Here is a 70,443-nt window from a genome sequence, read left to right as displayed (position 1 = left end):
CGTGACATACATTATTACGCACAGCTGAACAAACCTGCACTAATGCCATGTCAAGGGTAAAAATGGTGCCGGGGTGGAGAGATGCAGGTACTACCAGCAGCGCTCCATCATGTAGTCGCTGCTGCGTGGTGGTGTGATTCAGTCAAAGCGTATCTTTGCGTTAAGCTTCTAAAGCCTTTTTTATTTAAAGCAGAGATTGAGGTCAATGCAGAAAAATGTTCCTGCATTAAACTGCAGAACCTTACAGGGTTCCTAGTCCCCTCGGTAAGCTTTTTCTCATGTAGGGCATGATCTGGCCCTAAATAAAGTATCTCTAATTGCCAATAAAATGCAGGCAGAAGTGACAGATTTTCACTTAACACATGTTTTAAAAGGTATAATTTCTTTGCAAGATACTTAGCTGAATTTTATAGGTAAGAATTTTTCTTTCTGTTCCATGGCAATTTAAAAAGACAAAACTGGGGGGGGGGGGGGGGGGGGGAGGAATCCTTAGTAGAAGAGTGTAAACTCTCCTATCACTAACTTGTGTGCAATTTGATGGACCATTATGGCTTCTTCAAGGTCACTTTGACCTATTATATGACTAGGAGGCTAGCATTAAAAAAAGCAAAATCTGCTCTATGATTCATATATGATAAAGCTGGTGCCCAGTAAATATGTGTATTGAAAAGCCTGGTAATACAGGTATTATGTGTGTGCTGAACACACCTCTTAAACCTTCCATGCCTCAATCATTGTATTTAAGACATCCTATGCATATAAAACAGCCTCCCAAACTGGAGTGCCAGAGGAAGTTGCTATGGCGTGGTTAATCAGCCCTGAGCTATTCTCAGAGTTGAAGAGGAATTTGCCATGCAATGTTTGTGGCTGGCATTGCCACAGAAGGCCCCAGTAACCCAGTCCTTTCACAAGCAAACTCCCACTGACTTCACCTTGTCTGATGTGCTGGAGTAAAGACTGCCAGGGCCCAGCCCAATGTGTCTCTCTATCAGCAAGATCCCAGCCACAACCGACTGACCTTCATGAGTGGACGTGCAACGAACCCTGCCTGAAGGGACCGCTCGAGGGACGAGGAAATAGTGGGTGCTTAGTAAAGGTGGAGCAGAAGGCCCCTTTGGCAGCATCAAAGGGTCATAAAACAGGTATGAATGTGATTTACTCCAGCTTTCAGGCCCCTTGGTGGTGCCGCAGTGATGTAAAGGGGCCTTAGTATAAATAAGAATCAGACCCTAGAACTTACATTCCCTCTGCGCCTGCCCTTCCCCCTCTGGCACTTCCCTAGGGGGTGAATTTTTTTTAAAGGCGAGGAAACCCACTGTCCCCTGAAATACTAGGAGAGGGGTGATTTCTCCTCTCTAAGAGAACTTGCTCATTCCATGGTCTCCATTTTGCATGCGTGTCCATGCTAATCCCTCGTCCTCTCTCTGGGTGCAGCTCTGAGTTCCACTGGGATTTTGGAAAGGAGCCAGCTCTCCCGGCTCACACGAGATTCGTTATTTGTTGCAGTGCATCCCTTCAGAGCTCTGAACCTACTGAAAGCAGCAGCTTGAGCAAGGATAACACTGTGTCGCAGCCTGGTCGCCTTTTAAATGGGAGCTTTACACTCCTCTTTAGCGAAAGCCATTGCAGGGAGGGGAGGATTCTGCTGCCCTTGCTCAGGTGGAAATCAATAGGACAACAGCCAGAAGCACGTACTACCCAATGGGAATGAAGGTGGTGGAACCTGAAGATCAGAATGTGAACCCTTGATTCCCGTTGGTGAGCAGCTATCCCATGATTAGCCCCAATGGCTTCAGTGGGAGTGCTCTTATGAGCAACATTAGGATCTGGGGTGGATGCTCGCTCTGCTGATGTCAACAGGAGCTTTGCCTTTGACTGCAAGCCCAGGATTTACCCCAGCCCTTGTCAAAAAGTTCACGAGGAATGTGTCTCCTCTTGCAACCAACTCTGATGACTACTGGGGGGAGCAGAGGGGTGTTTTGATTTGTTATAACACAATAGGGACAGCATCTCACTTTCTTCCTGAATGCAGTTTCTTGCTGTGTACAGTCTACTGCCATTTCCTTAAGTGTGTGGGAATTTCAGATGCAATTAATTCCATTTCTGCCAGAAACAAAGGAAATCTAGCTCTGTGGGCCATCAAAATTCGTAGCGCCGGCTCCTGCCAGTTTTCTTTTCTTCCTTTCTCTCCCGTTGTTTGAGGAGGTTGCAGAAGGTTCTCTCAGTTTAAGGAGTTTAGTTTTTCAGCTCAAGGGAAGTCCAGCAGCTTGAAGCATAAACATGGTGGCTCAGGATGGCTTTAAGCCTAGCTCCTCAGAGCCCTTTGTACCCACTGCTCTTTTGAAAGCCCACCGTAGTAGCTTATTTTGCTTGAATTTAAGTCCACCAAGATACTCCTCCCTGATAAAGTCGGACCTTACCCACCAAAGCGTCCAATCTGCCAGGGAGCATGCATGCTCCTGGGTGGAGAACGGCGTCCTTTTTTACCCTGGTGCTGCAGCCAAACTGAAAATGACGGAGCACATGACTCCAGGCTCAGAGAGGTGGGTAAAGCCAACAGGTGTGTACACAACATCGCTAACCAACTGAGAAAATAAGGCTTGGGATCTGTGCCCTGAGAGTGGTGGAAAGGCCTGGGAATAGCAAGCACAGTGACACTGCAGAGGGCCCTCTCTGTCTCCATGGATCTTAACCTTGTTGCTGAGCCTCCACACACCGGTTCCTCACAAGGACAGCAGCTTACTTCATGTCCTGTGTACACATCGTGGGCCTTCCAGTGGATACTTCTCCCATTAAAGCCTTGCTCTTGCCAGACTACCCTGTAGGCTTACATTGGCTTGCCATGCAATGCCCCCCGAGAAGATTCAAACCCTCCACACGTCCCCACTCAATTCAGACCTTCCCTAGCCGGCTGCAGGAGAGAGGTTTGCTCTTACAAAAGTTCTCAAGGGTCTGAATTGAGTCATGTACTGACAAGATATCTCCAGACCCTGTTTAAAAACAAAACGTTAGTTTCATGCACTGTAGGAGGTGACGGCTGGATTGTTTTTAATCAATTGCATCAAAACTATTTGTACATTTGAGAATTCTACATTGTTTTTTTTAAAACAACAACCACAACAAAAACCCAGCATGTGCAAGGCCCGGGCATAGCGATCAGTTTCAAATGTGTGTATGCAGCGGCCCCTCCCCATCCACCGAACCATTGTAAATACTCCAGCTTTTCACCTGGAATGGTGCCGCCCATCTGCAGATGCCTAGGCACTGTACAACACTAACAAAGCAAGTTTCTCAGCACCGTGGGAGGCTGGGGGATATTTTTACCCCCCCTGGAGAGAATGGGCAGGTGAGACTTGTTTTGTTGGGTGTCTCAAGTTGGGCCCTAAAGAGAAGGGGCTGCTCTTGAAAAAGTTGGGCTAAGTGACTTGTCCAAGTCTCAGGCAGAACCAGGAGTGGAATCTAGATCTCTTGACTCACCTGCCTGTGCTCTCAGCATTCGATCCCGTGCCCCTTTCTTACGCTACCCATGACATTAAACAGTGGGCCTTCCGCCGAGCGTGACAGTGCACACCGGGCACCTTCAGATCGAGAGATCTAGGCACGGTTCAAAGACACAGTGAAGGACAAATGGAATTGTGCTGAGGACGTTCAAATGGAACCTCTCGGCACTGGCAGCCGCAGTGAGAGTAGAAAACTGGGTGCCAGGATTCCTGGAGTGTGTCCCCAGCAGCTGCCACTGACTCACATGGGGATTCTGAACAAGTTATTTAACCCCTACCTCATTTTACGCATCTATGAAATGCCAGGTGTAATAATACATCCCCTCCCTCACAGCCACCTTGTGAGGCTGAATTGTTTGGTAAGTACTTGGAAAGCCTCAGCTGAGAAGCATTACAGTACACGTGAGTTCAAATATCATTACTACACCTGAAGTCCAAAGAGCAACGCTTCCTGGATAAAGCGTTCTCACAAATGTGTTTTGTCGTCGTTGCTGCAGCTCTTGGAGTGCTGAGAAAGAGGAAAGTGCTGGACTCCAAGAGGAGATCAGGTTCATTGGTGCTCATATCCTGCAAGGCTGCATCTGGAATTTGGATGCCCTAGATTTATTTTTCAGTCCCAATCGGAGCCTTCAGCATTCCCTAAAAGTAAAGAGGGAAGTTGACTGGAAAATCTCAGTGGTGTGGTACGCTGTGCCTCGGATGCTGTCTGAAATTGATTTACTTCTGCTGGACTCTCAGTTGGGTCGGCTCTATATGGGACACGTGCGCTGGAGCATCGTTGTCTTGTTTTCAAACTGTTGACTGTGAAGCGTTAGATTTCGTTCACCCTTCTGGATCTCATTTATAGCTGCTGTGAACCTTCTGCCAAATGTTTGTGTGTGGTTCTGGAGTAACAATTGTTTGAGCTACATTCCATTAGCTCCTGCACAGCGTGTAAACACGGCCAGACATTCAACCTGAGCGCTTCTCTAGGGACATGACTGGCTGCTCTTCGGAGGGCCAACGATCACCTGCGGTTTGTTTCAGAGTGAATAGCTCAGCTCAGTCTTTGCTGTATGTTGTCTAATTATAGACATTATGTTGCAAATGGCTTTTGAAGCTGTTAATGGTATTACTGGTGTTATTCTTCTAGCTGTTAATTATAACAGATTTGTTTGGGATGCTTTCCCGGTTTTCAGCTGTAATTGCTCTCCTTGTTCCCTGATGTCTTGCAGTTCAGGGTAAGCCCTATAGTTTTCGTAGAGGATGTTCACCTCCCCTGCTGAAAATTATTGTATAGTGTTACTTGTGAAGAATGGCTGCCATGTTCCACCCCAGAGTTGGCTGCATTTCCGTATTGGGCAAGTGCTGCAGCTCTGGGCCCGGATTCAGCAGATCCTTATGCATGGGGCTAACTTTACTCAGGTAAGTCCCACTGCATTTTAAGTGAGGCACATGCCTAAGTTCCTTGCTGAATCAGAGCTGTGGCCCATAAAGCAGTATAGGATTCTTCCTGCTAAGTCAGCGATCTAAGGTATTATTACTAAAGTGCTACATAAGAGTGGGGCATTATTATTAGGTAGGAAAATGGGAAAATATGAGGTGGATTGCTTCTCTTTTATTGTCATTAAACTCTAAAGGGGTCTGTTCACTCTGCATAGAAAACCCCAGATTTATACAGCAAGCTGGAGTGCTTTGGTTTTGTTTTCTTTTGTTTTGTTTCAGGCTTGTTCTTAAATTTTCAAAATACCAATAAAGCAAACATGGAAGAAAAGGCTTTTGGAAATTCTGGGCCCAGTCCTGCATGCAGAGCTTCTGCTGAGCTCTCACTGGGATTTTAGTGCATGAAGAACTTACAGGATTGTACTTTCTCTGCTGTGAGAGGCTGTAAAGCTTTACTACCAAGAGCTGATAAAATTCAACTTCAAAACAAAGCAAAATAAACTTGCCTTGATTGATAGCTTTCTTAGCTCTCCTCCATTGTCGGTCATTAGTATGCTTTCCCCTGCCTTTCCAGCTCTGAAGTCCTTGTTTAGATAAACTTGAAAGCTAAAGGAAATTTGGCAGGCTGGGTCTTGCCCTATGGGAAGGGCAGATAGTGTCACCTTTAATGTAAATACGTCCTATTGACTGGGGCTGGGAATTACTTGTCAACAATAAAGCTACCTTATGTGGTGGCTGTGTACACACAGTTGCATACAATGAACGGGGCTTTTATGTTTGGTGAGCTAACCTATTAAAGCTGGTCAGGAAATGAGATGGGGAACAGAACGGACTCAGTAACTTGACTCAGATTAGTGTATGTGCACGCCGCCGTGCATGTGAGTGCATTGTTTGCGCTGTTGTAGAGGTGTTTGTCCCAGGATAGTGGAGAGACAAGGCGGGTGAGGGAATATTTTTTATTGGACCAACTTCTGTTGGTAAAAGAGACAAGCTCTTGAGCTCCACAGAGAAGAAATTACCTCACCCGCCATGTCTGTGTGTATGTATAATAGATATTTATGTATTGGGACTTCTATAGGGCTTTTAACAATGAGCGTAATTAACGACTGGAACAACTTACCAAGGGCCGTGGTGGATTCTCCATCACTGACCATTTTTAAATTAAGATGGGATGTTTTTCTAAAAGCTCTGCTCTAGGAATTAGTGTGGGGCACGTTACGTAGGAGGTCAGACTAGATGCTCACAATGGTCCCTTCTGGCCTTGGCATCTATGGATCTATTACACTGTTTCCCAGCCTCTCTTGGCTGCATCCTAACAAGCAAATCAACTTAACTGATGGAGCTGTGGTTTGACTCTTACCTGGCTTATTTAGGGATGACGAGAAGAAACACGAATCTGAAGGCTAGTACAACTCGTGCAAAATAACAAAACTGTCAACACTATGCTTGAGTAAACCAGGAACTGGGCAATACAGCCAACGGAGTATCAGGTTTACACCAGAAGTACAGCGTCTGGGCCAGCCCCTCAGCTGGTGTAATTCAGCATGGCTCCAGCAGGGACTGCATGGAGCTACGTTGCTGTGTACGAGCTGAGGATCTGGCCCTTACACTTTTGGTTCTCCATTCTTTGGTTGGAGGGCTTTCCAAACTCTCCCGCAGAAGCCTGGACCAGGGCTTTCGCTCCACACCAGTGGTGAATTTGAAATGTCCTGTTGCCATGACTCCGCCGCCTGAGGGAACGATTTCAGCAGGCCTTTGTGAAGGATCCTGAGTTGAGTAGGTGTCTTACCTACGAGGTGGTGGTTGGTGTCCCGTTTGGTGAAAGCACCTGCCCGTGCCGGAGCGGCTATTGCACTCCTGTTGCTGCAAATGTTTTCACGATGCAAAGGCCGTTTGCCAATGGGAAAAAATGCTCACGCTCTCTGTCTCAAAGGGTTATTTTGTCACGAGAACAGTGCACTGAGTGTTGCCTCGGCCCTTATTCAGTCTGCCCAGCGGCCCCTGCAAAAATCCCAAATACAAGGCTGCACATTGCTGCTTCAGAGAACAGAAGTAATAGGAGAGGATGGGGGTGCAGAGCAGCTGTGGATGGCTCTGGGTGTCAGCCCACTTGTTTGAGAGTAATCAAAGGCTTGGTCTACACTACAGACGTGTGTGGGTGTATAACTATACCGCAGCTATACCAACCAAACTCCTGGTGTAGACAGTGCAGTATCAATGGGAGGGCTTCTCCCATCCACACAGCTACCGCCTCTCGGGGAGTTGGAGTTTCTACACTGATGGGAGAAGCTCTCCTGTTGGATGGAGTAGGTAGCATCTTCACTAAGTGCCACAGTGGCGCTGTATGTGTAGACAAGACTGGTGCGGGCGCAAAGAACCCCTGGAGAGCATGATGTGTGAACTCTGCCCCCTTTGCCAGTATAGGGGCATAAATAAGAGCTCTTACCCATTGTCTGCTCCCGGCTCCTTTCCCCACGTGCTTGGAGGGGTCAGGCAGAACAGAGCTTGCTTTTCTGGGTTTAACATTAGGCCATTGTACGACTGGAACATGCTGGCTTTTCCTTGATGGAAGTGACTCACTCCTGAAGGCTGCATGAGCGCAGGCAATTGGTTAGGTGCTTTTCTTCTGCAGTTACGCCTCTGATCCTGGCCCTCACGTTCGAACCACCATTTTTTCTGTCTTTGTTCCTTCCTGAGCTCTGTAAAGTTCTCTCTGGTGCACTGGTTGTAAGTCCAGGCTAGATGAGAGCTGAGCAAACACCCCCACACAGCTCTCACAACGTGCTTCAATCCAAACTTGGAACGCGGCTGAGCGTCAAGCACCAGACCAGCAATTATGCAAAATCACAGGCAGACTGTCACACGCCCTCTCCAGGTATGGACACAGCTCTCCAGAGACTAAAAGACACTGAGTGATCCCCCCCGTATCTCCATCTTCCGACACTGACATCTGTGGTGTGTGTAGGTTGTAACTGTTATGCGGTTATTTTCCAAGGGCTGTGCCTTTACATTTCTACAGCATCTTTCTGGTTGCCATTTGGTGGCCGCCGTCCCACGTAGACTTCATGTTTGCTCTTCATTGTGCGTTTGCAGTTTATTTAATCCAAAATAAGCCATTTGGGCTGGTTCTTCTCTGTCTGTGGAAAACTGTAACAACCATCCCCTTGACCAGGTGGGATACTCTGAGTCTTGGCATGCCATGGGCTTCAGCTACTTAAAGGCTGAATTTTTATCTCAGACATCTAGCCCCTGTGCCACATCCTGCCTGTTCACTCTCTCTCCTGAGATCAATATCCAGCTGGAAGAGAATCGTCACCTACTTGTGCGCCCGGCAAGTCCTGCTCTTTCGTAAGCACTCTCCTTGGATACCCCTTCAACCTCTCTTTGCACTCTGCCTTGGCCTTCAGATGCCATTCTTACCTCTGTCAGTTCCCTGAGTATCTTCAGAACCTCATCCTGGCCAACATCCACTACCTCTTGCTTGACTCAACCAAAGAAAAACCTTTCCGAACCCTCCAGTAACAGTGCACTCTGCAGAGAGCTAGTTGGGGTTGTTTTATTTCTGGTTTTGTTTCTTCCTTCAATGTCAGGAGTGCTTACACACTCTCGCAAAAGAAGGGGAACCTTTCGGACGCCTTACTCTTTTCCGGGTTCAGCCCTGTTTGTGTAGACTTAAGAACCGAAGATGTGACTTCCCATGCTCCAGTCACACTTGTGGGATAATCACGTCTGTTTCATATTGCAACCCTCAGAGCTTGACTTTGCAATAACCCAGGAGCTTTCAGGTTTAAGGGAAACAGTATGTTACTACTAAATCTGAAATGGAAGGAGTCTCATAGCCCAGAAGAAACTAGAAACAAGTTGACAGTACAATTCACATTGTCATCCTCTTATTTCCTGGGTGTAGGATTCCCTCCCAGAATCCATGTCACTTTGTTTGGCACAGGAGAGAACGCTGGGGTGCCTTTAGGCAGAAAAAGTGAAAGTTAAAACTGTTATTTTTATTGTTATTGTTTTGAAAGCTGCCATCTGACGCACACAACACATTCAGTTAAAAATGTGAGATTTTCTTTTCATGCTAACTTTCTGTCTGGTCACATGAAAACACTACACAGAAAAAGAAAAATAATGTACAGGGAAAATGGTAGGGGGAAAGCCTGATTTATAATAAGGATATGAAAGCACCCATTTAAATAGACTTTTAAATCCATGTGAATTAGAACACTTCCTTCCATCTCCAATGGCTTTTTTTGAACCAGGTAAATTTTAATAACCTACAATCAAAAATCTGCCATTTCAGTACGGCCCTGGTGTGCTAAGTATCAATTAGCAACAGACATTCTTGGTCACTTTACCGCATCTCAACAGGACTGGAGCTAAGATGAAATGAGAAAGTGATGAAAATAATAATAATTTTCGTGAAATCATTAAATAGAAACCAGAATTGCTAGTAAATACCATGGAGCGGTTTGTGTAATGTGTTAAGCCAGTGATAACTAACTTTCAATGCAAAAACATCTTGTTTCCCACCCCTTCCCCCCACTTTTCCTAAAGAGACTAGCTCTTCAATCAGTGATGCCTCCCGATATCCCTAGGAGCTAGGGAAATAACATCCTTGTTTTACAGATTGGGATACTGAAGCACAGAGAGATTAAGGCCAAAACTTTCAATCCTGAGTTCCTAAAATCATCTGTCTAAATCCACATTTAGGACCCAATCCCACAAGCGGACCTTACAGCTACACTGAACCCCACTAAAGTCAACGGGTCCACTTTGCAAGATCAGGGCCTTACGCACCTATATGAAAGTGACCTGATGTGCAAGTACTATATATGATCTCCTGATGCTAGGACAGGGACACAGGGAAAGCTACTTAGCGTGTAACCTCTTTGGGGGCAGGGCCTGTCTTTTTGTTCTGTGTTTGTAGAGCACCCAGCACAATGGTGTCCTGGTCCAGGAGACAGTAATACAAATAATATTTATTATTATTGCATGTTAGGCCCTGATCCTGCAAGCACCTATCTGCTCACAGGGTTATGCTGTTTGTGGGATCCAGGCCTTCGTTTAGTAAGCGAGCTCTTCCTGCTTCTAATACCCTTAGAGTCTAGATGTTTGATTCGCAGCAAAGAGCCTGATCCTACTCCCACCAGTGTCAATAGCAAAAAATCAAACTGTCTTCAGTCGAAGCAGAATCAGGCTCTGTGAAAGCACAATCACTTTACTCTATTTCACCTGTTTTCAGCAAGGTGCGGGATGCTCCCAGCTCCAGTCAAAGTCAGTGGGAAGCGAGGCTGCTCAGCAAGCTCTCACGGACTCTGCTGGACCAAGCCCAAAGGACTGAAACACGCTCAGTCCCACTGAGTTCAGCAAAACAAAGGGACCCTTCCGGAGGAGCTGCAGATACCGTAAGCCTGCCTGCTGTAAGATCAATTAACCTTCCCTATTAGTGAAAAATTAACAAACATGTGCAAGTCCAAAGCAAGCACTGAGGACAAAGTGCAATTATTTGGGGATTTATCATAAATCATTACTTCCTTTGCTAGGCAGCAGGGAAGCTTCTCCAGCTTTGTGAAGCAAGCTGTTCTTGGTCAGTATCTTTTGCAGATACTGGGGAATACTGAATGTGGCTAAGGGTAGTTTTTCCGCTGGGCTGATCTGAACACTTCAGGATAGCCCTCAGTACTCCTGCATTACCAATGACAAAATATGTCATTGCTGGGGGGGTGGGTTTCAACTCTTATCATCTTTGCTGGGTAATATTCCCACCTAGCATTGATCAGACACTATTTCAAACCTAAAGGCACCTCAATAAAAGGGGAGGGTGCTGATTTTCAGAGTTCCTGTGCAATACCGGCAAAGTATCTTCCATGCTTCCCTCTGCTGCGTCCTCCCCTCCAGGGTAACACCCTACTACTGCTACCAGCCAGTGAAGTGGCTCCTTTTAGCTCAAGCCGGCAGGTGCTTGTGATGCGGACACCAGTCCCCAGTACAAATCTCGCCCAGCCAAAGCCACCCAGGATGCCAGGGCAGCCAGAGCTCCTGACTCCCCTGCGCCGGGCTTGGCTGCAGCTCCTCAGCTTGAGAGAGGCTGGAGGGGCCACTGGGAGAGCAGGCGGCAGGGAGATAAACCGCAGGCAGCAGGTGGCGGCCTTGCAAGGGCTGCTGCCGCTCCGGCTCCCGGGCTCGGGGACTCCAGCCCGGGCTTTCCTTCCCGCTCTGGGGACCGGCTGGAGGGGTGGGTGGGTTTTTTTTTTTTTTTCCTGTTTGTTTGTTTAGAGTTGTGCCAGGAACTCGGCTCCCACGTGGGGCGGACTCCCAGGTGCTCCACGGAGCGGCCAATGACAAGGCAGCGCTCCCGTAGCGACGGACCCTGACACTTCTCGTAACCTACACAGGGGCGAGGCAGCCAATGGGAAGTGGAGGCCGAGGCGTCGGGACATCACTGGGTTCAGGGCCCCCCCCCCGGCGGATGCATTCCCCTCCCCCCCCCCACCCGTGTCCGGGGCCCGCGGTGTCTCTGCCTTTCGGGGGCGGCTCCTGCTGCGAGGCGAGGATCCGGGGGGGGGGGGCCCCCGTGCTGAGCCCCAGGCGACGGGGCGGGGAGGAAGGGGGCTCGCCCGGCCCCCTGGGATCCCCTGCTCCCCGGCAGGCTGGAAGGGACGAGCCGGCTTTCCCCGGGCAACCACTGCGGCCCGCGCTGGGAGGCCCAAATTGACACCTGCACGCGGGGGCGCGGGGGGGGGTCCTCTCCCCCCCCCCTTTCTGGGGCTGGGAAGTAGCAACCGGACCCTGCAACCACAGGCCAACCGCCTCCCGCAGTGTTGGGGTCTCGGGCCCCCCATTTCTCCCCAAACCCCAGATTTTGCAAGGGGCGACATCTGCCTGGTGGGCGTGCGGGTGTGCGCGCGTCCTAGGTGCGCGCGCGACTTTCCCTTTCGTGCGTTCCCCTTTTATTATTTAAATTGATACGTTTCATTACTAGGGAGAAAAATAAAATATTCCTTTGATACACAAAATCAAATTGATATTTAGCCTCTGCTTACTTTTTTATGCATGGCTCCTTTTCCCCGCACGGTAGTGACAGATTGTTTGAGCTGGAAGGAAAAGCCATTCCAAGCTAATTAAGCAGCCATTCCAAGCAGTATTTGCAAGCGGGACGCTGAGAAGCGGCGGCGTTTGTCAGCGCTCGGCCCCCGCGTGGCTTTGACTGACAAGCCCGGCGCTGGAGTGGCAGCCCGGGCGGCCTCCGCCAATGGACAGAAGGCAGCCGGCTGTGCCCCTTGCCGATTGGTCGGATGGATCTGTTTGATGGAAGGCTGCTTTTTTTTTTTTTTAAAGCGCGGGGGGCGGCGGCGCGCTGCGGTCCCCACGTGGGGGCAAGGCTGGGCGGGTGGGGTCTGTGACGTGGGGCGCGAGGAGCCATTTTGTGCTAATAGCGGCTGCCCGGGCGCCGAGCCGGGGGTGTCTCTGCGGAGCCCCGAGCCCCGTGCAGGGGCGGGCCGAGCCCTGCACGCGGGGGCTGCTCTGAGCCCTGCCCGGCTTGCACGCCTCCCTCCCACCCCCCTCCAGGGCAGGTGCAAGACCCACCCCCCCACGCGCGCGCGTGCTCATTCTCGCGTGGGCGGAACCTCGCCCCGCGTGTGTCTCCCTGCGGGGCCTCAGCCGAAGCCCCTGTTCCGCGCGTGGAAAGGGCCGGGCCGGGGGGCTGCGGGCGGAGCTCACCCGCGGGGGCGGGGGGATGCCCCGCAGTAGCCGCGGGGGTGGGCCCGCCGCCTGCCCCACGGCGAGGATTATTCCGCGAGGGGGCCGGGCCCCAGCAGCCCCCTGGGCCGGGCGTTTCCGAGGGGCGGGCTGGGGAGCTGACCCGAGCCCAGAGCGCCTTGTTGCGGGCCAGGCTGGCCCCCGGCCGGCACAAAAGGGCTCCCGACGGCCGGCCCCACGCGTGTTTCTCCTGACTCAGGAGCGTTCCCATCTGCCGAGCGGACGGCATTGACCGTGTCCCTGCGGGACCTCGGAACCATCTGCCGGGAGGGAAAAGGAGGGTGGGCCCCAATCCCCGCTCTGCCTTTCTGGGTGCTGCACTTACTCGGCCTAGAAGGGGGAGAGGCTCGAAAGCAGAGTTTGCAAACACGGTGCGTGTAAAGGCTGCTGCGGATCAACCCTCTGCCGGGGGGACCCTCCGCGGCTGGGCTCTTGTTTGATGTAAAGGCGCAACCCCCCCCCCCCTTCCCCCCGCAGCCGTTACAATAAACACCGCTTTGCAGGGCGTGTGAACCCCGGGACAGTCCAGTCCGGTCGGGTGCGTGGGTAGCGTGACCCGAGTTCTTCACCAGAGCGGCTCCGACCCGAAAGCCGCCACGGGGAGGAAGAGGGGAAACGGGTCGCGCTGGCAGAAAGGGCCCATCCCCTTGGTAGGAGCAGCGGGCGGAAAGCACCCAAGGGGATGCGGGCCTGGCTGGTCGTTTGGGGGGGGGGGGGGGGAGCCATCCTGTGAGTCCCCAGCAGCCTTTCTCGGTGCGGAGGGCTGTCCCCCCCCCCCTTGTTCTTGCCCCATTTTACCGCTGCTAAGTCTTAAGAAGGGAAAACAGGCACGGGGCGGAGCGCTCCTGGTCGCTTTCTAGTAGCTAATGGGCCCGCTAAGCTGCTGTCTGAGGAGGCGGGGGGGGCGTGGGGGGGGTGCTCGTTCGCAGGCGGCGCATCGTCCCCGACAGCTCCGGCGCTGGGGGGCTCCCACGCTCCCCCCCGTGACCCGGAGCTAGCGGGAGCAGCAGGCCCGGGGCAAAGCAAAACCCACCCCCGGGCTGCTGCTGCTGCTCCGCCGCGGAGTTCGGGCTCGCGGCAGACGGGCTGCCCAGAGCGACGGTGTCCCCCCCCCGGCCCGCGCCCCCCCGCCCGGAGGGACATTCCGAATTCGAGCCGTGCACACGGGGCGGCTTTGCAGCGGCCGAGCCGCTTTCCAAGGCCAAGCCGGCCCGGGGCCGTGTCCCCGCCTCCCCACTCGTGTCCGAGGGCTCCCCCCCCCGCCCCCAGGCCCGCGCGGCAGCCGAGCGGGGCGGGGCGCTCCCCGGCCGGCCACAGCCCCCCAGCAGCGGGGCAGGGCCGAGGGCGCCTTCCCGACACAAGATGGCATTGTGACGTTCCCGCTGCCGGCGCCCATTCGCCGGCCGAGCTGCCCCGCCCCACGTGGGCTCCCCGCGCTGCCATTGGTCCGGCCGGCGGGCGCTGGGGCTGCTTTTTGTTACACTTCACTCCCTGTTTGGAGCGCTCTCGCGCGGCGGCGGCTCGGCCCCTCGTGCGCTGCCTCCTGCCTGCGGAGTCTGTGGGTGGCATCGCCGGGGTCCCGGGGCGCGCTGGCCGCGGCGAGAGGGGCAGGGGGGATTCCAGCCGCCGCCGCTCCTCGGGAGCATGTGTTCTCCGCCGGGCTCCGGCTCCCGGCGGCCGGGGGTCCCCGCGGCTTGAACCCGCCGGCGAGGAGCCCTCTTCGGGAGCGGACCCCGCCGCCGGGCTGTGGAGCGATGGGGCCGGCGAGGAGCTGAACGGGCGCCCGGGAAGAGGGAGTTCGCAGCCAAGCCCGAGCGGCTGGCGGAGCCCGGCTCGCCCTTTGCCCGCACGCGTCGCCCGGGAAGTGGCCTGGCTTTGGCGCCCCCCCCCTTCACTCCCCCCTCCGACCCTTTTCTTCGGCCGCAGGATTTGGGGGTTTTCTCGGCGCCGAGCAGCGGGGCTGGATCGTGGAGAGCGGCGGGCGGCAGCCCCGCGGGCTGAGGAGCAGCGGAGCCTGGGTTGACTCTCCGCCTTCGGGGGCCGGAGCCCGCAGCCCCCCGGGGGAAGGAGGGAGGGAGGGAGCGGGCAGCAGGATGCCGAGGAGCGGGCGCTGCCCCGCGCCCCCCGCCATGTGCGCCTTTCGCCCGAGGGGAGCCCGGCTGCTGCGCCCGGGGCTGGCGAGCCTGCCCGCCTGCTAGGCGCCCCGAGCTCGCGCCGCCCGGGACTCCGCTTCTTCCTTTGTTCCAGTTTTGGCCCCTCCGGGGCAGCTTCGTGGCCGAGCCGCGGCCCGGCCCGGGCTCGCCTGAGAGCAGAAGGCGCTTGGGGCCGGTGGGGGAGTGACTTGGGGGCCGGTGAACTCCTGCGATGTACCCCCAAGGCAGGCACCCGGTAAGTCCTCGCTGCCCCCGGGCGTTTCCCTTGCAACCTATTTCCCTCCCCCACGCTTGATCTTTATGGGGGGGGGGGGGGCAGAGGCGATGGGTGTGTCAATCTGTCCGTGCATCGCGGTGATGCTTGTGCACCCTTGAGACCGGAGTGTGCCCCCGGGCTCCGCGTCTCCAAACAAACAAGCCAGGGAGCAGCCAGCCGCGAGGAGCCTCGCGGGGAAGCAGGGGCTCTCCCGGTGCCAGGAAGCGCCCCGACGCCCCTGCCACCCAGCCTGGGAAACTTCAGGGGTAGCGAGGGGATCTCGGACCCCTGTTGGAGCCTGTTTATTTGGGGGCGGGCTGGCTCCTGGGGAAGGGACTGGAGGGCCAGGTATCTCCCCCTGGTCTGTAAACGGCTTGTTTTCTTCCTTGTCCGTCTGTGTGTACCCCTAGGCTCCCCACCAGCCTGGGCAGCCGGGCTTCAAATTCACAGTGGCTGAGTCCTGCGATAGGATTAAGGATGAATTCCAGTTTTTGCAAGCCCAATATCACAGGTAACTCTCTCTGTCTGCCTGTCTCCCTCCCTGCTTCCCTCCCCTGCTTAGCAAAGGTTAAATGTTTAATGACAGATTTTTAAGTGCACACTAGAGCATGTATTAAAATGTCTTTAGAAGAGCAATTTATGGCTCTGTGTTGACTAGCATCAATCGCCAGCCAAGGCTCCTTTTGTTCCTCCCTGTTTGTCATTTCGGAACTGCCCCAGTTTTTAACCCTCTGCCTCCTGGGCTTATCGGAAAAGCTCTAGTAACCCCTCCAAATCCCTGCTGGATGGAACCTTTGTTTGTCACTAGGGTCCCCCGTCCCCCCCCTTCATCCATTCTAAGAAACACCCCCACCCCCGCAAGGTTACTGTTTTGCCATGAGGAATCCCCCAGAAAAAAAAATTACCCTCTTGTTCTGCTGAAATTTCCCATCTTTCTAGCTTGCAAGACGTCTGCTAGCCTGCCATTGATTGAGCAGAAACCTGGCAGTACTAAGGGGTACATTTCAGGAGCTATTACAAAAACAAACAAACAAAAACCTACTGATCTGGGGTGATGTGCTTCTAAGAAGTGTTACTCAAGATGGTGTCTCTTTTCCCCGCCCCCCCCCCCACCCCCACTTGACTTGTCACTTCATCACTGCGGGTTCTTAAACATATATTTATTCTGTTTTATCCTCTTAGTCTTAAAGTGGAATATGATAAGCTTGCGAACGAAAAGACAGAAATGCAGCGCCATTATGTTATGGTAAGAGACTTTAATCAGATTTTGCATCCGACTGCACATGGCATTTGCTGATGATGGAGCAGTGAAATGGGCCAGGGGGTGGTGGTGATGCGGGACCCTTAAAATGAGTATTGCCCATTCAGAACAAGTTGTCTTCATTCTATGCCTTGCTTGGGGCCGGATGGTTCCTATCTCTAAACATTACAGCTGTCCCTTCAGTGTTATCTGCCTGGCGGGTTGTGAACCATCCTCTAAGGAGAAAAACAATACTTTTGGTGACCAGTGTTCCTGCCCTGTTTTGACAGGCATTGATCATTTTGTGTCCTCCCTTTATATTTACCAAATATCTGACTTGTGCCTGAGGACAGCAGACTTAAAAAGATTGGAAACCTAATACAAGTCTACTGTTAACCCTCTTCCCCTGACACTCCCAAAGAGGATTTTGAAGCATTTAGAGGCAGGAGTTCGGCTGACTCTGTATCACAAGAATCCGTGTTTGTATCGTTGCCTAGTTAAAACTTCAGCCCCCTGTAAGCACGCATTTTGCAACTTGCTGACCCTGGAGTGTTTGGACTAACTTCTGATGTTAGGAGACAGGGGTCAGACTGCTCCTTGTTTTGCCTGAGGCCAGAGAAGGCCTGTTACGACATCATCTCTCCCAGTTGCTTTGAGGAAAGTGGATTCTTTTGTTGCTACAGAAATCTTTTCACTCTAGTTGCATTACAGGGGCAGTAGGTGAGGTGATTCTTTTGATTTGTATTTCTAATCAATTTAGCGTGACCAACGTTCATTTTTGAAGTACAGGACCATTCCCTGACTGCAAAAGAAGAGATGTAGGACACAGGGCAGAAATAACTTTTAAAGGAAAAATTACAAGATGTTTGCCAAATTGCAGTATATTAACTTTTCTATTCGAACTTATACATACTGGTCGCACACAGCTCTGGGGGAAGGGTAGGCTGCTGTCCTGTTTCTTCTAACTAACTTATAGGGAATAGATGAACGAGAAAAGGAGTATCCCCTTGTTACGTGTGTGTCTCTTAAACTCTACATGCATGTGGCTATTACTTATGATTTAAAATTTCCTTGTTTAATATGCTTTGAGCACAGTTCTGTCCAGGAGGCTTTTCTGATAATGGTCTTATGCAAAATCAATGAAAAATACTTTTTTTTTTTTTTTTTTTTCCCCCCCAGTACTACGAAATGTCATATGGTTTGAATATTGAAATGCACAAACAGGTGAGTGATTCTCTTCCATATCCTGTCTCCTTTCCCTGAACCATGAAAATGAAGTCCTGGTTTTGATAAATAAAAGCTAACTGGTCAAATGGTTGGTGTTACCCCTGTGGAGCTGTTGACCATGAGTAAATATGAAACTGAGTTGATGGAAGTCCAACATTTTTGCATATGTTAGGGAAGATTTCAGATTTTTTTAATTGTTTACAAGGAGAGATGAAAGTAATGCTGTGAACTTCTCAAACCGAGATGTGTACCCGGATTAGCACATCTTGTGTATATGATTAAACATGAAAAACACAGCTAATTAATACAGATTTGATTGTTGGTGCAACTCAGCATTCTTTAAGGTCATTCTTCTAATTAATACAGCACTGGAATGTATGACTTCAGAACAAATTGTCTTGTAGGATTTTAGCAGCCACTGCAGTGTGGCTCAATGCCATGTTTTACATCCTACATCTGGAAGGTGAAGAAATGTTTGCAACTTTTGTCTGCTCTAATGTATAATTTGCCTAAAGGGAAAACATGAAGGACTGTTGCAGAATGTGATGTGCTACCTTGATAAGATTAAAGCTAAAGAGCCTAAAGGCTGGGCACATGATGGTAAAACTTAAAGGAATGAAGTTATTATTGAGATTAGACCTGATTATTTGCGGTGCTGCTGCTTATTGGTTTTAAAAGTAGTTCTAAGAACTTCAGATAGATATAAGGTGACATCATCTTTGCAATTCATGAATCAAACCAGTTTGACTCAGTGTTTTTGTTAATAGCAATGTAAATCGTATTGACGCTCTCCTAAATAACAACGTACTGCTAGTAGACTAGATTCAATACATGTTGTTATTTAAATACACAGTGGTGCGTGCTTTATTTATCTTTTCTCCCCTTCAGTTCATACAGACTTGCTAGGTATATAGAATTATTTAAACAGTGACAAAAATAATTTACATTGGGTTTAGTCTTGCAAAATTTCTTCTGCCCATGCTGACTAGCCATACTTTTGTCTTTTGCTGCTTCCCCTCTGACAGGATCATTGCCTGGCAAAGATGCACTGTGATTTACAGACTTATTTTGATAGTTTTATATGCATTCATATAAAGAGAGAGAGCTGTAGATTAGCTAATATAGCTAAGTGTCCTCGTGTTTGGATAGTGACCTGCGTAGGGGGAAATGCAAAGACCTGTGAGGTTGTTCAGATGGACTTTGTGGTGCAGTGCTTTGGGGAGCCTGTAGCATTTTCTGGCTTTATAAAGCCGAAGAGACCTGTGAGGATAGAGTTTCTCCGTAGATCTCTTTGGGTGTTGGGACCTTTTGGTGCAGTTATATCCCATTGCTAATGGGAGTCATACACCTCTGTCAAGAGGACAACAGACCCTGAACGTTTTTATGAGAATACATTTTGGGTCGTAGAACAAAACAAAACGTGCTGCTTTTATTACAGGATACGTTCTACCTCCACAACGTGTGCTAGAATTCTTTTCCTCTTTTTGGAAATCTGTGACGTATGCAGGGACATAAAATGAAATGTACCTTCTTTCGCAGCATTTAGTCTGGCAAACTGAATGAGGTGTTCATCCTGGCTAGTCTCTTTAAAATGCCTAGTGGCAGAGCTGTAGGGTAGAGTTGGGGTATGTTGCTAGACTGCCGTTTTCTGTAACATTGCGAGCTGTGTTACAGTTTGTGTTTTTGTGAGCGAGTAAAAGGCCTTCTTCCCTTTGGTGGAATTTTGCATACTGATGTTATTACAGTGCAACAATGTTAGTTATGTACAAGTGTTTACATCTTGGGGCACTGTTCAAAAACAGCGAACCCTAACAGGGAAGCCTGGGTGGATCTGGTGTTCCCTGTCTTGTGTTCCTCCATTTTAAAGGTCTAAATAAGGATATTCTTCAAATGGTTCCTGAGTGGAACCTTTCTTGGCTGCTTTCATCATCACTGGTGGCTGTATGTCCAGTACCTTATATTAGAATTGGACAGGGTCTCTGAGGAGAAGCTGTTTTTGTTGTTTGATCACCAATGGTGTGCTTGATGCTTCAGAAAAACAGAGCCACTGTCCCTGCCTTAGCAGCTGAAATGACCATATAGTCTGTTTTCTGAATCTCAGAATTGGGTGAAATGAGCAAAGAGGACAAGGGGGAGGGAGGGCGTGAGAACTCAGGAGAGAAGAGCGAGTATAATCTAAAAGGGTTTGTCACTCTTCCTGACTGCAAGGGCTTTACAAAATAAATCCTACCACTAATTGCAGTGTGGGTCCTGGGTGCATCTGGCTGAGGGTGGCTAGTCCTGAACAAACAAGTTTATCAGCTGACCTGTTTAGCGGTTGACTTGTGTTTATCTGCACACAATCAAGTAGACTGGAGTGCTTGAATTATTCATGCAGTGTCCTGCCCTCCAGACTTGACTGCTTGTGATTACATCTGCCTGAGACAAACACTGATGGATACTTCATCTTTAAGCAAAAGGGGATTGCCTGTCTGTAGGCTTATATAACAGATTATCTCTTCTACATTGAATATTAAAAGTGTGTGTGTTTTTTCTCTTTACCAAATCACAAAGAGAAATAAGAATAAAGGTGATTTCATGAATGACTCCATAGGCTACATGCGAGGAATTATGTATGAAGTGACAACTCACTCTATTGCATATGATTCAGGGAATTACTCCTAGTGTCTGCCACAATCTCTTGTGGTAAGTGCTATGTTACCCAAATTCAGTCTTCTTAAATACAAGTTTTACCTGCGTAGGATTTAAATATATATTTGCTGCCCGGTAAGTTTTATTGAGGGTTTTTTTTTTCTTTCCAATGTCAATTTTGCATTGCATCCATTTTATTGGTCCTATCTTGCTTTTTATCATCTAGAAAGATTTGGATGAAATAATCTAATTGAATAATCCAGAAAAGCAACTAATCATGTGTTGGGAGACAGAACGCCTGGTGGTAAATACCGCTAGTTTCTAGTCTTGATGGCTAAGAGCTCAGCACATAAGCATTTCTTGTTTTTAGAGTTAAACTAAGACTTTGGCCTTGGAACACATTTAAACCATATTGACACTTTCATGAGCGAATCCTGCTTCTTCTGGAATATTCCAAGAACACGGTATACTTTATCATTCTTGTTAGCAAGGCGTGCCAGATAATAACTCGCTAAACACTTAAGAAGCCAAATAACTGCTTATTATGATACTTTCTGACATCTTAAGGTAGAAACAAATAGTTTCCAGCTATTTTAACCCTTAGTGACAGCTGGCTCATGAATTCCCACCTTTAACTCCTGTTGTTTTCTGTATTAGTGTCAGGAATCCTGGCAGCAGATCTAAAGATACCTGTTCTGAACTTTATTCCCTAAGGTAGCCTTGTTTGCCTCCTGCTGTTGCGGATTGTGGCTCACCCCTCCACACCCCCTCCCTAAATTTAATTCTCATCAGTGAAGCTCTCCACTTTGCTAATAATGATAGCAGCCGCAAATAGCTTTCAACATGCCATTGACAGCCTGTTTGGAGAGAGCACTTGAAATAGTGCTAGACAGCTGAAAGTACCCATAATTGTGTACCAGAGTGAGAACCACACTGCTTAAGGACCTTATTTTCATGTGCTTAAAGAGACAATATCCTGGTTTCAACAAATGCTTCTAGTGCTTCACTGGCATTATTTATTCACCCCTCCCTTTTTGATTAAGGTTTCATGGGGTGGGAGGGCACAGATAGCAACAAAAATCCCTGATTACTGACTAGCAAATGATATAAAATCAGACCAATCTGAATTGTCTGCTATGGGTAGTTGAGAATGTTTCTTAAGCTAGACCTTTCCTTTCAACAAAGGTGAAAACGTGGCTTCACTTAAACCAGAGAATCTCCAAGTTTAGACGGGAGTTTGAAAGATCATTTAGGAAGACTTTTTTTCCTGTGGACATCTTTTTGTCTCCGTTTTTTCTTAGTCACTGAATAGCGTTGGTTCCACGTTACAGTGTGACCAGCAGAGCATATCGCAAGAGACTACCCTAGTAATCTGTGGAGTTTACAGGGTTTAAACACCAGGCTATGGAAAAAGCCAGTATTTTGGCAAAGCCTTCTTTAAATTGTGACTGGTAAAATAAAGTGGACTGAATTCTGCCCTCAGTTGTACATATGACGACGTCGCGCCCCCCAGCCCCATTGAATTCAGTGAGGGACCCGATCCACGTGGGGATCAAAATTCCACGTGGCGTGCTCCTCCCCAGGGCAACTCCCCTGACATCAGCAGACATACTCACCCCAAGGATGAATTTGATCCAGTATTTATAGTATCCTAAATCCTATTCCTTTCCAGTCAGAGTTTTTGCTGTAAGATGCACAGTGATGTCGTGTCTGTTCTGGAGGAGAGTCCGCTGCGATGTTGGAACAGTCTGGCTTGGGTGCCTTCGCTGGCTGCATGTTGCTAACCTGCTATATTCTTACAGAATAGTCTGAGGCTAATTGACCTGGTGCTATGACTGTTTCTATGCCAGTGGTACTAATTGCACTGGAATTGCTTGGGTTGTAGCCGTAGTTGGCTTTGAAGGTGTATCGGAGGGGTGCTCCGACGTTCTCTGTACTGACGCAGGCTGTGTGCGCGCCAAGATTTCAAGTGGGTATCTGTGGGTGGTCAAGCCAGTGCAAGGTTAGACCATTAGAAATGGAGCTTCACTTGCACTAAAGCGAAGACAAGGTTTGGGGAAAGGAACTGGCTGAGGACAAATGACATCCTGGGCTGTGGAGTATTGCAGTGTCTGTGCCGGCATCAGTACAGTGTAAAATGTTACCCTGTTTGTTTCATCCTCTCATTGCACTGGGTGCAGAACGATGACACTGAGACAAGCAATGAGATTCCAGGTTGAGACGGTTGCTCTGCCTTGAACTTGCTGCGTAATGCAGAACGGATCAGTGAGTACGGTACTTCGGCAGAACTGGCCGAGTTAGAAACCAAATGGCTTCTGAGTTTTTTAGTTTGGGTGTTAAGTTAGTTTATGGGAGACCTTCAATGTTTCAAATCCAATTCCATGTATTTCGTATGATAAAAGGTGATTCGTGTGATTTTTAAACTTCACTCTGCCATGTCCATTTCTGAAGATGGAGCAATAGATGGGTGTGTCTGAAACCAAGAGAAAGCGCTACGGTGCAGGGTTAGTCCATTAATGCAGTAACAGCTGATCCTGCTCTCTCCATATTGTTTGCACGAGAGCCCTCCGACTTCATTGTCTGTGCTCCAGTTGTGGCCTGTCTGTGTCCTAGAGTGTTGTGGGTTCTGGTAGCCCAGCTGGAACAGCTGTTTAGCCCATTTTCAGAGCGGGTGACTGTAACCGCCCCTGAGGCTAAAGCATACCGATCACAGGGCCAGCTGTGTGTTCTTGATGGGACAGGATTTATAACTTGTGCAAATGTTCTCTCTTCTTCCTTCGTGGCTTCAGCAACCTCCGCCCTGACTAGAACCTCAAGCCAGAGACGGGACTTGTGTAGCTGGTCACGTTCCTGGAAGGGCTTGGGAGAATTCATTGAGATTCAAGACTTGCCTGTCTCCTTGCCCTTTTTTAACAAGCCGTTTGGATTTGTCTCTGGCATTCTACAGTACAGCCCCATGTGAACGTCCATATACACGTTTCCCCCTTCCTCTCCCACCCACGCTCCCAGCCCTTCCATTCTGCGGCATCTCCCTCAAGTCAGATGGGACGCTGCTGCTGCTGGAGAGGAAGGAGCCCAGCCTCGGTGCTGTGAAGGACGTAGTGGCTCAGGGCCTGCTCTCCTCCTCTCTTGGGAACAGTGTATCTGCTTCAGCTTTTCCTTCCCTCTTCAGAAGCAACAGGTCGCTTCTGGGCAGTGTGGTGCCCCCTCCCTCGAGCTTCTGTCCCTGAAAGGGGACAGTAGATCCTGGGCCCCAGCCTTTCTGTGCAAGGGCAGCAATGATTTGCGGTGAACCTGGAGTCTGGATTGCACACTGAAAAACTCATCTCCCCAGGTAGCCGTGCCGGTGGCCTACCTCCCCCTGCTGCGGGCTCATGGAGGATGCAATTCAGGGTCAGCTGGATGGAGTTCCGTGTGGTTTTGTGAATCTGTGTGCTGGTTCCCAGGGTGAGGCTTAAACTCACCTTTGCATTGCCCTGGTCCTTTTTGTAACTGGGCACCGTGTAAAAGCAGCCAATTACCTGCTTCACCGTAGCCCAGGCTGCAGGGTTGCAGAAGATGGCTGTACCACAAGCATCTGACCGTGCCCCCCCCCCCCCACCACCACCACCACCACCTCCAGTCGTCTCTCTCTCCTGCACTGGCAAAGCAAAGTGCTTTGGAGCGTGGCTCAGACTTGCCACCGGCCAAAGCCGCAGTGGGGCTGTGCTTGTTTACCCCAGCAGCGACTCTGGCCCTGCACACGTAGTGATCGCTCATCTGTGGCTGAAACGCAGCTGTTGCTCCGCAGTGCTGAGCTGGTGTTCTCAGAAATGAAGAATAACAGCGCCAGTCAAGACTGCAGAGGAAGGTGGCTTTTTATTTTTTTTATTTATTTTTTTGGACAGAATTTAACTACCCAAACTAGGATCTGGTCTGAATGGAAAATGCAGTGGGCTTTGGAACAACCACATGTGGTCAGGTCCTTGACTGATACCTCTCCTGGAAACTGCACAGCCCACGCCACTTCGGCTGCACTGTCTGAGGTCTCCCAACCAGGATCAGATCAGACCCTCCAGAGCCTGTCTTAGCTAGTGAGACCACAGTCCAAGCTCATGTGGCTGCAGGCAAGTACTACTGTGGGTTGAAAATCAAGACCGTCTCTTTCTCTGTGAGTCCTGCTAACTTTGTTGCCACACTAGTTACCCCCACCCCACCCACCCCCAACCGTTTCTAACAAAAGGGCTGTATGGAAGGCCATGAAGCTGCAGTCAGGCGTGGAAGCCGGGGAGAGCTGCCCTGACAAAGTGTCTTAGACTTGCTGTGACTCAAGACTCTTTAGCAGCTGACACGTCTGTCTCTCTTTCCTCCCACACTGTCCTCCAACCACACCCACCTGCCCTGCAGAAACCCAGGTCCCTTTTTATCCAGCGTTAATTTGTGGAGCTGATCAGATTGGCAGCCCGAAAACTCAGCGTAATGACTCGCCTTGGCATGGGTAATATGGTTTTACAGCCTGTTGCGGTCAAGCAAAGGCGCAATTTGCATAATGTTCTGAGGGGATTAGGTTGTTGAGGTTGCCATGGCAATCTAACGGAGATGAATTGAGATTTTTCTTGGCAGGAATTGCCCGGTGGCACTCGGGGGAGGGCTCCGTTGCTTTGGAGGGGAGTTGATGAATGGGTAGTGATACTGGGAAGGTGTAATGCATGAAACCTTCCCCTGTTCTAGGCCAGCCAGTGATCCCCTTTAGAGCCCGATTCAACCTTAACGGGGACAAACAGCTTTTAATGTGCTTGGGAACTGCAAAATTAAAGTGAACAAATATTTAAAGATTATGGAATCTTATGTTAACAGGAAACCTAGCAGTCGTAAACATAACGTTTCTACAGATACTGGTTTTCTTTTTTTTCCTTTCTAAATTCTACAAGGAAAGTGTCCTTTTTTAAAAAACAGAACCTAAGTTTGGTTCCCAAATCCTTGCTGGAAGTTTAAGCAAAACTTGATTTTTAAAGTACTGGTAAAAGCAAAAACAAAACAAAGCCAAGCTCTGAAGTAGCTCTGAGTGAAAGCAAGTGTCCCCTTATACAATGCCCTCTTTGAGAATTGGGTGAAACTGTGAAGGGTTCTTTATTTTGCACAGAGATGACCTTGCAGTAACACTACAAGCTTATGACCAGAGGGGTGTCTCTTCCTGGCTGCAGTGAACAATTGGGTCCATGTCAAATGAGGACCCTGTGCTATAGGATTTGTTAGAGCCAGGAAAAACAAAACCGAACCTGCCCCCGAGAAGTAATCACACTGAAAAGAGCAATACATTTAGTGCTCGTTGCAGGAAGAGTTCAATAGGTTTCATTCAAAGGCGTAAATATTTAATGGAGTTGTAGTTTATGTATAATTTGATCAATAAGCCAATGCAAAAAGAGTCTTTAAAGAGGCTTACCTATCACATAGCAATTTGTGATCTAAGCGGAAACCTTGCTGCAAGGCCCCACAGTTGTTATCCGCAGCACGACCGACGCGAAGTAAAACATTCACTCCCTTTCTGATTGAACTCCATGGAGTGCAAAGCAGGGCAATGGAGAGGCTGCCCAGAAGAACGTAAAATGTCAGTTGTTAATTTCACTCTTCCGCGTCCTGCGCTATACACCGCATAAAGTAGCCCATAGCGTTATGAACACCAGAGTTACAAACTGACCACTCAACCACACACCTCCTTTGGAACCGGGAGTACGCAATCAGGCAGTAGTATAGACCAAAAAAAAAAAGGCAAATACAGTACAGTAGTGGGTTAAACATAAACTAATAATAAAAGGGGAAAGCAGCATTTTTCTTCTGCATAGTAACGTTTCGAAGCTGCATTAAGTCAATGTTCAGGTGTAAACTTTTGAAAGAACTTTTGTTCAGAATTCCGAACATTTTACAGTTATGAGCAACCTCTATTCCCGAGGTCGTCATAACTCTGAGGTTGCACCGTATGTACCGTGTCGTGGCATCACTTTTGTAACAAGAACAAAGATAACCCACAGCTAGGGAAGGTTAGTTATCTGTTGGTTAGAGGAGAGTGGATGGAGACCCAAGACTTCTGAGTTCTAGTTTTAGCTCTGCCTTTGGATAAATTTGTTGCTTTGGGCTAATTGCTGACACTTCTGAGACTTCCTTTACCTTCTGTAAACTGTCCATAATCATCCCATTCCCCTTGCAGGGGTGTTGTGAGACTTAATGTTTGCAGAGTGCTGTGGAATCTTTGGGTGAAAGGTGCAAAGCGATTTCAGATTAGTCAACTGAAATCACAGGTGCTTACAGAGCCTCTTTGAGGTATGACAATGTTGGAAAATTCAGTGGGCTGACTGCTAGACAATGTGTTGTCAAGCCACTGGTAATGTACTTGTATGTACAGGCTTCAGAATGTATTCACTTCAAGAGGTTTCTGATTCAAAACAAAGAGCCAAGGAGCAGTGAAGACCTCTGAAAGAGCTAGTAAAAGCATATGGTGCAATCTGATCAGTGAGGCTTTTCAGAAATAAGAAAAGGAGTACTTGTGGCACCTTAGAGACTAACAGATTTATTTGTTAGTCCCTAAGGTGCCAGAAGTACTCCTTTTCTTTTTGCGGATACAGACTAACGCGGCTGCTACTCTGAAGCTTTTCAGAAATGTCACTGTGGCTTTGGAAGTATACAATGGTGATGCCAAACAAAGGTTGGCTTTTTTGAATGTGGCGGGGGGAAGGCGGGGGAGAACAGGGTTAGTAAAATTATTTGCAGTGCTACTGTCACTGGGCGGGGGGAGGACAATTGTTTGTAAGAACTTTTCCTTGAGACAATCTCACCAGCTGTCATGGGGCATATAGTTACTTCCTGGCTCTTTGGAAAGGAAAGAGGGACCTGTGTTAAAATGATACAAATCTCTCTAAACATCTGCCCACTGTAATAATCGTCACTGATTTTGCTCACTCTGGGTGCAGCAACATAACTAACAATAGCCTGTCCTAATGACTCCTGCAAGCCATCACCTTCATCTGTAAAATTGTTGCCCAACTACTTTGTGCGTGTGGGTTGTTGTTTTTTCCTAAGTAAATATTTTGGAAGTTGTTTAACTGAAATATCTGTGTGCAAAGTACATAAAAAATGAGGGAGCCCAGGATTCAAATATATGCCCCTTTAATGTTGTTGTGAAGCTATAAACTCTAATCACCAATCTATTAGAAGTCTTTGAGGATGCCAACAAGCATGTGGACAAGGGTGATCTAGTGTACTTAGATTTTCAGAAAGCCTTTGACAAGGTCCCTCACCAAAGGCTCTTAAGCAAAGTAAGCAGTCATGGGATAAGAGGGAAGGTCCTGTCATGGACTGGGTAAAGGATAGGAAACAAAAGGTGAGAATAAATGGTCAGTTTTCACAATGGAAAGAAGTAAGGGGGGGTCCCTGAAAGATCTGTACTGGGACATGTGCTGTTCAACATATTCCTTAATGATCTGGAAAAGGGAATGAACAGTGAAATGGCAAAGTTTGCAGATGATACAAAATTACTCAAGATAGTTAAGTCCAAAGCTGATTGCGAAGACTTACAAAGGGATCTCACAAAACTGTGTGACTGGGCAAGAATATGGCAGATGAAATTCAGTGTTAAGTGCAAAGTAATGCACGTTGGAAAACATCATCCCAACTATACATATATAATGATGGGGGTCTAAAGTAGCTGTTACCACTCAAGACAAAACTCTTGGTTTCATCCTGGGTAGTTCTCTGAAAACTTCAGCCCAGTGCACTGCAGCGATGAAAAAGGCTAATAAAGTGTTAGGAACTATTAGGAAAGGGGTAGAAAATAAGACAGAAAATATCATAATGCCACTAAATAAATCTAGAGTGCATCCACACCTTGAATACTGTGTCCATTTCTGCTTGCCCAATCATAAAAAGGATATAGTGAAATTGGAAAAGGTTCAGAGAAGGGCAACAAATGAGCAAGGGTGTGGGACAGCTTCCACAGGAGGAGAGACTAAAAAGACACAGGCTGGTCAGTTTAGAAAAGAGACGATTAAGGAGCAATATGATAGAGGGCTATAAAATCATAAATGGTGTGGAGAAAGTGAATAGAGAAGTTATTTACCCTTTCCCACAATACAAGAACCAGGGGTCACCCGATGCAATTAATAGGCAGCAAGTTTAATACAAACAAAAGGAAGTACTTACACACACAGTGCACAACTAACCTGTGGAACTCATTGCCTTGGGATGTTATGATGGCACAAAGTATAACTGGGTTAAAAAGAACTAGATAAGTTCCTGGAGGCTAGGTCCATCAATGGCTGTTAGCCAAGATGGTCAGGGATGTAACCCCATACTCGGGATGACTGTCAGGAGCCTGAAGGGGAAAACTGGTGCTTCTCTCCAAAATTGCCCTGTTCCATGTACTCCTTCAGAAGCTCTGGTACTGGACTCTGTTGGAGACCGGATACTGGGGCTAGATGGACTATTGGCCTGATCCACTCTTAACAGTTTTTATGTTCTTAAACTGCTATTTTAAGTACTTAGATACCACATGGCTGAGTGCTCTAGAAAAGCCTTCGCTAGATGGAAGGCACATGAGCTGAGTCTGTGCAGTTTCAGGGGAGATGGTGAGTTTTCTGTAAAACCTGGGGGAAAGGTCCAGCGATTCTAGAACATGCCCGTTTGCCTTCATATTGCTTTCTAACAGTGGAGGTATTTTCTGGCCATCTTGTTGCTAACGAAGCAGCTTCCTGAGGAGAGGGTGGTGGGGAGGGGGAGATGCAAGTTGACCTAATTAATCATTTCTGTTTTATTGATAACAAGCGGCTCTGAATTATCAAAAGGAATTTTTAAATGTTTGATCGTGTTCCAGTGTGTGCTTTCGACCTGCAGTATTGTTGAAGCAGTATTTCTTGAATTCTTACTGATGGTCAGGCTGTGTTTAAGTTGGATCAAAAGCTGTTTTAACAGCTGTCTTAATGGGCAAGGCTGCTGATATTAACCCTTGGAACACAGGGCTGCCCCCCCCCCCGCCCCCCTTTGCAGTCTTAAAAAGAGCAGTTGTTTGGAGACCTCTCATGCCCCCTTTAGGTTTGAATGCTAATGTGTTTTGGCATAGTGATGCAATCGTATAATAGGTGACTGACTGACATCCATTTGCATTACTGTAAGCTTCCTTGGTCAGCAGGAGCTGGGCTTGCTGCAGGGGCAGGCAGCCGGAGCAGGGAAAGCTGTCTCACGTCCATGCCCCTCCTGTGAATGGAATCCCATCCAGTCAACAGAAAGGATGGTGCCTACAAGTGCAGGCCTTCAGCTGTGGGTGGGTGGGTGGACCAGGGAAAGGAGACCATGACGCTTCCTCAGGGCTTCGCTGTGGCTGGAGCAGAGCACTGGCTCTTCCCCGCTGTTTCAGAACAGGCCACGTACCTGATGGGCGGGTCTGATGCCGATGTATTTTCAGTGCCTAAATACTTGGGGGATCCTCTGCCTTGGCATTTATACTGTTCTCCTTCTCTTAGCACGTGAGCGCTTGACTGGCACTTCACAAATCCCTGTGACTGGAAAGTTGCTCCTGAGTACAGTTTTCAAAAAGGAGCAAGTCCCATTGGTTTTTCACTAAGAGCGAGGACCCCAAGGGTCTGAGTCGCTGTTGAAAATGGAAGTTAGACCTTTTTGAAAATTTTACCCGTAGCTTTTTCCCCTGGACTGGAGGTGTTGTGGCAAAACCCACTTTCTTGAAACATCTTCAATGTGACGCTGCAACTATTTCGATATAGGGGTTTGGCATCTCTTCCGTGCCACCTTATGATCACACAAGGTCTGGTGGTAGTTAAATAGTCTATCGTTTCCCCCACACACCAGGGCCCTAAGTGTAGCTTTGCTTGGAATAGGCACATAACTTCAGAAAGCTAATGCAACATTTGGTTTACTTTCTGTTCCAGAACTCCTTTGCTTGGCGTTGAACTGCCCTATAGCTAGGATTTCTCCTTTCTGGAGAGCTAAAAGTCTGTTATCTGTGTCTTAAACTGAGTCTATGGCCTACTTTTCAGCTGTTCTAAGACCCAGTGCTTAAGGCCCCTTACACTGCCACATGTTAATGTAACGCACATCCACTCTCCCTTTAAGTTCTTCTTTCAATGGCAGAGTGGTGTAAAGGGATCTCAGTGAAGAGTCAGTTCTATAATAAGTTTAAAATATGAACTGCTGACTCATATGAAATCTAGGTTTTCACTTATCCTAAAACATTTTACTCAGAGATGTTGCAAAAACCACAATTTGACAGTGGAGAACATTTATTAAACTTCTGAGTTATGTGGTCAGCTGACAGGTGCAAATGGGTTTGGGTTAAAGTTCTTGAATGTAATGTAAGTGCTGCAGAATTAACTAGAATGACTTTTAAAAAAAAATTGCAGAGGAAAGTCGAGATCAGAGTAAGATGTTGGTTGTTCACAGCACTGCGTAAGATTCGCCAGGGACTAACCACCTGCACAGGGCTTGTATGTGAAGCTTTTCTTTCTGAAAGAAAGCCCGTAACTCTTGGAAATAAGTAGCGTGAATGCAGTATGATCTCAACAAGCTGTCACACGGAGATCTGAGCTGAGACTGCAGAATTCATTTTACATTTGAAAGAAATGAACTGTCGTAAGCAAATTTCTTCAAAAACGGCAGAAATGTTTAGATAAAGCTTCAGAATTATGTTAATCAGCATAGCTCAAAGCCACCTCCACTTTGGAATTGTATATAAGCTATCTGAACGCCACGGTGATCTTTTAAAGTTCCCTTTCAAATAAGGTAATAACCTAAAGTGAACTGATGAGTGGAGAACGTCGATTTATGAGTTGAGAAATGCCATGGTGATTAGATGTTGTGTTAGATGCCTAGAAAAATGGACAAGGATCACAACTCCATGCTGGGATGAGGATTAATTGCTAAAGTGTGAATAAAACCAAGCTGGTCTTTGTGCTGCTTTATAATCTAGCTTATTTAAGTGTCTGTGTGACTGGGTTTCATAAACCTGTGGATGTTGCTTTCGCTTAAGTGATTTGCTAGAGTGACCACAGTGTCCTTGCCACAGCTGCAGGGAGATTGATATGAAACTGACACGTTAGCCTAATGCATTTTTTCACATGCTCCCTTGCTGATTTGGATAACATCAGTATTTTAACCATTTAGATTATTTTTTCTTGAGACCATCATGGTAAAAAATACAGACAGACATGAAACTGGTTCAGTTTATCCCAATCTTGTTTTGCATCATTTAGCTTTTGTCAGGAAAAGGAATTCAAAATTTGCCAGATCAATAAAACAACAGTTATTTCCTCCATGAACCTGGCATGAAGGATTTAGAGAAGGTATATTTGTGTGCTCTTGATGCCTCTTTAAAATTAGCTCCTTATTATGTTACATGATCAATGGAAGGAGGGGGGATGGGGGGGAAAATGGTTGGTTTGGGGTTTTTTGTTTGTTTGTTTTTTATCTTTATTCCAAGAAAAGTCTTTCTTTCTTTCGATTGTTTCTAAATGCTTTAATATTTCTGACATGTCCACACAAGGTGATTTTTGACTAAACTAAATGCGGTCTTTTCTTTTTCTTTTCTTTTCTTTTTTTTTTTTAGACCGAGATTGCTAAAAGATTGAACACAATTCTAGCTCAAATCATGCCTTTTCTGTCACAAGAGGTAAGGGAATGGATGTGAATTGTTACCGTATGTTGGTCTTCCATTCACATAGTGCTGATAGTGATGAGAACAATTTGGAAAGTCATGTTGGGCCAAGGGGAGGTTGTGCTAGACGCCACCTGCTCGTGCTACAAGTCTTTAGACTCAGTTTCAAATTTGGATTCGTGGCACAACGAAAAAGGTTTCGGACTGGCTTAACAGACAGTTTTGCAATATGCACTATCACAATGTGGGAAGACTGTCCGCCTCTGTTTAACAGAGGCCGGGGGTGCAGGCACGACAGACAATGCATGTGAGTTATCAGAGCGGTAAAAGGAAACTTGCATAGTGCCCAGCTCTGTTGCGTGCTGCTCAAAGCTTTCTGGGCCAGTGCAACTCCCAGTAGAGGAGGGAGCTGAATCTAATCCCTAGCTCCTCGTTTTCATGAGCAAACTCCCCAAGCAAAGTGATGGCAGGTTGCTGAGGCCTTTGCCCCTTGACTTGGGTATCCAGGCTTTCTTTGATCTTTCTTTACAGTCCCTGCTTGGAAACATTCCTTATTCTAACGTGCCTTTGAAATTTTGTTCTCTTAGCACCAACAGCAGGTTGCCCAGGCTGTTGACCGTGCCAAGCAAGTGACAATGACAGAGCTGAATGCTATCATCGGGGTACGTGGACTTCCAAATCTGCCTCTCACCGTGTGTATACCCCTTTTATTCCTATCATTTACCATGACCAGAGACAATCCTGCACTTAGTTGGCTTTGAAGAATGGCAGCTTGCAAAGATACTGACAATCAGGAACGTTTCTCTGAACCTTAGTCGCTTCCAGAGGGCTGCACGTTATTAATTGAAATTCCCAGTTTGATCGAGTAGGTCTTGGAATCAGAAAACTGATTCAGGGCTGGGACCAGGTCCCGTGCAGTGAGGCCCTGATCCCGAATGAGGTCTTTGAGCATTCCTGCAGTGCAAATATGAGTGTCCTCATTAGCCTCTAAGTGCTCTAACTGATTTTAGAGGTGGGTTTAAACAGCATGAGGTGCTGCCAGTGTGATGAAAACACCTTTTCTTAGCGCTTTACTTTTTACTCTTCTTTTAAAGCCTCATCAGCCATGGGGAAAGGGACTGATTTCTCCTTTTAGCAGCTGGTGATGATGATGCTGCTACAGATCAAATCACCGAGATCAGTCAAAATGCAAAATTTTTGTAAAAAATCTGTATTTAAGCCCAATATGGGAAACTAGCTAAACCTTTCTGAGATTTGGGGCTGTTCTTGATTGGTGGTTGTTCTTTTAATTGGTCTGGATGTGTTAGCCCTTCTTCTGGCCACCTGAGATCAGATATGTCTCTGTTGTATTGTTTCTGTGAAATGTGCCGTAAATACGATTGACTTGGTGTTCCATGCATTAAGCTACTCATGTAAATGTTCCGGGTGTTTATCACTAAGATCCCAAAAGTTGAACACTGCAATGGTTTTAATTGTTTCTAGCAGTGATAGAATTACCTTTGCCAATTGTTCTGCTTGATCGGGCCTCAAAATAGGTCTTACATTTGATGTACTACAGGTATTTACTCAAAATCCCAACAGAATGTGCAGTAATTGAGTACTACTATTCCACTCCCATCTGCAGACCGAGCCCTTTTGTCTCTCGGAGCTAGAACCATGGGGTCAGTTAAAAGTCTGGTTTTCAAAGAATAAACTCTAATGCATTAAAGTAATTTTTCATTTAGCTCTTAAGTAAAAGAAACTTCCCCCGAACTACGTCCATTGTGCCAGCACTCAGTTCTTTCCATTGTTCTTATCAGAGCAGAGGCAAACCTGGCTCCTCTTCCCTGGTAATAGCCTCATCGTTGTCATCTTGTGAACTGTTGTCAACGTGGGACTCTCAATAATTGGTGGTCCCATGAAAACGGTGGCTCTCAAAACCGAGTCTGGATTGATGGTTTGAACTGGGTATTTGGCCCCAATAACCTCTAAGGTAGATCAAAGCTTTGGCTCGGACTCCTTGACGTTGCCTTTTAACACGTTCTTGTGGGGGCCAAGTTTGAATTACATGTGCAGGGACACATGGAAACGCTTTGATAGACTCAAGAATGTGTCTTGTTTGTTTGGCATGGGTGTCTAGTTCTCAAGTGTGTTTAATGATTTGCAGTGGGTGTTTGTGCTTTGGCCTCCGATGGCACAGAGCAATGCAGGCAATTTGCCACATCGTTTGCAAACTTTCCTCATGACAGCCCCTCTTAAACTAGGGTTTTAAGATGACTTTTAAAGAGATGATCCTGCTGTGTCGTCGGCCTTGCTGCTGATTTCCCGTTCTTGGCATTTCTGGTGCCACCACACTGGAGTTGTGCGCTCTTGCTCCTCTCTTTGGCTGGGGAGCAGGGTGATCCTGGGGCTCAATAGTGTAAGTGTGAAAATGGAGACGTTTCTTTGATTAGCTTCTTTTAAGTAGTATTTAGGAGGCTACACAGCAGGTCAAGGCAGCTTGAGGCAGATATTGGAATTCAATTAAGGTAAATGAGTGGAGCCTGTGACCCCCATTTCCAAGGTAATTGCTTCCTCAGATCAGAGTGAATGCAACTGTCGTCCCATCGTTAAGCAGGCAGCCATTTAATCGTTTTGCCTGACACATTTTCACAAGGCAGGAATTATGGGCAGGCGCTCAGTGCGTTCGCTCGGGGGGCCATGCTTGACTGCACACTTGCAAAGGATAAAAGCTAATCCAGTCAAGCGTTTTTATCTTGTCAAGGAAGGAACCCAAAAGTGGCTGCTGTCAGAAAGACAGCAAGAGATCACCATGAGCTTTGATCGTGCGAGAGGAGAGAGGGTTCGGCATTAATGCAGTGCGTGGCCCACCCCCGATGGCTTAGCGGCTATGCGCTGCAATGTGGCAGATCTGCTTGGTATTGACCTCTGGTTAACTAGGCATTGCAGAGGGGGGAGGGGATCACCCCAACCTCTGAGGGGCAGACTGGTTGTGTAATTCCCGCTGCTTTTTCATGCCCATTAACAGTGAGCCACAGAGCAATACTGCTATTTTGGAAGGAACAAGAGCATGCCTCTCCGGTGGTGCTGACCATGACACTTGGAGGACTTGGGTGGTTCGGTAGGGCAATCGGCAGTCCGAGCGTGAAAGGCTGTTTGAAAAGAGCACCCTGGCCTTTCTAACATGGGGCACTGCCCAGTGCGGGAAAGCCGGCCCTTCCCTGGAGAAGTCCCTGCTTTTGATTCCCTGGGACAAGGTTCTTGAACTGCTCAGCCGTTGAAAGGAGCCAGCTAGTGTCATTCGCAGCCTCAGCTCCTTCAGACACGTGAAGCTGAGAGATGGGATCTTTGGCAAACTTCCTGTCTCTCCATTGTGTGCACACCCCCTGCTTATTGCTGTAGGGCTGTTTGTGTGGGGCAGGGTTGCTTGTGCTGACTTTTGGGGGAAAGCATGTGTGCGCATGTACATAAAACCCCATACCTAGACAGTGACATGGGCTCTGCCAACAGAAGCAGGAAAGGGGGAGGAGATCTCGAATTTGATGCCTGCTAAACTTGACAACGACACTTTAAGGAAATTTTTTATGGGAAAACAGGTTTGTTATAGTATGCAAGTAGGATTTTCTTTATAAACACCAGGAACGTGTCTTTATAAGCTAGTGAAGGAATCTGCATTTTAGTTCAGATGCTGCAGACAAAATTGGCAAGTATGAAAATGCAGCAGATCATTAAAACCTCTTCTCCCCCCGCCCCCTTCTGAGGTCAAGAACTGTTAATTTTATGCGTCTAGGCCATTGTCTTACAGTTCTCCTGCTCCAGGCTTCTGTGAAATTGAGCCCTCGATTTGGTTCTAGCTCTGGAAATGATTAGACTACTTCACTAAATGTAACGCAAGTGGTGAACTCAAGTGGTGAACCATTAAATCGGTTAACAAAGGCATGAAGTATGATGTACATAATCCAATTAAAAACATCTACATACAAGATACTCCTTGCCAGCCTCCCTTGTAAATTGTCACCTCCTCATATCTTAACCATATTTGTTAAGACCCCAGAAGGAAAACATCTTTGTGTCTGTGCATCTCCCACAATTCCTTCTTGTGGGGGGTTAGGATGTAAGGGAGAGAAGTAGGAGCTCCAACAGCCATGCTAAATTCCAAACTTCTGCTTTTGGAAGTTTTCAGCCTAGGTGTTAATAGTCACCAGGGATAAAATCGGTAGCTTTTCCCGAGGGCGTCTCTTCGCCCTCTCCGAAGGCCCAGTACGCAAGAGAGGCCTCTAGTTTTACCTTCCTCATTACTCTCTGCTGTCTTTACCACTGGGTTTGGAAGACCTATCTCTCGGTCACACTTTCCATCAGAGATTTAATTCTGAAGGGCTTCTTTCCAATGCCCACCTCACTGCAGTGACCGTCATTCCAGCCATTCTTTTTTAACCTCCCTGGCTGGGGTACCGGCCGTGTGATGCACAAGCTGCACCGGTGCAGACTTCACGGTGTAGTGAAAGCCACGGGGTGTCACCATCTCAACCGCAGCCCTGCTGAAGCACGCCAGCGGGGCTGTGCTGTCGCTGAAGGCGAAGGTGTGATCTCTCCTGCCCAGCACTCTCCACTCGCACCTAAGGTACTAATTTCAAAGCTTGGGTAGGACCACAGAATGGCTAACCTCAGCGTGCACACTCGGATACTCCTTGCTGCCGTGCTAGGAGGTAGACTTCAACATGGCTTCTCTCTCCAGGCTCACGCCAGCCATGCGAGCAGGGACTCAGCTCTCTTCAAACTTACTTTCAAGAGCATTTTTTAAAAAGTCACTTTTTTTTTTCCAAAGCAGAAAAGCTTTGGGGACAATTTCAAATAAAACAGGAGGGAAAACCCCCACATTTTATTCTCTTGTCTACTACGTTTATCAGCAAGTCTTTAAAAAAAGAAAAGAGAAGAAAACCCCTTGCTAGTATAACAGAGAAACAAAACATGGTCAGATGGCGAGCTCATTAGAAATGTTTTCCCCTCTTTTGTCAGTAGTGGGCTGTGTTGGGCTTAATCTCTCTCTCTCTCTGAAAGGAAGTTGAGTCTTATAAATAATACAAGAAAATTTCATCTCGTGAAGTGCCTAGATACTACATAGATGGATGCTATCCAAAACCTCCAAGGCTCCAGCTTTGGATCACCCACGGAAAACAAATTAGTACGTGCTTAGCACCCACCAGCCGCCAAGGTCCTCCTCTCCCCAGCACCTCCCCCTCCCCACCACACTGGCAGCCCCGCTGATCAACTTCTCCCCACCCCTCCCAGCGCCTCCCACCCACTGCAGATAAGCTGTTCCCTGGCGTGTAGGAGGCAGAGCAGGGATGGGCATGCTCTGGGGAGGGGGTGGGTAGAGGCAGGGCTGGGGTGCAGCCTTGGGGGAAGGGGTAGACTGGGAGTGGGGCCTGGGGTGGGGAGTCGAGCATCTTTCCCCGCCCCCCCCCCCCCCCCCCCCCCGGTAGAGAGGAAGTTGGCGCCTATGGATTCACTTAAGTCATTCTTTAGAGGTGAGTGCTTAAAGATAACCCCCTAACCCCCAATACTCACCACAAACAGGCCATGTTGGCCTGGCTCAAGAGGAGATGGGTTTGTGGGAAATGGAGGGCACATGAAGATTTGGGTTTAAAGAGCTTCATTGATTTCAGTAGCCAATTATGGTTCATCTTTGTCGGTCCCTCGTAAATCAAAACAAGGGAGTTAAATATACCCAGTGTGGCTGCGAGGGGGCCGGCCTGACAGCCTGCAGGAATCGAAGGGAGTGGATTTCTGCAAGCAGAGGAATGATTCAAGAGGGTGTAGCTAAGAATAATAGGATGATGCTAAGAACTGCTAGTCAGTGGGATAATCTGCCGAAGGAAGTGGTGGGGGTGCCATCGCTCAGCACATCTCCGACTCAACGGGACCAAACCCTGGTGAATGCCCAGCCAGGAGCCGTGCTGCAGAGGCAGGAAGCTGTGCTCGGTGACAGACCACATCCCTCCCGTTTCCACAGGTGGTGATTCCGAAGGGGGCTGGTCTTTGGGTCACATTGCGATGAGTGAGTTTTGGCTAACGTCATGGGCAGCGTGAATGGTCGCAGCCACCTCATAAACTGCTGCCTGCTTTTGTCTCCTGAGAGGCAGAGTGGGAAGTTTCTTTCCTGTTTGCACAGCGTTGTCCTCGTGTGTTATGCACAGACCACAGAGTCCTCTTGTTGACAATTCTGTGGTGCCAGCGACAGACAGGGCCACGGGCTATGAAATGCAGATGTGTAGCTTCATGGCTCTTGCAGCATAGGTTCAGGCCTGTCCCCTTTAAGACTGATGCCACTGAAGTCAGTGGAGAGTATTTCCATTGGCTTCATTGGATGTAGGATCAAGCCACCTGAAATCCCCACACCCTTTCGCCTCCCCTCCCCACTACCAAAGCGCGGAGGGAGGCGCGAGCTTTGAGAGTGAAACTACTTTTGAAGGAATAGGTTGGCCTCTTGCATGGCTGAGAAGTGACGTTTCTGGAATAGGCCATGCTTCAAATGTACAGTTCACTCTGAAGCAATAAATAGTGTCAGCTTTCAAATCGCAGCCCCGTGTGGGGATTTCCCCCTTTGTGAAATGTGCCCTGCTGAGAGTGCTAGAAACCGAAAGCTTTCTGTGGAGAACCCCATCAGGCGCACCGGCACAGTCATGCTTCCCCTGGCCCGCACCCTGCCCCTTCACTCTGCATCGCCTCTGGGCTCCACCATGCCCACTGAGCTCTGGGCCTCTTGCAGCTGTTGAAAGACACATCTGTCCGTCAGTCCTGGCCTCCACTCCATGCTAATGCCACGCAGTGGCCTAGGCAAGCTAAGCTGCACAGATTGGCAAGTCACTAGTTTCAGATATGCCTTAAAACATCTTCTTTATGGGAAATGACCAAGGGGACAGGGGCAGGAAGGGCACTTCCTAAGACGGGCGGGGCGAGGGGGAGAAGGTTAGTCAGTGTGGGGCTTTCCCTTACCTCCTGCTAGCCTCAACGCCTGATGGGATCAGGGCCTAACAATTCAACTCTGTGGGTTTCGGGGGAGTGGGGGTAGCACAGATGCAAGCAAGACAGGGTTCGAGGAGCTTTCCCGCAGTCCCGCCCCAAGTATCTTTGTGCCCTTGTGCCCCGGCTCAGCAGAACCTCTGTCCTAGTGCTTCAGAAAGAGCAGGGGACTCTAGCCCAGATGGCAGGGTGAGGTCGTGCCTTGCAGAGCTGGGGACAGGATGGGGTGCACGTTGCACCCTATAGAAGGCTGTGACAGGTATCTACAGCTCTGTGTGTTCCCTGCAGCCCCAAATGCAGGCAGCGTCTGGGGACAGGCTAACCCAGCATGTAACTTTGCCTTCAGTGAATTCTGGAGCCTCGAAGGAGAATACTTGCAACAGCTCAGATCCTTAGGGCTGCAGAGGGCCCTGACTCCCTTCCCTTTCAGCAGCCACTATCCCTCCACATACTTTCACTGTTGACACAACAGGCTCTAATGGCTCCTTTCAAGGAGTTACTACTGCGTTTGAGTAAATAACTTAGGTGCTTAAAATGACCCAAACAAATACGGGAGAGGGAAGCAGGCAATTCAGACTGCAGCCAAACCCCTGTAATTTCCCCTCTGTGAATGGACAATGCGGTGCAAGGATAAAACAACCCCATTGTTCCCAGGCCCCCAGCAGAGCTGAGCTCAGAACTGCACACCTAGGAGTCCCCCAGCTGTTGTTGGCCGAAACCAAATTCCTCAGGTTTTCTCATGTTCTGTAGTCCATGGACCAGCATAAACTCAAAGCAAGCCACTGCCTTCAGAGGAGTTTCTCCAGTTCTTTGCCTAGCCTCAGGGAGCAGAAATTGGCCCTGCAACTTCATCATTTCCAGCACTGGCCTGTGGGTCCCTGGCCATGCAGCGGCCCCACAGCTATCCCTCGGAGGAAACGGTGTGTTAGGTTTTCATTCAACCGCACCTGGGATCTGCTTCTGAGAGAGGCCCAAGTCTGTGGCTGTTCTCCATACTGAAACTGGGGCCTCCTGCAAGGGTAGGAGACGGACACCCTCTCTCTGCCCCCTGTTTTCAGGTATACCTGAATATTCAGGTCCTTCTTTCATTGGGTACCTTGTGTCCAGATCCATCAGGCCTGACTGTCTCTGCTGCACTGAAATCCTTGTGTGCTCTGAGCCGTTTTGGGAAGCTTTGGCTGGAACAGGCCCCAGCAGAAAGCCTGATCGATTAGACCTTGCAGTGGGTTCTGCCTCAGTTGGGTGCAGGATGTCACAGCAGGGAATTGTGGCTTTTCTGATGTAGCAAAGGGAGGGTCAAAGGGAGGTATTTGGCTGAGGAAGTGGTAGCTTCAAAGGGATTCGGATAAACATCAAAAGCCTTGAATGCTTCTTCACAATCACCCCACCCTGTCACCAGTGCTAGTATTCACCCGCCCCTCAGGGCTTTTAACTTGGGTCGCAGGGAGAGTTTATAGGCACAGCGTGGCGCTGATGCAAGGCAGCGCTCTCCACAGACCCAGCAGCAGGTTCATGCTGAGGGTCCAAGCTCAGGCAGCTCGTGTCCTTGTGACAGGCCCTGGCAAAAGTCTGCTTGGCGTGCTTTAAAATAAAACAGAGGGAACATCCTTGGCCAAGAACTCCCTGGGGTTCCACCTCCTCTCCCTCGAAGCCACCTGGTGTTTTAAACAGTAATTCAGGAAGTGGGAAAATTTCTTCCCCCTCACATCCCCCGACCATGGTTTTATTTAGCTTCTTCCAGACAAAATGGAGCAAACTGTTCCCATCCCTGGAATGGCACCTGCCTGGACAGGTGGGATTAGTGACTTTCCAAACACAGAACAAGACAGAGCAGAGAAACATGTGTCCGCTGCAGCCTCTGACCTGGCTGCCCCTAACTGTGGTGTGCGCCCACATGCTGTACAGTCAGTAACCCTGCCGGCTAATCTCGTGTCGCTCCTGCTCGTAGCCCAGGCTGCTGTGTGGGCGTCTTCCTGGTTTGGCCAGTCCTGTTTCCTCCTGCTGGGCCATGCCCAAGAGCCGTTGGTGCGGCGCTACGTGGACATCCCCTCTCTAGCGCCTGCTGGTGCACGACGGGACCGCCGCCCAGAGCCCCCCACCGGTGGCTTGGGGGGCGCGGCCACGAGACGTGGTTGTGCTGTGAGCACACGGCTCGGGGGAGTGTAACAAACTAATTCCTAGCCCATCGCTGTAGCGTGCACAGGGCCTTTGTTCCCCCCACCCCAAACCAATGTCCTGCAGGTCAAATCTCCCCCCATTTCCACCCCCACCCCCTCCCATCTGCAGCAGGACCTGGGGAGAGGATCCCTCTCCCAGCTGGGCGCGATTACTGTGTATTGACGGGAGCTAGTTCAAGCCCTGAGCAAAGGAAGCGCGCATAGTCACGGGGCTGGGGGAGCACACCAAGGACCGAGTTGTGGCTGGTCATAGTTTGACCCCTTCCTCCCCTTAGTTACGGGGAAGCGAGCGTTGCCAGGGCTGCCCCTGGTGCAGATTGCTGCCCCCTTTGCACTGGCTCTGCCCGCGACGGGCGCCCCTGTGGGAGGGGAAGTGCCCCCCGGTGCTGCAGCTCACCACAGGAACACCGTCTGCCCCCTCGCTCCCCGGGGCAGGAGAGCACCAGGGTCCTTACTTGGCTCAGCGGCTGGAGAAGCCAGATTGCACAGCTCCGCTCCCTTTCGGCGTGACTCTCCGAGGAGCCCGAGCAGGCCAAGCTGTGCCCGCCTGCTCCCGTCCAAGCGCCAGTCCCTCTGGTGGCAGCACCTCTGGCGCCCTGCTGCTCAGGGCAGACTTGGGGGGGGGGGGGGAGAGTGATGCTTCCTGCCTGACCAGCCCCGCTTCCTGCTGCCCCCTGGCCAGGACTGCCCCTGCTTGGCTGCTGAGCTCGCAGCCTTATGCCTGCAGGCACTTAGCAGTGGTGAGTAATGCTTCGTGCTCCTTAAAGCTAAGGGAGCTTGGGACGTCTTCCATCCTGCGAGCGAATGGCTGCTCTGCGTCCGCAGGCTGGGCTGTAGCTCTGGCGGGGAGAGAGCTGTGGGGTTAGACTGGCAGCAACTGAGGGGCCCCTCCTGGGCTGCTCTTAGGGGAGGGGAGATGCTGCCACGGCCAAGTGGCTCCCCGCCAGGGCAGGGCTTGGGGATGCGGCTCGAGCTCTCTGACCCGCCTGTCTTGCGCGCTGACCTCGCTCCGGGTGCTGCAGAGCCTGCGCAAAGGGGCGTCGGAACTCCGTGACTTGGTGGTGGTGCCATGGCGGGTGGGGGGCCCCGAGCGGGAGGGTTGGGAGGTGTCTGTCTGCAGGGAGCCAAGGAAAACAAACTGCAGGCCCCTAGCGCCGCTGCGGGTTCTTGGTAGCAATGTCCTCTCCAAACAGGGGCAGTTACCTGGGGTGTCACAGCGGGTAAGCCAGATTCATCGCTAAGGCAAACACCGAGGGGCTGCTGGCTGGCTCCCCATCCACCCACCTGGCTGGCTTTTCCTTTCTCTTCTGTACTCGTCTTATCGGGCGGGAACTGATAGCTTGTCAGCAGAGCTGCTTAACAAGCTGCAGAGGTACAGCCTGCTGGGCATTACTCCCGGGGGTGCGACGCTTCCAGTAAGAAGTAACGTGTTTCTTTCTATTCCTAAACAGAGTTAGCAAAAAGCAGATCCGTACCCCACCCCCATGCCAGCTTCCCTGTGTGCTGCCACGGTGGAGGCAGCGTTAGCCAGGGCAGAATTGGCCTGTTTGTTTTAGGGAATGGGTAGAGTTGCAATGAATCTGGACACTAGAAATGTCGCCGTTTTGTGGGGGCCTGGGGTGTTCAGGGGAACGGTGGCTCTTCCTTGCTAGATGCAAAGCTCATAACAGTGGTCCTGTTCCACGTGGAAGTCTGGGCGCTTGGTTAATAGGCTAGCTCAGAGATACTCAGACCTCAGGGGTTCAGGAGCCAAATTAGTGATCAGCATTACCCAAAAGAGCCGCAGATGTGGGAATTCGTTTCATTTACTATAGAACTATCTAGTCCTATTTAAGCAGTATGACATGTATATAAATAAATAAAACAAAGGCATCCTGATTGGTTAATATTTCAATCACGCAGTGTTTTGCAGCAGATGATACTAAAGAGCCGCAGGAGACACATTAAAGGGCCACTTGCGGCTCGCGCCCCTCAGTCTGAGTATCACTGCGCTGGCTAGAATACTCTAGTACAAGTGCAAATAGACTTAACCACCTGTTTTTCTTTTACTGCCAAATACCTTAAAATTACTCCCCAGCAAACAAGCAGGAACTGCCTTCTGAGGCAGCGTAAAAGGATAGCTGGACCCTTTTCCTTTCTTCCCAGATCACGTCAGTTTTAACATCTGGCAAAAACAAGCCTCGGAGTTGTTGTGCTGGGTGTATTACCCCCTTGTTCTGCTTACGTCTCAGAAATGCCAGGTTCTCTCGGTAATGTGGATTGCCGGGAATGAAATGGAGCCCCCCAGGTGATGTCTTTCAAACACCTACACTATTTATCCCTGGCTCAGAGGGCTGCAGTTATAAGCTCTGCCCTGTGTCTGTACCTCCCTCCCTTCAGTCTGACTCTTCCTAGCATGGATTCTCCTTGCAGACAGAAGAATATGGAGTTTTAATTCAGTTTAATATTCCCCCATGATGTTCTGAGTGCGTGAAGCAGGCTCCGCCCCTTCCAGAGACTCCTCCCAGTGTCACATGACCATTTAATATCTGCATAACATGCCGTTTCCCATCAATTGCTTACCGCTGATTTTATTGCAGCAGCAGCAGCTCCAGGCCCAACACCTCTCCCATGCTGCTCACGGCCCCCCGGTACAGCTGCCTCCTCACCCTTCAGGCCTTCAGCCGCCGGGAATCCCTCCCGTCACGGGGAGTAGCTCAGGACTGCTGGCTCTTGGGGCCCTTGGGAGCCAAGCCCACTTGACCGTTAAAGATGAGAAAAACCATCATGACCTGGATCACCGAGGTGAGAACAAAAGGCCTTAAAGATACATATTCTCGTCTCCCTCTCTCTTCGTCTCTGCCCCTCGGGGCTCTTCAGAAACGCTCCTAAGCCTCTGACGGGCGATGCTACAGCGAAAGCATTGATGGGCTTCTGTGACTCCTCTAACAACCAGGGACCGAACCCTGGGGCACCTTCTGCTCCTGCAGGAGGCGCCAGAGCCTCCTAGCACAGAGACCGCTCATCTCACGGCACCCTCCAGAGATCTCCACAGCTTCCCACCCTAGGGGACTTGCTTGGCTTCTGCAGTGCAGCCGGTTGGTCTTCGCACTGATGGGATCCCCCTGCATAGGGGAAGCAGTGGACCGTCTCTTCTGTTCCATCTGTGCCTTGTAGGGCGGCTCTGGCCTGGCTATCTAGGTGGTAGGGGCTGAGGGTTTGTTCATTAACCCTCTGATGTGCTTGTATGGAGCAAAGCTCCTTCCAGGTGGTCCCTGGTCCTTTCCTCTCAGGGGTTGGCCCAGCTGACTATAATGGATCTGGGCAGAAAAAATAGAACCGAGCAAGACAGCGCTTAAAAAATGTGTTGGAGGAGAACATGCACTGGGATGCACTAATTCCTTTTCCCGACCATTGAACATTTCTGATGCAGAACTGGATCGGCAGCGTGTGCAGACTAAGGGTGAATTGCAGAGAGCGTGTCTGCTCCCCAGAGTTCAGCGGCAGGTGCTAGGCTCTCCCGGTGAGTGGGTTGGGTGGAGACGTTTAACGCCAATTAAAAATAGACTGGCATCCACAATGGGTCGTGCTGCAGATGTCAGAGCAACCATTTGCCCCATAGGGAGTTTGCTACATCCCATATGTGTATTTTAAACAAAAAACAAAACAAAAAAATCACTGCAAAGATGTTTTATTTTTGTCTCCCAAAGGATAATGGGAAAAGAAACTACAGCACTGCAGTTATATTAAACAGGTACTTACCTGGCGAACTCAGAGTTGGTTCTAGTATAGCTTCATGGTAGCTCTGGCATCATGTACCCCGAAGTTTTGTAGCGGAGTAACAGGTTGGAAAAGTCAGTCTTTTATTTTTATTCTGACTGTATGCCTTACGCTGGAAAATAAAAGTGAGGGTAAGTTTTATATGGTGACTAATACCCCTTGGGGATAAGCCAACCCAGCCCCAGAAATTTTTGGCTGGGCCATCAGGGCTACCCCATTTGTTAAATAAAGGGCCATGGGCTTGGTCCTCTGCCCAGAGCAGGAGACTCTGTTCCTGAGGTCTTGTCCCAAAGGCGCTAAGCCAGGGGGCAATAATTATGTTTTGTCAAGGTCCAGACTCCAGAGAACATTCAGAAAACAACAAAATAATAATAAGTAAATAAAAAAATTTTGGGGTCTGTTCCAAAGCATCTGGCAATCCGGATTTGGCCCATGGGCCACCTATTGACTACCCCTGCGCTAAGCCAATGTCAAGTTGACTCTGTGGGGACTAGTGTTTTCAGGGAGTCTGGGTATTTCCATTGTGAGCCCCCAAGTCAGCCTGGCTGGCTGGTGTAGAACATTCTCTGCAATTCACCTGTTGTCAATGACAATGACAGCACATTTCAGAGACCTCGATTGCTCGAAGGTGCCTTTCTCCTCTTACTAGCCAAATCCTGAGTTCATGTTTGGAGCAACTTATTTCCAATGGGGAAAAAAAAAAAGTTTAATTTTCTTGGGCCCTGAGATGTTTTCTTTGCCCATGTGTAATAGTGAGCATGGTTTGGTGACACGCTTTTGTAGCAGTTTGACCTTATACTGCCTGATTTGCCCCTGCTAATAGTCTGATTTGTGTCCATAAGTTTATATGCAGGCCTATTCTTGGAGGCTTAGTTGATGCCTTTCCTAAAATCAGGGCCTCTCACTCCATTTATGGGACCTAGTCCTAATTGTGTAATCTTTTTGAGGATCCAAAACAGCTACACTGTACACACTCAGATGCTTTGCAGGTGTCCTCCTTACGAGCTCCTTACAGGTGGTAGTGAGAAAACACTCCAACCAGCTTTATATCTGGACATGGACACAGCAAGAGTTATTGCTTAAAAATGGCTGCCAGGGCTTAATGAATCATATGAAACTGCACAGTCTCTCTCTAATTGCAAGAAATCTGCTTGGAAACTTGCACTCGTCTGGAAATAAACAATGCTCCCTGCCAAAGTCATTTTTTTAAATCACTAGAGATAATAAGAGAATCTTTGTAGAACAAAAAATGGTGGCATCAAGTCAGTTACAAACCAGTACAGTGCTGGAGGAGTTCCACACTTCTCTGCTCTCTATTAATATATCAAGATCTCTGGTCTCTTCCCCCTAGACATATCAACTTTTAGAGTAGTTATCTTGTGCTTCTACTAACCTAGGAGGTTCTATTGTCGTGGGTATTTTCTTCCCTGTGAAAGCTTCAGGAAAAAAATATTGAAAGTTATTATCAAATTACATTCATTTTTTTTCTACATGAGTTTAAATTGTCAGGCAATCTAGTGGGAGAATGGGTCTATTTATGTATAAATTAATGACTAAACCTCTGACCACATCCCGTTAAAGTGGCAACACTTATCTTTGTAATTCTACAAAGAGGATGAGTCTGGATGTTCAGTATCTTCTCCTCCTGGATTTATGACTTAACATGTGTAAATAGTTTAGTTCCTGCCATTTCTCTTTGTATTTCAATGCATTTCCCCTTAGACACTGTTTATTTTGCCATATAATTCACTTAGACAAAAAAAACAAACAAAAAAAGGGGGGGGGGAATATTGGGGATGTGTGATTGAGCAAGGGAAGCTAATTTAAAATGAAAAGAGCCAGAAACGCTTTGATTGAATTAAGCCAGAAGTCGCATGTGATGAGGAACTGCGAGGTTTATTTTCTGTTAAGACTTATTTGAACTTGTTTTATTTTTCTGTCTTCTCTTTATCTTGGCTGGGACCTTACCTCTGACACGGGCCTCATTCCTAACAGAGCGAGACTCAAATGCAGTAAGTTCTGTTATGTTCTTTTTCTTTTTTCTTTTTTATCTTGGTTTCTGATCACTGTGCTCTTTTAATTTATCTATTGTTTTTAAAAGCAGACTTCCGGGGTTAGACTCTCGAGTGATCTCTGTTGGACCAAAAAAAAAAAAAAATCCTATGGGTGGGGCTAACTAAAATAGAATTTTTTGTTTGACTTTGACTATGTTCCGCTTCGGTTCTGCTGAAGTAAACATTAAGCAAATGCACATTGTCTTGCCGGTACACTCCTGTATGCCAGTTATGAGATTTGGTTTAAATCTTTTTGATTGCTGCACAGCTTTAAGATTCTGTTTCAATTGAATAAGCTTTGTGAATGAGTGCAGTCAAGTCTGTAGGGATAAAACTCCTTCAGCGATTAGGAAAGCTATTTTATTCCTGATCACTGTTCTATTATCTTGGGTCATCTAATCTGTTGGGATGGCTTTGGCTATTACATTGTGTTAAGTAGGACTTGGAAGGTCAAGCAGTTAACTAACCATCTAAATAGCAATGGTTGTGGGCAATTGTTGCCTCGAGCAGCTTTTTGTTAATTCTTGTTTTGACTTGGTTGCATCTTAGAAGACAGTCTGGTGTTTGGCAAGAAAAGGGGAGGATGGTTCCAGAGAGACTTTTTTGCATGGGCAGAAACTAACACAAACCTGCTGCCTCACTTAGTTATTTTTTTCTTTAATATTTTTTTTTGTTAAAGAACAGTCCACCCTCCTCCTCAGCCCTCTTTAATTCTATCCCCTTCCTCCCCCCTCACCCCCCCGGCCCTTGCTTTGGGCCTTATCCCAAGGTACACAATGCTTTCTGTTTAAAAGAAAAGCTGGCAGGACAAAAAACAGTTGAGTCTTCACTTTGCACTGATTTCCTGTCATCCGTGCATAGCCGACTTTCACAGTGCAGAGACCACAAATGGGCCTTTTGAGAGTCAAATGCAGATGGAAATAAAAGTGCCATTTAAGGGGGGGCTGATGGGAGGAATTGGCCATCATTAAGTTGCTTGTTAAGGTTGTAGGGAGCGGTGAGGGCAGGTTTTGTACGAAATATACAAATGTTTAGGCTCCTTTTTCTTTGGAATTGGGAAAATGTTCCCGTTGGGGGTTTAATGTGAACTATAAGCAAAACTAGATTCATTCATATTTCCTAGCCTGAGCAATAAAAAATATTTAGTTTCTTGGCTGTGCGCCAAGAAACAGCTGAATGGATCAATGCCTCTAAATGCTTGACATGATTCTCTGGTAGCTGCGAGCTTTTTCAGCATGACTGCCTGAGAAGAAAGGCCCTGGTGTTATCCAAAGCTGCTTATTGGGTACTGAGGAGAAACATGAACTGCTTTAGTTCTCCTTTTCAGACACCAAAGAAAAGGAAGCAGAGGAGCTTAAAAACATTTCTATGTAGCATGGGGTGGCAGGCACTCCTATAAGAAATGAAATGATGGTAATTTCTGCTGCAGCTTGTAGAAACTAATTGAATTGCGTCTGTCTGAGAACATCCCCAGTTTGCACTGCTGTAGTTAAAGGCCAAGTAACTGTTTTTTTTCCATGCTAAATTCCGCTCTCGGAAGGCGGCTTCGCTCTGCCATTTTTGCTCTTAGCTAACACTTGGCATGCAAGAGGCCTTGTTGGAGGAGCAAACGTATCGAATGATGTTTTCTGAGATTGGATGCTGTTGCTTAGAGGAAAAACAAAACAAAGCCCACCAACCTGACTACGTGACCATGCTGACATCATGTCAATGTTTATTTTTAAAAGCTTTTCGGCATGTCTTGTGGCTTGGCAGAGATCGGTTCCCAACGTGGTCCAGTTGCAATTGATGTAAAACAGTTCCAGTGCAGCATGTTGAGTCTTTTGCAGTTTGCCTTCTAATAAACCCAGCAGATGAAATCCTGGCTCCATTGAAGTCTATGAGAATTCTGCCACTGACTTAATGGGAACCAGAGTTTCATCCAGAATGCATAACTTCATCAGTATGACACTGCAAACCCTTTAGCAAGTCAGTAACCTTACTTGTGCACATAATTAAGGACTTCAGTGAGGCTCCTGGCCAGAGGAAAGTTATTCAGGTGCTTGTGTGGTAGAGGAAATGAGTTCCCAAGTACTGGCTAGTTTTGGTGAGCTTTTTTCAATGCACTCAAAACTCAGCAAGTTGTGCGACGAAGCTGTGGGCTGCTCTGCACCGACAGACCCCCGTGCCCCTCACAAAGCCCTGCTCATGTCCAACGGGCTCCATGCAGGCTCAGGGTCTGCCCACGTGGCGCTGTTTGCAGGATCAGGGCCCTGGTCATTGGAAGCTCAAGACAAATAGTCCTAGTCCATAGTCCTACCCTACAGCATGTCAGGGCGCAGCTTCAGGTGTCATTGTCTTTATCTCTGTGTAGAGCTCAGTAGTGCAGGGTGGTCGGGGCTAGCCGGGCTGCTCACCTGCCAAAGTCTGTGTCGTGTCAGAGCCAGAGTGGGCTCCCAAGTGGAGAAAGCTGTAGTGCCCACCTCTTCTGACCTGGGGGGAGGAGGGGGCCAGGAGCAAGCCCCTCTGTTGGTGCCACATGGCCTGAGGAGAGGGGCACTCAATCAGGCAGGTCCCTGGCCCTGGAGGGCATGACCCCTTTAATTGGGCATTCGACATCCTTCCATGTGATTGTAAAGAAAGCCATTGGATGGTGCCCTGAGCTCTCTTCTGGCTCCCATCATAGTTCAGCTGCTTGCATTTTGCAGGGCCATAAGAATTACGTAAAAATAGCGTGTGTGTGTGTGTGCGTGTGCGTGCTCGTTCGTTTTGAGAAGGTCGGGGGTCTGCATTTAAGAATCAGCCCTGTTCAGAGACCGTTTTAGCTGTGCTTTAAAAGCTGCCGCTTCTGAAATCACTTCAAACTGCAATAACCCATTTAATGTGGAGCTGAACACCTTCTTGGATTTTTTTTTTTTTTTTCTGTGATTCCAGAATAATTCTGTCTCGCCATCAGACAGCCTGAGAGCTAGTGAGAAACACAGGAGTTCTACGGACTACAGCATCGACGCCAAAAAGCGGAAAGCAGAGGAGAAGGACAGCATGAGCCGCTATGTAAGTCACAAGAGCTTTCTTCATGTTCCCTTAGCTCTTGCACGTGTCTGAAAACTAGGTGTTCCAGCCAGATGGTGTAACATGGGGAAACGATCTCGTAGTGCAGGATAAGAGAGCTCCTTCTGTGAGGGGCTTCTTTATAGTCATCTTGGCTACAGTTTTCAAAAGCACTGAAGTCCAGTTGCCTTTAAATGAGCTCAAGGCTCCAGAATCCCATGGGTGCTTTTGAAAATGCTACCCCTGACTTCTGGATTGGCGGAGTCGGCTCTTCTCGCAGTAGGGTGACTTTCTGTTTGTTTCAGGACAGCGATGGTGACAAGAGCGACGACCTGGTGGTCGACGTCTCCAATGAGGTGAGCATGGGTGTCGTTTTTCAAGGCTGCTGCTTTTGCTCTGGTTTAATGCTGACTTGCGGGGGGAACTGAGGCACCAGACCTGGTGTGCAGGCCCTAAATCTCCATCACAAAGCACGGTCTAGTGCTAGGAGGCCTTGCCTTTCTCCGCCTCCTTTTTCTTTCCAAGAGCGGCCATATTGAGACCCATGTACTGTGTCCCCACAGGCCAGGGATCGCTCAGGCAGTGGCAGGCCCAGTCCTGAGCTGGAGAAGGCTGTCCTGTTCCCAGGCCTGTCCTTCCCTTGGCCTCTCCTGGTTTAGCCCCGACAAGGCGTCTCTCAGTGAGACTTGTCAATGCGTCTGTGGTGCGGACACCCAGTTGCTACGCGTTGTATTGAGGCCTGTCCTGCCGTAGCTCTCTTCACACAGGCCACTGCTTTGATATCGGCTTTGAACTGAAGCCCAGGAGTGAAAGGAGCTGTGTCCCCTCCCACAGCCAGTCCCTTTCCCACCTTAGTTTAAACGTTCTCTCTTTGGGTTACCTTAAACTCGGGCCCTTCCCGCTGTATCTGAATGTGACGACAGCATGTGAAACAAAGAATTGCGTGGTCAGCATGGCCATGACCCTCCTGCGCTTTAAAAACCCCGACAAGTGGGCACTTGAAAGCTTTCCCCCTCCTCTGCCACTGGCCGGGTGCTAAATGGCGTCCTGTCTTTAGGATCCAGCTACACCCCGCGTCAGCCCAGCCCACTCGCCGCCTGAGAACGGGATAGACAAAACCCGAGGGCTGAAGAAGGATGCTCCGAACAGCCCTGCTTCGGTCGCCTCGTCCAGCAGCACGCCTTCCTCGAAGACTAAAGACCTGGGCCATGTAGGTGGATTGGCGCCAAGTACACGGCAGCCAGGCGCTGGGGGGAGGGCTGGGGCCGTCCCTGCCTCTGGAAGGAGGCTGGTTCATGTGGTGTGCAGAGTTGGTGTCTAAACCTCTCAGCCACGTCTTCCCAAGGGAAAGGTGCGTTCTTAGCTCGAGCTCGCTGGCTTGAGGCGATACCCCAGTGAGGACAAGGCAGCATGTTGTCGTCCCGAGAGACCGGCTTTTAATGTGACCCTGTGAACTCAGTGACGACGACACGCTGCCTTGTCCTCACGGGGATTTCATCTCCAGTCCGTGAGCTCGAGCCAGGCATGCACCTTTCCTTGAGTTGCTCCTCAGCGCTGCCGGGGCCTGAGGCAGGGCAGCAAGGCGCAGTGAAAGGAGAGGGGTCTCTTCGTGCTGATCACTAAGCCACATCTCTTCTTGGGTTTTCTTCTTTCTGGCCAGAACGACAAATCGTCAACGCCTGGGCTCAAGTCAAACACTCCTACGCCAAGGAACGAAGCCCCAACTCCCGGGACGAGTACCACTCCAGGCCTTCGGCCTATGCCGGGCAAACCAGCGGGCATGGACCCATTGGGTATGTGCTTTTGGGGGAGAGGCCTGGATTTGCTACGTGATAGCTAGCACAGTGCGGGCCCTGATTCTGACCGGGGCCTCCTACGCTCTAAATGCCAGAGGGTTTGATGGTTTATGGCATTGGCCGCTGCAGAGCTGTATAACCACCCTTGGGGTGTTGGGCGCAGAGCTCTGGAGGAGTTTGCAGACCTAACTTGGCAAATTGGCCAGGGCCGCCCCAATTTCCAGAGAGCCAAAAGGAAGGACGCAGCATGTGCACGCTCCTTCCTGCTGCCGTGGGGAGGAGGAGAGCTTGGACCAAATTCAGACCTGCGACAGCTCCCCCTGAAACCAGCGACATCCGCACCCGCGTACGCCGGGGCTGAACGCCGAGAGCCGCACTGCAGTCTCCATTGCCGTGGCGTCAGAATGGCGGCGGTGTGCTGCCACGTCACCGAAACGTGCCGGGGAGGTTGGAGGCCAGCGTGTCAGGGCCCTTCCTGGGCTTTGCTCCTCTGGCAGGTGGAGCTCCCCAGCTCTTCACCCACCACACGCTGCTAGTTTGTGCCTTAACGGTCATCCCGTTAGAGCCGCCCCGTACCTGTCCGTTTCCAGGGAGACAGGAGCACGGGGCGGGGGTGGGATGCCCCAAGGAGTCGGGTATTGTGGATTTAGTTTAGCAGGCTAGAACTTTCCCAGGTGTCTGGTAACTGAATCTAGTGGTGACCAATTTCCTCCTCTCCAGCGTCTGCCCTGAGGACCCCCCTATCCATCGCTGGCTCGTATGCGGCTCCCTTCGCCATGATGGGACACCATGAAATGAACGGCTCTCTGACGAGCCCGGGGGCCTATGCGGGGCTCCACAACATCCCGCCCCAGATGAGTGCCGCGGCCGCCTATGGCCGATCGCCAATGGTGAGCTTCGGAGCTGTACGTAGACCTTTTAGCTCCTTCTCTGGTCACGCCGGGGCCGGGCGCGTCGTGGGGGGGGGACGGGACGACTTCCCAGCCCAGGCAGTCTAGAGTGCAGCAGTCAGCTGCCAGCGTGCTGAACTCTGGGCTCTCCCCCGTGGGAGTGAACAGCCAGCTGTGGGCTCTCACCCGGTCGGCGTCTTACGAGCGGGGAGGGCGGTGGAGTGAGTCACTGCTATAAAGCCAGGTGCTTGCAGACAGCTCCTCTGATGGGCTTTCGGAGAACAGCCTGGCTTCAGGGCCAACTCCTGCAGTGTAAACCCAGCAAACCTCAACGCGGGGACTGCGGGAGCCGGGAGAGCCGCCTCCGTCTGAACCGAGAGCTGCTGAGCACTGGCCTGGAGTTAGCGGAAGCTGCCGTGGCACCGCGCCGCTGGGCACCAGCCCCGGCACCTGTTTGCAGGGGCGTGTAAATCCGAGCACAGGCCTTGATCTCAGCTGTTTTCGTGGGGCCATATTCTGGGGTCCCTGCCCAGTTATAACCAGTCCAGACCCAGGCTCTCCTGTAGGTTTGTCGGGAGCTTGCCTGAGTATGGGCTGATTAGCCCATGGAGAAAGGACCTTGGCATTGGCCATAGGGTTCCTTGCCCATCTGGAAGCAGTGGGACATTGGGGAGCACCTGTTTCCACTGGATTTCCACTCTAGTCCTGCAGATCCCCAGACCCTGGGTAATCCTGGCAGTAGCTTCCCATATCTGGGGAGATGACAAATCAGTGTGGAATTATTATTGTTCATCAGCTGTCCTGGGGCAAGAGGAGTGATGTGAAATGCAAAAAGCCAGGGAAAGCCCATACTCCTCTGTTCCCCTCCGCACACTCCGATGCCATGTGGGAGTTGGCTCAGTCTCGCTGCTGGTGTGTGTCAGAAGCGGGGACTTTTCATTCAGCAGCCAGCATCTGAGGCTGTTTCTGTCTGTCTTACAGGTCGGCTTTGACCCCCATCCGCCCATGAGGGGCCCCGGTCTCCCCACAAGTCTTGCGTCCATACCCGGCGGGAAGCCGTAAGCCACCCTTTCTGTTCCTGTGCTGTTATGGTTAGGTGACATGGGGCGTTTGCTCCCTCCCGCTGCCACCACTTCCATGCTGCTTTACTCTTCTACGTGCCCCTTGCCCCGTTCCCGCGCCCCACCTCCCACCCCCAGCCAGAAACAGCGCAGGCAGGTGGGTGCGGCCCAGCCTTAGTGAGAAAGATACGTGGCTTCTTCCAGAGTGCTCGATGCCTTGTCCCCGGGTTTGCAGACAGTCCCACCCCTGGGAGCACAGGGTGCCCAGCTGAACGTTTTCAGAGCTGCAGGGACCATCAGAGATTCCCAGGCCAGAAGGGACCATTGTGATTGTCTAGTCTGGCCTCCTTAGCGCCCTCAACATCCCCATGGAAGTCAGTGACTGGCAGATGTGCTCCCTGGGAAAGGGAGCACACAGCCCAGACATCAGAGCAGTCAAGCAACTACTTGACTGCAGGTTCTGTACCTCTGTTCCATGTGTGTAAACCTCTCTCCTGGCCTAATTTCCCCCCTGCCTTTGTCCTCCTCCTACAGAGCCTACTCATTTCACGTAAGCGCTGATGGGCAGATGCAGCCGGTCCCGTTCCCCCACGACGCCCTTGCTGGCCCTGGCATCCCAAGGCACGCTCGGCAGATCAATACGCTGAGTCACGGGGAGGTGGTATGTGCTGTGACTATTAGCAACCCAACCAGACACGTGTACACCGGAGGAAAGGGATGTGTGAAGATCTGGGATATCAGCCAGCCAGGCAGTAAGAGTCCCATTTCACAGCTGGATTGCTTGGTAAGTTGCAGGCGGAATATGCATATGGGTGCGAGTGTCTACCGATGCTTTGCCACGTGTGTGTTCTTGCTAACCTGATCCGTTCTGACTAGTTTCGGAACCATAGTGAGCTTGCTCACGCTGACCACACAGAAAGAATGTCACTTACTTCCCCTGTGCCTGTTACAAGACGAGTTGGACAAGAACCTCCCAGTAACTCTAGCACTGTTGCTTATTCCTGCAGAACAGAGACAACTACATCCGTTCCTGCAAACTCCTCCCCGACGGCCGCACGCTTATTGTGGGAGGGGAAGCGAGTACGCTTACGATCTGGGACCTGGCTTCCCCGACGCCAAGGATCAAGGCTGAATTGACCTCCTCTGCCCCAGCATGCTATGCTCTGGCAATCAGCCCTGATGCAAAAGTCTGCTTCTCCTGTTGCAGCGACGGCAATATTGCTGTGTGGGATCTCCACAACCAGACACTGGTCAGGTGAGTCTTTAGAAATGGATGTTGCCAAGACACTAGTGGGAAGGTATGTAAGGTCAGTGTCTGGAATTGTGTGCTTTTCATACCAAAACATTAATTTTGAACAACATTCTTGGGTTGTTCAAGAAGACAGACGGCAGAAAGTCTGGCAATAAGTGAAAGGAAATAGTGTTAGTTTAGGTTATGGGTGCAATATATAAATCGTGATCAGAGCTCAAACTGGGCCAGTGTCCACTGGCATCTCTCTCAAGCTTCCTTCTTGTTCTCACGTCTCAGCTTTCATTGAAAAAGGAAAGTGAGTTTCTAGCTGCTACGAAACCTTGAAAATGGGAACTGAGTGCAAACCGGTGGAGGTGTCAGAGCCTGAAATGTTAGCTCTGAGAGATGGGACAGGTTGATTTTGTGGGAAGAGCTCAGGAAAGCACGACTACTTCTTTCCCCAGTTAAGTCCCTGCCAGTACTCGGCCTGCAGAACAGACTGGAACTGGTGCAGCTTCATTTGTTGGATTGCATTGTCTCACACACAGAATTTTCTTTTATGTAAACATGGCATCCAGGTTCCTTATCAGTGACTGTCTCGACCTTGGAGTGACTGTACAGATACTGATGAGCTGTTGTTGATCCCTGAATGTAACACAAATGTTGAGAGAGAGACAAATGTGTTTGATTGAGATTTCTAAAGCCCTTCCTCTTGCGTGTTGGATTTTGGCTTCTCAGGCAATTCCAAGGCCACACAGATGGCGCAAGCTGCATAGATATCTCGCATGATGGTACAAAATTATGGACAGGTGGTCTGGACAACACAGTGCGTTCCTGGGACCTTAGGGAAGGAAGACAGCTCCAGCAGCATGACTTCACTTCCCAGGTAAGCACTGGGTTTCTCTTGCCTCTGGAGGAGGGAAGACTGCCCGATACCCGGCTATTGCAAATTTCATAGTCTTGTGACTTTTGACGAATGGGGTGTTTCCTTTGGCACTGAGGTGGGCTATTCTCTCGTCAGTGGGTTTAAAGTTATCTGGTATCACCAGTATTTGGCTGGAGTTTGTGGCTGGTTCTCTTGTGTGTGTTGAAATGTCATTCAAGGATCTCCATGGCAACTGGCAGGGTGCGTCTTAATATTCATATCAATCTAAAGGGGAGGGTGCCACAACCCTGGCACTTTGGGTGTCTTACACAGGTGGGGCAGAGGGGCAGACCCGACTGCCCTGCTGGAAGGTTTGCGTCCCTAGCAGGCTATGCGTGGTAGGGGAATGATGCTTTTCCTTGTTAGTGTACGGACTTGCAATGTCTTAATTAAACACCGTGGTCGTTCCTTTGTCAAGAAGTCAGTGACATGAGCGGTGGTTGCTATTAAGAAGCCAGCATTTGTCAACAGGTTGCACACAATTGCCATAGGTAGGAACATGAGACTGGCCACACTGGGTCAGACCAGTAGTCCATCTAGCGTGGTACCCTGTCTATGACAACGTCAGGTGCCAAATGCTTCGGGGGAATGAACGGAACCGGGCAATTTATTGAGTGATCCATTCCCTGCCATCCAGTCCCAGCTTCTGGCAGTCGGAGGTTTAGGGACACCTAGAGCATGGGGTTGTGTCCCTGACCATCTTGGCTAATAGCCATTGATGGACCTGTCCTCCATGAACTTATCTAATTCTTTTTTGAACCCAGTTATACTTTTGGCCTTCACAACATCCCCTGGCAGTGAGTTCCACAGGTTGGCTGCGCGTTGTGTGAAGAAGCGCTTCCTTTTGTTTGCCTTAAACATGCTGCCGGTTAATTTCATTGGATTACCATCTTTAGGGGTAAACTAGTACCTCAGATCTTACTGTTGGTAAATGCTGTTGTCTTAATGGTGAGCAAACCCATGCTGGATTAACCTGGTCTGCTGCTGCTGTAAGTGATACAAATTCCCAACTTCCTATGGGATTTCCAGTTTCTATTTAACTGCACACAGAGTACCCTGAGGCTTACTCCAAATACCTGAGCCTGGGCCATTGTCGCTGCGCATCCGTTTCCACAGTCCCCATATCGCTAGTTACACGTGTAAATAAGTGCCTGATAAGGGAATAGAAATGGTGCGTTTCTGACAGCTCTGCTGAACGCGCGGCCTGTCAGGAGTTCCCACTGTGTTGATGCTTGGCAGAGGGAATCTGGCCAGCCTGATGCCATGCAGTCAGTGCCGTCATGGTTTCCAGGCCAGGAACGGGCAGGACTTAAAGCCCAGTTAATCTTGCAGCTTTCCAGGCAGAGTTTTCCTACGCTGGGAAATGTTGGAAAGACGCATTCTGTCCACCTCCGGAAATACTCTGGCCAGAAACCTGTCCCTGGAGGAGGCTGCATTCGAGGCTACAGTGCTGGATTCAAAAGAAGAAAATCCCTTGTAGCTTGTTCATGTGGGTCCTGGTTTTGTTGGACTCAAAATGTCAGTAGTTTAGGAGATTGAAGCAGACTCCTTCCAAACTCAGCAAATCACTTTTGTTCTGAGTTGTCGATCTTGCTGTCAGTTGTGGTAACAAGGACACCCATTTAATATCAACCCAGGGCATGTGTGCCCCCCAGGATAGGAGAGAGCAGAGGCCTTAATTTTTATTCAGTTCTACTGGAACTTGGAATAGCATAAGACTATAAATGAAGAGCAGGGAATTTTCTGCCATTCCAGGAAAGCAATGCTCCTGACCCACTCCAGCTCCATCAATAGAAGGACCAGAATCTCTCTGAACAAATCTGTGTGTGTTTAAATAAAAAGTTCCTGTTCCATGATGTGCCTTTTGTATTGATCCTCTGCTTTCAACAGAGCTGGAGTCAGTAATGCCTGGCTGCAGAAGCCATGGAAAATCCACCAGCGCAGAAGCTTAGTCTTGTATTTAATTGCACTGAAGCTTACATTAGGAAAAACAGGATAATCAGTGTTTAGTTCCTGGTTACTAAGATTCTGAGTATGCATAGGAGAAAGGGCCTGCAGTTTCCGGGATAATTCTCCATTGATTTTTTTTTTTCCCCCGTTCATTTAAGTAGATCAATTCATATGTTATGTAAGCAGTTTTCTTCAGCAATTACTGCTACTGGACTCACTGTCACCAGGGCTCGAAGAATTTGTAGCTTTGGGTGGTGATGTAAATGTGTACTCTTCTGGGGTGGGGGAAATTCATTGTATGAAACCGGGCTTGTGTTTCGGCCAGCCCCAAAGTGTGTAGTTATTTCTGTTGCTGTTAGATTAGGACTAGTCGTATACCGGGCAGTATTCAGTCAGGACGAAAATACTTCAACAACCTAGGAGAGGCATTTTTAGGGGACTAGGTAGTTCTGGCTACAGAAATCTTCACCACTAGGTTGCTTGTTTAAATCTGGGTAAGGTCTGCAGTGACTAAAAATGGGACAGTTGACGGTGTGAGTTTGGGCCCTAGCTGATGGGTGCCCACATCACAACTGGCATCGGAGTAACTGTCTCAGCTGCTTCCTTGTTGTGGCAGTGACCCCAGCGTGGTTGCGGCCTGCTGCATGGGCAGGGTGGAGAAGCATGGCATGCATATGAGCAGACCATGGCTGCTCTCTGGGTAAATGAGCACCCTGGTGGTCTCCAGCACAGCCTGGGGGTCTGTTACCTTTGCTCTTTACAAAACCCATGGCTGTAGCAAGGTGGGTTGCAGAAGGTTTGGCAAATCCAGGAAACTGATTGGCTGGCGAGGAGATGAATGACTTGAGTTTTGAGACTGTTTGAATATCCCTTTAGATCTTCTCGCTGGGTTACTGCCCCACTGGGGAGTGGCTTGCGGTGGGCATGGAGAGCAGCAACGTTGAGGTGTTGCACCACACCAAGCCGGATAAATACCAGCTTCACCTGCACGAGAGCTGCGTCCTTTCACTCAAATTTGCCTACTGTGGTAAGTTACCTCTGGGTTAGTTAAGAGCTCTGGTCCCATTGACTTTAACAGGGCTGCTCGTGTGTTTAAAGTTGGGCATATGGGTAAGTCCGGCTGAATTGGGACCTCTCTGAACCACCATCCTGAGCGTTTCCATAAGAGATTGTATATGTTTGGTCCATGGTATAGTCACATGTGTAGACGACTTCCAGTAGGATTTGTAAGGAGGATGGTTAAATTGTAGGTTCCAGTTGTAAAACAACCTCCCTGCTCAATCAGATTGAAGGTGTGAAGTGCTAAACAATATCACTGAAAACTGTGTTAATCAAAGTCCTGCCCACACGTTAACTCGCTAACCAAAGCAGAGGGAAAATGCACTGATTGGCAGCCAAGGCTTAGGTGTGGTGAATCGTCTTACTAAAAATTTCACATTTTAAGCTACCCCAGTTTGCTGCTATCCTCAAAGCAAAGCCAGTTGCCTTCTGAAGTGACAAGGCAAGCAAATGGTGATGGTAACTTTATCGAAGCGGTTGATTAAAAGGTACTAACAATAATAAAATGGCCTTTTCTGTTCTATAATCCTACGCTGGTACATATGTAGATAGCAAATACAAGGAAACGTGGTGTCACTTGCCAGGGTTTGCCAGACCTTTTCATTGGTAGGTATTGTTAGTATATGTGTGCTCAGCTCAGAAATGGAGAGGGGCAATGTGTGACCTTCCCTACGGTGCATGCATTGATTTCACAGTCACTAAGAATCTCCTGCTTGGGAGCTGACAGAGGCTTGGCTCAGAAAAGCCCCACCGTTGGAATAATGTTCCCATTGTGAAACTAACCTACACAATAGAAGTTGCAGCTTTTGTGTCTGACCTGCCCTGGTGTGGGGGAACTGACACCGTGCTTTGTGTGTTTAGGTAAATGGTTTGTGAGTACAGGAAAGGATAATCTTCTCAACGCCTGGAGAACGCCATATGGAGCAAGCATATTCCAGGTAAGAGGCTGCTCTTGCTTGGGCCTTTCAAACATCTGTCCCTTTTGTATGCAGCGAGCAGGGTTTGAGAGTGACCTCGGGTCTCCAAGCAAGGGGCTAACACCATTGTCTGCAGAAACTAAAAACTGGGCTCACGTACCGCGTGAATGGGGCAGATATAACATCCCACTCTTCTGCAGTGAGGATAGGGATGTCTGCAAGGCGTCGGGTCAGTGTCTCACAGAAAATGTGTGGAGCTGAGAGGAGAACCCACTGGCTAAAAATGACTGGTAGTAAATATAAGTGAATGTGGCTGAAAGGAACTTGACAGAAAAGCGTACTTTGGTGCCTCTGAAACTTTTAATGTATCACTGTTTTGCATGTAAATAACAGTAACTGTCTCATCACAAAAAAGCTTTTCTGCTTAATCAAATGCAGTTGAAAGTGGAAGATCTAGAATCTGAGCTGAGTTTTTTCTTTTTTTCCCTTTTCCAGTCAAAAGAATCCTCGTCCGTCTTAAGTTGTGACATTTCAGCAGATGACAAATACATTGTAACCGGCTCTGGTGACAAGAAGGCCACAGTCTATGAGGTCATCTATTAAACAAGGATTTTAACAGGGCTGTCAACTCTGAATATTAGGCTCGAGTCTGACAAGACAATGGCAAAGTCCTTTCATTTTCCTACATCCTTCAGAAGAGCAGCCATGCATTGAGAGAGTGTTTCCTGCCAGGCTGTGTAATGTGGATCTTCATGGACTCAGAGTAATGTGCATGGACTGATGTATTTCAGCAATTTTTATTTTAAGCCGTGGCATATATGGATTTATTTGGCGGTCTGCAAATATGGCGCACAGTGAAACCCTCAACAAGTTTCATTTTGGTTTTAGGGTTTTCGTTGTTCTTTTGTCTGCGCTTTGGTGGCACTATAAAGGACTTATTTTTTATTGTGACTTTTTTTTTTTTTGCGCTCTATATAAGACTTGTGAAAAATGTAAATAACGGACTAGTAAATAGAATTGAAAGGGTGAGGTTAATCCTCCTGGTACACTAGTTGTGTATTTTTTTTTTTATTATTTTTTTTGTCTGCTGTAATTGTATTCCACTGATGGGTTTGGTGGTGGCAATCCCCCCTCCCTCCCCCCCAAAAAAGTATCCATTTGAGATACTACTTTGACCTGCAGCTTGTAACCAGATTGAGCAGAGATGTCCACTGGTGAAAGTTGTTCCTACTGTCATACATGTGAATTGTTCAGTGTATTAGTCAAATGTTTGAACACTGTATGGACTGAAGTTCAATTGGTCAGATCTTCAGCTACTGATGTGACATCAGCAAAACAATCAAATTTTTATATGGATTTTTGTGCTCGTATGTTTGAAGAAAACAGGAAGTCCATGTTCTAAGAAACTTCTGCTCAAGCCCTTCTTGATCTTCGGACATAAATGATGAGGAATAATTTCAAAGAAAGCATAGTAAAATTCAGCTCAGGGAGCCACAAAAGATAATAGCAACTTATGTGTTTTGTATTCAAATGAAAGTAAAGAATTAGAATTGATAACCTTTTAAAATACAATTCTTTTTTTAAAACAAAGTTTACTAACAAGTAGGGTTTGTGTGAGGTGGGGGCGAGGCGCTGTCTCTGGTAGGGGTCCGTGGCTTTATGGTCTTGTCACTTTTGGTATATTGGTTCCAACGGAGCAAAACCCATCCCCACACAGGCCAGTGTGTCAACATTTTGTACTAAAAGGTTAAATAAATAAATGGGAAATAAAAGTATTTGTGTAGCAGAAGTGCTCACCCTGTATTGTAGCATATGGAAGAGAATTTTTATACTACATTTTTATGGATTATTTTTTAATTTTTGATTTTAATCTGGTCAAAAGTAATTAGGGTTATGGTGAAAACTACCTGTTCGAAAGCGATAGTACAAAAGAAGAAACGGACAATGAAGTTGGAGATGTTCTTTAACATTCTGTTCTTGGACGTACATTCAGCGTCATGTCTGAATTGCAAGTCATCAGCAGTACCCTCCAGCAGTAGCTATTGGTTTGGGGTGGGGGAGAACGTAGATCTGGGGGTGAAAGTAAACTTCATAGGAATTTTTTTCCCCACAGTCTCACATTTTAAGGTTGGACTTTTTCCCCCCAGAACAAAAACAAGGGAAATTTCAAAGGCAAAAGTATGTACCCCATGAGACTTATTAGTGGTGATGCACCTCTGATTCCAAGAAACTTGCCTGTCATGCAAAAAGTGTGAATTTTGATTTGTTATGCACTGTCACAAAAAGCTCTTAAGTAAAAAAAGCATCTTTTTAAAGAAAAGAGTGTTTTTTTTGAAGTGCAGTTATGTTTAGAAAAATGACTATGTAAAGATGGCACCATGTTCAGTGGATCTGCTTTCTATGCATAGGAGAGTCAGATCTGCTTATTTTGAATGACTACACATTTTTACTTTTTTCTGTTCACTGTATTGTTCCTCAGTGTGATAGCAGAAGGAGACGGATTCTTTTATGGCCTGCTCGTCATCTGCGGAATGATTTTAGTAAGTTCCAGTTGCAGGATCATTATTACTGGTGATAATGTGAGAGTGCTAATGAACCCAGCTTGTCTCTCAGACCCCCATGTGAATTAATCCATTCAGAATCAATGAACACAGAGCCAGAGAGTGCCATGTTTAGAGTCACTTTTCAGTGTACAAGCCACACTTTACAACTAACTTGGAATGAGTTGGAAAGGCTTAGAGGGTTTTGACTTTGAGTGAAAATTCCCACTTTAAACACCACAAGCTAATGTCCCAAAATGGTTGTTTGCAAGTTGGTGCTTTTTAAATAATAAAAAAAAGATAAAGTGGGTGTAGCTAAGTAGGCGAGGGTTACTAAGTCATACTGTCTCAACTTTACACCAAAGGATGTAGCAGAATATGTACAGCTGTTAATAACTACAACCGTTTTTGTAAAAAAAAAAAAAAAAAAAGAAAGTAAAGAGAGAATAAAAACTAAATGTAATGAAGCTCAAATGAAAACCAAGTGTCTATAAACCATTTGCTCTCTGAAAACCTGCACTGAGTTGTTAATAAAAACAAACAAACAAAATGGCCATTGTTATTCTTATGGGCGGTGAGAGCCTGGCAGGTCAGCTGATGGAGGAGAAACCTAAGTTCAGGATCTCGGTTTCCTACTCACCATAGTCACGGGCTGGGCCACTGCTGCTAAGGTCGGGCCTGATCCAGAGTCCCTTGAAGTCAATGGGCGTCTCTGCATTGATGTTGAAGAACTCTGGATCAGTCCCATAGTGCTGGGGGACCCCCAGATGAACGTGCACTGTTTTTCTGTTGTGTGAAGGAGTAACTAACACTTCCCATTTAGGTCATGAGCACAGTGGCTGGGAAGCAGGACTTGCTGGGAAAGTGAGGAAGCAGAGATCAAAGGACCAGTCCCCCAGGCCAGCTCCTGCTAATACACAGTGTGTAGCGTGGTAGTTGCTCCTTCTGCTATTGATGCTGTATCCCTGTTGCCACCGTAGAGTAGCAGTGCAGAGCATGTGGCTCACGTTGCCTCCTCCCAAGGGGACTGGTGGGTAATGGGTGTGACTGTTGAGTGTTACGATATGTAAATGACTGCTGAAGTCAGCTGTGAAAGACAAACCAACAGCAAAATATATTAGAGCTGCTAAATGAGACTTCAAAGTACCTCTGCCAGCATTTTACTTTTTCCTTTTCCTGTGACAGATGTTTCTAAAATACATTTGGAATCAAACACAAGTCATGAGAACACTATAGCCAGGCCTCGAAGCTGGCTGCGTGCTCTAATCCAATAGATTTGGTGATGGGATTTCCTCCTCCACATTATTCTTTTTTTAAAAATTCAGTCTTATTTTCGAAAACATCTGTTCTGTACAGAGCTCCCCGCCCCCCTGGATGAAGAGACTACAGAAGTAACCTGGGAGGATGATCACAACCGCTTCTAGTATTGGCAATACGATGGTACCTGCTTCAAGAGACCGGAGAATTGGCCACCTACTAGTTTGCCTTTAATTAAAGGTTGAACAAAAATTAATACAGAAAATTTGGATACTTCAGAGTTCTTGGTGTGAGTTTCTCCTTAGAACCATCTTGCCCCAGTTCTGCACTGATCAACCCCGAGACGATCTTGATCTTCACAATCCTGTGGATGTAGAATTAAATTGGCAATTTAATTTTGGTTGATTGGTTCTGTGGCCTTGCACATGGGCAAACAGACACTATTCTGCCCCTTTGATACATAAATACCTGCTGCACTCCATGTGTTCTGTCCGGGTGGTGAACGAGGCTGCTGTTTCCATTGACAAATGGAGTAATGCAATGCTCAGGGCCATTTGCAGGGAGGGATCAGTCTTTGGGTTCTGTAGGCATGCAACTGAGTTCTTATTTCTCAGAGGGGTGGGGATACGTTGGTCTCCTCTGTGGAAATTATTTGATGCAAATGTCTAGTGTTCCATTGCTTTCAGAACAGGCCACCCCTGACCGAGATAAAGTACTTTTCTTGAACTAGGACATATGTAACATCCTACAGGGGTTTCCCCAGTGATGTATTGAACATGACAGAGCCTGCTGGGAGGGAGAAATAAAAAGCAGGAACAGCACTCTAACGGCTTGGGTTTCCGATAATGTACAGCAGTAAATGGTTATGAGTGCATTAAATCTGATTTTAAGCTGAATGGAATGAGGCACTTACACATGGGGCCATTAAATGACACAAAAATCAGAAGAAATTCTTTGTTGTAAACTTTGGAAGAATTTAACGCACAGGCATAAAAATGTGTTTGTACTAGGCCCGCGAGTGGGGTAGCTACTAAAGGACCAAGCTGCTGTTGCACTATTGATGATGTTGTATGCACATTGTGGTGTTCTCCTTTCAACAACTTCCAGCAATCTGTTGGCCTTTATAATTAATTTGGCTTGACTGTAACCTTTCAAAAAGCACTGACTAGAGAAGGTGATAAATTTTTGAATAAGGCAATTCCGTCCTGTCTATAGTCTACCAGCAAGGCCCTCTTCACAAACCGGGCTTTCTCCTGGCTTTCCAAGCTGTGTGCACAAATTTATTATCTTGCATATTAATAAGGGCTTGTAAAGATGCTTTTAGTTCAGCTTTGCCCTGATGTTGCTATAAAATGCCATAGAGTAAAGGGAAGACATCACTGCTTCCCTTGGCAGCTTAGCAAGTGGTCTGACCATGTGGAAGCCCAGCATGTCCTGGTTGTCAGCTACTCCAGTCTGGGCGTTGCTGGGAATACCTGAGTTTCAAAGAACAGCTTGTTTCAGGTTAGAGCCGTCCCAGGCTGCTGAATTCGACTTGCAGCATTTTTGGTCTTTGTTTTGATGAGGAGGCTTTATGCTTTGATGGCAACGGTCAGCTGTGGCACCTGCTGTTTGTTGAACACTCTCTGGTTCAAGCAGCCCCTGTGTAGGAAGCAAAGTAAATAATTGTCAGAAAAGCCTCACATTTCCAGGGGAATGGACCTGAAAACACTCGGGGGGGGGGGGGGCAGCGAGGAATCTCCGTTCCTAAGGATCACTGGACTCTCTGCCTTTTGTTTCTATTTCAGCTCCTCTTTGCACTTTGATTTGTGCCCGAGGATTTATCAGGAGAAAGCTCGCGTCCATGGCTTCTTGACTGCTGATGTATTAAATTGGCCTGATGGATTTAGCTGCGTCCTGTTATGTTCCCTGTGTGGTGTGGTTGTGTTCCCTGGCAGGGAGGGAACTGTGCCGCCCCGCTGGAGAGATGGCATGCAGCTTGCTTTTCCACAGGTTTCCTGCACTGTTGCTTGATGAGATGCTGTAAAGTCATCTGTTCTCTCTTTCAGAAGTCCCACGCCTGCTTCTGGCTGTTAACTAAGCTAAGCAAGTGCTTGCTGGAGCAGTGGGAAAAGCCAGGCCCAATACTACCAGGTTTAAGCACACGCAGGCTATGTTTGGTGAACCATAATTGTTTTCGCTATCTTCATCTGCTCTCTAGCCGTGCCATCCTCTCAGGAAAGCAGCAGCAGCCGCAGCAGTGAGAGACACATGCGCATAAGGGCTCCACAAAGAGTAGAGAACATAAGAGCGGCCAGACTGGGTCAGACCAAAGGTCCATCTAGCCCAGTGTCCTGTCTACCGACAGTGGCCAATGCCAGGTGCCCCAGAGGGAATGAACAGAACAGGGAATCATCAAGTGATCCATCCCCTGTAGCCTATTTCCCAGCTTCTGGCTAACAGAGGCTAGGGCCACCATCCCTGCCTATCCTGGCTAATAGCCACTTATCCTCCATGAATTTATAACAGGGTTCAAAAAAGAACTAGATAGTCTTGGCCTTCCCAATATCCTCTGGCAATGAGTTCCACAGATTGATTATGCATTGTGTGAAGAAATACTTCCTTTTGTTTTAAACCTGCTGCCTGTTAATTTCATTTGGTGACCCCTAGTTCTTGTGTTATGAGACAGTCAGATGTGTGATGCTGGCAGCTTCTAGACATTAAAACTGCCATTAACCTTTTGAGCATGGTATGGATTGGCACTAGCCCATTTCCTGCAATAGCCCTGCTACAGGAAACTATTGTAGGCAGTGGGTAATGACGCATGCTGCATCCGTGAGGTTGCAGCAATTCAGAGAGCAGGTCAACGTTCATACATGGATAGGAGTAAGTGCTGTCTGCCACCCAGCCTTTGCATTCCAGCTAGCAAAGCCTGGACGTCTGTTGAAATTGCACTCCAAATAACCAGTCATTAGCAAGCTATAGTATTTAAGTCCTGGAGCCAAGACAAAGGTCATTAGATTAGTTTAAAATAAAAACATAACCAAGGCTCAGGGTGGCTGTTTAATACTTGAGCCACGAAGATGCCCTCAGATCATTGCCCAGAAGCACAGCCAGTTTGTTTAGTGCCGGCCATTGAGGAACATGATAGAGCCCGGGCCCTTTGGCATTTTCTGTGCAGTTTCCTGTGCCCAGTGAGGCAGGGACAGGTGGAGGAGCAGCGGCCAGGGGTCCATGGGAATTCCCAGCCCACCACTGTAGATTCCCTGCCTGCCGTCCAAGCTGCTTCCCCTTCCCTCCCCAAAATAGCAGCCCCTCCATGTGCTTCCACTAGGCCCTGAGTTGAGGCTCCCTTCGGTGTGGGATTGAGCGTGCGATGGTCTGATTAATGCAGCTGATACCAGCCACGCGTTCTAAGTGAGTTTTAGTCTGTACTGAAGGGTAGGGCATGGAGGACTGTCTTTTGGGTCTGTGTTTGTACAGTTTGTCCATGCTGGGGCTCCTAGGTGCTATGGTAATAGACTAAATAATAACAAAAACTTAGAACAACCGTTTCTGAGCTCCTCCCTTTCTCTTTCTGCGAACAGCTTCCAGAGGAGAACAGGCTCCTACAGCTGTTCTTGGAGATGAGATCCCACAAAAACCAGTGAAGCAAAGTTGTGTCCAAGGAGTTCCCAGCTTCAAAGCACGGGCTCACGCAATAGAGAAGAACATAACCGTGGGTTTGACTAAAATAAATCCATGCCGTATTGGTGTGCACCGGCCTGAGGAATTCAACTCCCCAGGCGCCTTGTCCCAAGGTGCAGGGTGATCGGTGTAAAGTCTGAGAGAGACTGGGGGTGGCTTTGTCATGGGTAGCTCTGCCATTGTGGTCAAGACTCGGGGGGGGGGGGGGGGTTTGCCCAGGTGGCTCCATCTCTCAAGAGCCTGGAACCGTGAGGAAACCAGACAATAAACAGGTTCAAATAGGAGTGGTTGAATGATTCCGTCCAGCCCCTCTGCTTCGTCACCGGTGGCTCTGCCAGTCTGTTGCTGAGCAGGGGGGCTGATGTTACTTCAATGCTGCTTCTCCGAACTCTTTCCGTGCTCGTTCTGACACTCCTGTAGCTGCCATGGAGGCTCGGACCGGGCAGCAGGAGACCCCACCACTGTAGCTCAGCCTCGACCTCCCAGGACCTCTCGAGGCGGAAGCACCTTAGTTTAATCCTCCTGTTCCGTTAGCACCGGAGTCTCCTTCCTGGGGGTAGCTCATGTTGGGCAGCACCTTATCCGGCGCATTCGCACCAAGCCAGGGTGCTCCTGAATGTCAGGAACAGGGCTGGCTTCTGGGCCCAGCTGCTGAACCCGGGGTGGGCGTCTGTCTGGCAGGGGTTGGATTGAGACCTTCCCCCAATTCATTTTTCATCAGCTCCCCAACGGGCATCAGCCAGTGACAGCTCTGTCTGCGCTGGGCTGGATTCAAGCTGGCATCCTGCAGGAAAGTTCCCGCTCCGATTGCCCTGCCGCCCCTCTCTTCGGGCGTGGTGGCGTATTCAGCGAGCAGGACGCAACCTTTGTGGAATCCAGCAACTCCTCGCTTAGGATGCAAGCGGCCGAGCGGGCAGAACGCCGGGCAGGCCAGGTATCGCTGCAGTCTGGTCGAATGTTTGCTTATTGTCTCCAATCCGGCTGTTGCCATGTCTCGGAAGTTATGAAAGCCCTTTTTATCCACCATACGCTCAGTTGCTGTGGCACCTAATGCCAGTCTCTCATCCCGGGCTCTCGGAACAGATGGCATGAGGACGCGCTGGGACGCCATCAGCTGTTGTTATCGCTAGCTGATGACACGGAGTGTAAATTTTGTTGGCACTACTCCCTTCATCTGTTCTGCCGCTGCATCCCACCCGTTTTAATGACTGTAATTGAGTTATAATGAATGATTGTGCATTACCATTGTCTGGGCTGGGGCGGGGAGTAGTCTGTTCGTTAGACACTTCATTTAACAACATGCCCCTCCTCGTTGCTTTGTTTATTTGGTTGAAGGGTGTCATCACTTCAAATGGCAGAGATAAAACAGTACTCCCAGTGTCTGCAGTTCGATGTTTATCGTCTTTCTGTTCCCAAGAGCTAGTGCTTCACTGAATCCCGGTGGAAGATTGCAGTACTAGATAATTAATTTGGCTTAATCCCTCCAAAAACCTGCAGCTTGCTTTGCCTGCTGAAACCTATTAGCAGCAATTGATAAATGTAAATGTATGTGTGTTTTTATACCAGCTCACACACACACACACTCTCTTTCTCTCTGTCTTGTTTGACTCTTCTATAGCGGGTGTGTCGCCCATCCCAAAGCAACAGAATAAACAACTGGCTGCAAGTACATTTTAGCTGCATCACCCCTAAATCATCCCTGGGACAGTATTCAGCTTATGCACGGCTAGGCCTTGCAGATTTTTGGCCTTTTAACAGGTGAGACTGACTAATGCACATGGATACCTCCTAAATATCAAGTAGGGGCTCATTGCAGGCCCTCTGCCCAAATGCTGCATGCTGAAGATGAATTTTTAATGGCATTTAGGGGTATTTCTGCTTTTCTCATATCACTGCAGCCCTCTGCAAGTGCTTCAGAGGGACTTTCCTCTGGGTGGAAAAAATAAAAGCCGGGGCCAGGGCTTAAATTACTGGGGACATGGGGGGGAATTGGTGGTACTCACCCAAGTTCCAGTCCCAAGCTAAATTCCATGAATTTGCAATGCAAAAACGAGCTGCTACGCTCAGCAGATTGTGTGGCTGGGCTGGCTGTTTGGAAAACATGGAAGCCCTGAGCTCAGCAGGAATGGCTTCCCCTCAGGGGGACATAGGAGCCCTGCTAGCATTGGCTTCCCCTTCGTGGGGCTCATCTGGTTCCCGCGCTCTGTTCCTCCCATCTGGCCTTTTGGCTACACGGTTCTGATGGGAGAAGGGGCTAAAAACAAATGGCCCTTCCCTAAAAATCATCCACCACGATGACTGCTACTCACACTAGTTGTGCAATCTGTGATCCTCCCTCCCCTTTCACACTGGTCAGCCATGAAATAATTTAAACTTCCACATTTTAAACTATCATCAGTGGTGTCTGAGTTAAGCTCCCTGGAGACAAATGGGGCAGTTCACCTTTCCAGAGCTATCGTGTCAGGCTCTCTGCAAATGCAGGCAGGCAAGGCTGCATCAGTTTACACTCATTTCTCATTGTCAAGGTTCTCTCTTTGAACTATAAAGGACAGACTTTGCCTTGTGTTTTTAATGAAAGCTCAGATTCTGGAGACCTTCAAAACTAAGTCCCAAGTACATGTAGCTGGCCCAGTCCAAGCCCTGACCAGGGCTGAGGTTTTTCAAAAGCGATTAGTGCTTTTAGCATGCCTCAATTTTAGGTGCCAACTAGATGCATTTTAAAGGCCCTGATTTTGAGAGAGTGCTAAGCACCCACCCTCTGAAAATTGGGCCTTTAACAATGTCTCCAACTGGACACCTCAAATCACTAGTTTATTTTTGAAGCTCTTGGTATTACTAAGGTGTTCATGTCTTTTGGAAAGTAAATATTTTTTCCTAGGAAACCAATAAAAAGAGAGAGGACCTTCTGAGCCCGCCCTTCCCATGGGACAGTGTCTGATTGGCTCTCAAATATCCCTGTGTTTTGGGCAATTCTGCCACACCAGACGTTCCTCGTACTTAGCTTCATTGCTGCATGGCAAAATTGTGTGTGCGTGTGTGTGGATGCACTTGTTTATTTTAATCTCCTCCCACCCTTGGTTTCATTCCAACTATCCTCTCATTTGGCTTGGGTTGACACAATCCATCCAGTTTCGGGTTTTACAAACTGACATTGTTGGGCTGTGGTCTTCAGGTTATAGTATTCTTTTTTCCCAAGTTAGTTTATAATCTGTCTTGATTTCAAGTTTAACGACCATGTGTTCGTGCTGAAATCTCCTTGTTAGCGAATGCTGCATTGGCTCTAGTATTCAAGTTGCTTCTGTTGGCT

At 48.5% G+C, this 70,443-nt stretch overlaps 1 protein-coding gene across 10 annotated transcripts; it reads left to right on the top strand.

The window, feature by feature from the left end:
* The first annotated feature begins 14,286 nt into the window (after positions 1 to 14,286).
* Positions 14,287 to 62,763, top strand: TLE3 (TLE family member 3, transcriptional corepressor). Of its 10 annotated transcripts, none has more exons than XM_037911020.2 (20): positions 14,287 to 15,071; positions 15,503 to 15,603; positions 16,275 to 16,338; positions 17,512 to 17,556; positions 31,775 to 31,837; positions 32,410 to 32,484; positions 43,584 to 43,785; positions 46,756 to 46,772; positions 49,728 to 49,847; positions 50,150 to 50,200; positions 50,902 to 51,054; positions 51,505 to 51,637; positions 52,361 to 52,530; positions 53,512 to 53,588; positions 54,126 to 54,375; positions 54,599 to 54,846; positions 55,561 to 55,708; positions 58,574 to 58,724; positions 59,618 to 59,694; positions 60,169 to 62,763. In XM_037911020.2, the coding sequence occupies exons 1-20, from the start codon at positions 15,048 to 15,050 to the stop codon at positions 60,274 to 60,276; spliced, it is 2,277 nt and encodes a 758-aa protein (XP_037766948.1). In that variant the 5' UTR covers positions 14,287 to 15,047; the 3' UTR covers positions 60,277 to 62,763. The 10 variants fall into 10 exon arrangements, with proteins under 10 accessions (XP_037766948.1, XP_037766946.1, XP_043380640.1 ...); XM_037911018.2 differs by having other exon boundaries at positions 52,361 to 52,545; XM_043524705.1 differs by having other exon boundaries at positions 32,410 to 32,514; positions 52,361 to 52,545.
* The last annotated feature ends 7,680 nt before the right edge of the window (positions 62,764 to 70,443 follow it).

This window comes from Chelonia mydas, chromosome 10, assembly GCF_015237465.2.
Source record: "Chelonia mydas isolate rCheMyd1 chromosome 10, rCheMyd1.pri.v2, whole genome shotgun sequence".
In the NCBI taxonomy this organism is placed as follows: Eukaryota; Metazoa; Chordata; order Testudines; family Cheloniidae; genus Chelonia; species Chelonia mydas.
Note: the sequence above shows the minus strand (reverse complement) of the source record. Positions and strands in the feature narration are given on the sequence as shown.

Excerpts from the sequence above, each read along its gene's own strand:
- TLE3 (XM_037911014.2), top strand. The coding sequence starts at position 15,048 with ATGTACCCCCAAGGCAGGCACCCG. Across the intron at positions 16,339-17,511 it reads TGCAGCGCCATTATGTTATG|TACTACGAAATGTCATATGG; the intron begins GTAAGAGACTTT and ends TTTCCCCCCCAG. Across the intron at positions 17,557-31,774 it reads ATATTGAAATGCACAAACAG|ACCGAGATTGCTAAAAGATT; the intron begins GTGAGTGATTCT and ends TTTTTTTTTTAG.